The 70,985-nt window shown below is 48.3% G+C and overlaps 1 protein-coding gene across 6 annotated transcripts; it reads left to right on the forward strand.

The window, feature by feature from the left end:
* Nucleotides 1-21,033: 21,033 nt before the first annotated feature.
* Nucleotides 21,034-52,493, forward strand: LOC125459328 (CD151 antigen). Of its 6 annotated transcripts, none has more exons than XM_048545664.2 (8): nucleotides 21,034-21,226; nucleotides 34,184-34,285; nucleotides 36,803-36,994; nucleotides 41,540-41,614; nucleotides 44,975-45,079; nucleotides 46,630-46,788; nucleotides 49,041-49,127; nucleotides 50,872-52,493. In XM_048545664.2, the coding sequence occupies exons 2-8, from the start codon at nucleotides 34,202-34,204 to the stop codon at nucleotides 50,932-50,934; spliced, it is 765 nt and encodes a 254-aa protein (XP_048401621.1). In that variant the 5' UTR covers nucleotides 21,034-21,226; nucleotides 34,184-34,201; the 3' UTR covers nucleotides 50,935-52,493. The 6 variants fall into 6 exon arrangements, with proteins under 6 accessions (XP_048401621.1, XP_048401617.1, XP_048401616.1 ...); XM_048545660.2 differs by lacking the exon at nucleotides 21,034-21,226 and adding an exon at nucleotides 23,803-23,932; XM_048545659.2 differs by lacking the exon at nucleotides 21,034-21,226 and adding an exon at nucleotides 23,825-23,986.
* Nucleotides 52,494-70,985: the final 18,492 nt, after the last annotated feature.

Consider the following 70,985-nt stretch of genomic DNA (forward strand, 5'->3'; position numbering starts at 1 on the left):
TAGTTCCTTGCAAGTGGGGTTGCAGAGAGACAGGATAGTGAAGCAGGTGTTAGGTACAGTTGCCTTTATTGGTCAGTGTATAGAGTATGAGAGTTGTGGGGGGGTCATGTTGCAGCTGTATTGAACATTGGTTAGCCCATTATTGGAGTACTGTGTTCAATTCTGGTCTCCCTGGTGTAGGAGGATGTGGTGAAACTTGAAAGGGTTCAGAAAAGATTAGTAAAGAAGTTGCCAGGGTTGGAAGGTTTGAGCTACAGGGAGAGGCTGAATGGTTTAGGGCTATTTTCCCTGGAGCGTCGGAGGTTGAGGTTTATAAAATCATGAGGGGGATGGATAGGGTGAATAGCCAAGGTCTTTTCCATGGGGTGGGGGAATGAAAAATGAGAGGGTGTAGGATGAAGGTGAGAGGGGAAAGATTGAAAAGGGACCTAAGGGGGAACATATTCATGCAGAAGATTGTGTGTGTATGTAACAAGCTGCCAGAGGAAGTGGTGGGGGCTGGTAAATTTACAACATTTAAAAGGCATCTGGATGGGTAAATGAATAGGAAGGGTTTAGAGGAATAGGGACTAGATTCATACAAGATATCTGGTTGGAGTTGGGCTAAGGGTCTGTTTCCATGTTCTTTGACTCTATGACTCTGTGCGTTCTAGTGATTCATCATTAAAACTACTAAACCTTCTTCCAAAGCTTCCTCAGTATGGAGCAGTATCTACTCCCATTTTCAGTCCACGGTCCAAAAACATAAAAGTGGCCTTTACAATGTCTCTTAAAGGGCTAATGACTGTGAGACATAGACCACAATAGAAACAGGATTTGTCAACAGGGAGACACCAGGCACAGGTCCTCTGTAGTCAAACCAGGGGGAGACAAAGTGCGAGTTTCAGTTCAGTGGGGGGTGTGGGTCGAATCACAAACCAATTCTGCTGTAAAAGACTAAAAGATATACAGAAGAAGACTGATCCCCAGGTTTGATGATGATGGTTGAGTGGGAGATATGCCGGGCCATGGGGTTACAGATTGTGCCGAAGTGCAGTTCTGCCGCTGTTGATAGGCCACAGTGCCTCATGGATGGTGAGTGCTGAATTGCTGGATTTGTGATAGCTCCGCACCACATAATGCAGGTTATTCTCAGTGTGAAGGCTGTATGTCTGTGCTGTGGTCGTACTTACCCATACCGTCATGGACAGATACACCTACAGCCAGCAGATTAGTAAGGATGAGGTCAAGTATTTTTGTTTTTCTCTCTTGTTGGTTCCCTCACCACCTGCCGCAAACCCAGTCTGGCAGCTAAAGGACCTGAGCAGCTGGATCTGAGTACTGTTGCCAATCCACTCTTGGTGATGGATATTGAAATTCCCCACCCAGAGTGTATTTTGTGCCCCTACCACCCTCAGTATTTCCTCTGAGTATTGTCCAACATGAAAGGGCACTGATACATCAGCTGAGGGAGGACTGTGTGTGGTAATCAGCAGGAGGTTTCCATGACCATGTTTAACCTGAAGCCGTGAGACTTCATGGGGTCCGGAGTCAATGTTGAGGAGTCCCAGAGCAGCTCCCTCCTGACCTGATACCACAGTGCTGTCCCTTCTGCTGGGTCAGTCTTGCTAGTGGGACAGGAGAATTTATACTTAAGGCTTGGGAAATGACAGGGGCATTGAATAAATGACTTGTGTCTGTCTTCACAGATATGGATTACAGCGAAAGGGCTAGAGAAGAAGAGAAAGTTATTGCAAGTTAATATTGGTAGGGAAGAATTATTGGAGAAACATAGGGGCTAAAACCTGACAAATTCTGAGGGTCTCAGAGAGTAAAAGAGACAGCTGTGGGTTCTTGAAGCTCTGGCTATACCTTTCCTACAAACCTATCATTAACTGATGAAACATTGGAGTGAGGCTGTACAAGATATTATCTAGCTTTAGCTGTGTGAGATTTGATACACAAGGGTCCAAAACTGGTAACAGGTCAGAGATACATGTTACTGATGCAATTGTCTGCCACATCTTTAAAATCCAGCTGCCATAACCACACTCCTGTGCTAATGCCCTCCCAAGGAGAGATCCAGCAACGAATAGCAGCACAAATCCACACACGTGCCATCCTAGAGTAACACGACTGATACCCAAATAAGGGGTGTATCTGTGCCCATGTTGAATTTGGAAAATGAAAGTTTGGAGGAGATTGTACAATACTTGCTGGTGTTTAAATGAAGGAGGAGGTACTGCTTCCAGGCTGTAGGTAGCCATAGAGCTGGGGGATGGGGAGAATATTCTCATCCAGTAAGATGTAACCTGGGATGAAACACCAAATAAGACTGGTGGAAGTCTGGTACGAAAACAGAAATTGCTGCAAAAGCTCAGGAGTTGTGGCAGTATCTGTGGAGAGAAATCAGAGTTAATGTTTTGCGTTGAGTGAACATTCTTCAGAATTCTGCAGTACCAGAAGGGAATTAGTTAAGTACTCAAATGGGGAATGTATTTTCAGAATTATATGTAAGGGTGTGGGATGACAGTAAATTCCTGCCATTTGAGGGAAGCATTGCCAGAGAACATTACAAACCACGAGCATGTTTTCTAACATGAGTTGCAGGATAAGGTTCCGCACCAATTGAAATGGCAACATGTTTGAAAACAATGACTTTATTAACTTTTCTAATGGTGAAAAGAATGATTCTGTTCTTGAGTCAAATCCCTGGGCCTGAATAGCCTCTTTCAATACTCAACCATGATGTGTATTGGAATGGGTCCTTATTTCTCACTTGACTTCAATACCCTGCCCGCTTAGTGAAAGATGTTTCAGCAGCACAGAGCTAAATAGGCCGAAGCCTCTCCACTGGATGGTGAGTTGCCCCAGAGGCAGCTGGAGGAGGAGAAGGCCAAAGCCTTGTGACCCTGCACCCCAGCAGGGTGAAGTTGGGCAGCCTGGGCCAGGACCATATGGGAGGACAGCTGAGGTTGAATATCAGAGCCCTGCCTCCGAGCGATCAACAACAGCCACAGAATGAAAACAGAAAGGGCCTGTCTTTGTATGAATACCACACAAAACATATCATTGTGCTACCTCTGCTCTGGCAGTCGGTCAACAGTTTCTTTGACCAAGTGTAGGTTTAGTAGCCTCCTCCAGTTCTTTCTATCTTGTTTTCTCAATCTCTGCCTCTTCAGCTTTTGATTTGGCTCTCTGTCTCTGTATGTTTGGAACTAACAGTTACAGAGTTCTACCAGGTGTCCTGTCTAATATTTTACTTCACATAAAATAGTCAACTGATTAATTTAGCTGGGAACCTTAGTATAATGCTCACTTAGTTTAAAGGAGTATTTCTTCAACTGGAAAGCACTGTAAATATCCTGGATCATACTGAAAATATGCTACATCAATACACGTTTGATGTACATTTAATCCCAGCCTATCTACTCACATCTACTCTTCTCTGCTTCATTGGCCAAGCCTTTAAAGCATCTGCTAATAATCTGTAAGGCAACACAGTGTGGAGCTGGAGGAGCAGAGTTGGCCAGGCAGCATCAGAGGAGCAGGAAAGCTAACGTTTTGGGTCGGGACCCAGAAATGGGGTTGTGCGTAACGGAGATGGGAAATAAGTAGACAGAGGAGGAGTGGGGCTGGAGAAAGAAGGTGGGATGGTGATAGGTGAGTGCAGGCGGGGAGTGGTGGGGATTGGTCAGTGAGGTGGGAGGAGTGGATAGGTTGGAGAGAAGATGGACAAGTTGTGTCAGGTCAAGGAGGAGGGGATGAGAGGGATGGTTGGTCATGGGTGGTCATGGAGGCCAGGGGTGGGGAGATTTTAAAATTGGTGAATTTCATGTTTAGGCCATTGGGCTGTAGGCTCCTGAGACGAAATATGAGGTGCTGCTCCTCCAATTTGCAGTAGTGTCATTGTGACACTGGAGGAGGCCCAGGTAGGACATGTCACCCAGGGAGTAGAAGGGGGAGTTAAAATGGTTGATGACTGGAAGGTGTTGTCGTTTGTTGTGTACAGAGTGCAGGTGCTTCACAAAACCATCCCCAAGTCTGTGCTTGGTCTCATCGATGTAAAGGAGGCCACATCTGGAGCAGTGGATGTGGTAGACAAAGTTGATGGATGTGCAGGTGAACCCCTGTTTGATATGAAAGGTTTGTTTTGTGTCTTGAATGGGGATGAGGGAGGAGGTGTGGGGTCAGGTGTAGCAATTCCTGCGGTTGCAGGGAAATGTGCCAGGTGTGGTGGGGGTAGTGGGGAGTGTGGAGCTGACAAGGGAGTCTCGGAGTGACCTTACGGCAGGCGGATAGGAGCAGGGAGCGAAATATCGCTTTGGTGGTGGGGTTGGGTTATAGATGGCGGAAGTGGTGGAGGATGATCTGCTGGATGCGGAGGTTGGTGGGGTGGTATGTGAGGACAGGGAGATTCTGCCTTTATTTTTGTTGGGGGGAGGGGAAATGCAAGAGATGCAGGTGAGGGCATTGCGGATCAACGGAGGGGGGACGTTACGGCCCTTGAAATAGGACGGCATCTGGGATGCCTGGGAGTGGAATGGTCCATCCTGGGGGAAGATGCGGTGGAATTGGGAGTAAGGGATCAGATTCTTGCAGGAGAGTGGGTGACATGAAGTGTAGTCCAGGTAGCGGTGAGAGTCAGTGGGTTTGAAATAGATGTCGGCGCTGAGGTGGGTACTGGAGATGGAGACAGCTCACCTGTACATCTACAGCTTGGTCTACTGTATCCATTGGTTTCTCCAAGTGCTAATAATCCCTATCTGCGGGTTGATGTTAAAGTTTGCTTTCTTGTAGCACCTTAGGATGTCTTTCCACGCAGAAGGTGCTATACAAAAGGTATTTGTAGTTGGCGTTTATCTCTAACTCAGTATGGTTTCTTGTTTCTCTTTTTGCTTGAATTGTCTCTCTACAAGTCTCTCTGCATCTCGAAGTCCCTATTTCTCCCTGTCTGTCTACCCCTCTCTGTGCCTTTTTACCACATTGAAATAACTCCGTGAAGCCTGGTAACCCTTTATTTACATGTATACAGTATATGACACTGATCCAGCTAGCTCAGAGCCAGCTCAGAGAATGAATGGAACCTCGATACACCTGTTTATATCTGCCAGCTAGGGCTCCCTGACTGGACCAGATTAACAGCCCTAATCTGGGAACTCATATTCTATGAGGTGAACCTGGTTGGCTGCATCCACCCTCCCCAGTCCAGCCCTGGGATGTAGGCCCATCCTTTACCATGTAGCCTCCCCTGGGGTGTTTTCATACCAGGTCCTGTCCCTCTGACCCTGCCTCGGAAACAAGCAGCTTGTACCCAACCGCAGCCTGCCCTCACACCCGGACCATTTGTCTTCTTCTTCAGGCAATGATGGCCCTGAGGCTGCGACGTCAGCTGTGTCCTTCTCTTCCTCTGAGGTTTATTCAATGCTAGGTGGAGGGGTTTGGCTGCCTCTTTCCAGTTTTCTCTGGGGCCCGGCGCGTTTTCGTCATGGTCCCTGTTTGCGAGGTTGCTGCTTTTGTGGCAGCCTATGTTCTCATTCAGGACCACCTCAGCCCACCCAAACTTTGTACGTCAGGGGACCAGACCTTGCTTTTATCCTGTCGCTTTCCCACACAGGGCTGTTTCTGTGGTTTCAAGAGCGAATGTTGTCCCCTGACATAAAATGCCTCTCTCACTCAGAGGAGTGTGTCCAGCATTGGCATTACTGATGCTGTTTCACCCCACGCCCAGAACTTGTCAGCTTTAATCTGGTGCAGAGTTTTCTCCCCACTAGTAACTCTGCTGGAACTGTCCCTGCAGCTGTATGATGGGGTGGTCAGATAATCAAACAGGATCCAGAATGGTTTGGTATTGAGTGAAGCTGTGGGCGCTTTCTTTAAGCCTGTTTTCAAAGCTTGGACTGCACTTTCCACCAGACCATTAAGACAGTGGATAGTACGGAGTTGTCCTTATATGCCAAATGCTAGTTGACTTTAGGAAATATTGGAATTCCCTGTTGTTAAACGAAGGCCAGCTATCTGTGGCCAACACTTTCGAGAGTCTATGTATTGAAAAAGACGTTCACAGCTTTGGAATCATCATCCCTGAGTTTGATGAATGAACTCTATGCACATCTGACCACTTTGAGTGAGCACCCACAATGACTAAAGTCATCCAGCCCATGAAAGGACTGGTATCGTTGACGAATAATTGAGTGCAGGGTTTATCTGGCTATTTCCATAAATGTGGGGGAGCTGCTGGCGGGTAATCTTTGTCCTTGTTGGCTTTCTGGTCACTTGCCCCACCAACATGGTTATGTTGGCATCCAATCCTGGCCACCAGACATAATTTCTAGCCATCTGGTGGAGTTCAGCCTGCATCTGGTAGCAACCTTTACTCAAGACAATCACTTCTGCTCTCCGTCCTCTCTGGTGATCCAGTCTCGATGGGCCTAGAAATGTTTCAATTCCGGTTGTGGTGGCCCGTTTTATTTTCACATCACCACCGGCTGTTTTAGTTTCGCCAGAACAGGTTCTTTTCGTGCCCACAGTCTGATATTGTCAGTGGTGACTGGAGGGGTGTCCAGAAAGTTTACAACCAGAACGAGGAGCCTTCAAGGGGAGGCATCGCTGGCGATGTATCCTCCAATGGGAGGTGGCTCAGAGCAACCGGGCTGTCTGGACGGTGTTTCAACTTGTAATGTTGTTGTCTGTTACTATTACAGATTTATGTCGGTAAAGGAGTTTTCTCACACCAAAGAAGATGACCACACCATACTTCTCTACCTGGATGTATCTTCATTCAGCATTAGCCAAAGTCCGAGAACCATACACTATCAGGTGTTTTCTCTACTTGGCCAATGGTGAGCCAACGCTATCTCGGTACCACATGGAGAGTCATCACTAGCTCTCGCTTGGGATTCTGGTGGGCCAACATCTTAGATGACGATAGCAGGTATAAGGACGCCAGGATGGAGGCTGGGTTATGTATGAACTTTTTTGTATTTAATTCATCATCCCAAGGAAAGACCCAAGCTCTGGAACAGATGTGGTAGCTGGGGCACCTTTGATCGCCCTCACTTTCTCTCCCAATGGGTGTAACCTGGTCTTGTCGACTCTGTAGCTCAAGTAAGTCACTTGGAGTGCCTGGAACCCACATTTTTCCTGTCTAACGGAGAAACGCTTAAGCACTATGACTAAGTTATCTAAATGCTCTTTATTGGTTATTAGTATATCATACAGATAAATGGAGACCTGGGGTAGACCTTGTAAAATGTTCTCCATTGTCCGCTGGAAAATGGTACAGGCTGTCAATGCCCCAAATGGCAGTCTCATATATTTATACAAACCATTATGGGTATTAATTGTTGCATACTTCTGGGAATCCTCAACTAATTGCTATTGCAGGTTTGCACTAAACAACTGCACCTCCCAGTCGTGAACCATTTCAACTGCCCCTCCCGTTCTGCAGAAGACGTATCCACCCTGGGCCTCCTGCAGTGCCATGACGATGCTACCCGAATGTTGCAGGAACAGCAACTCATATTCCGCTTGGGAACCCTGCAGGCCAATGGTATCAACGTGGACTTCACAAGCTTCAAAATCTCCCCTCCCCCTATTGCATCCCAAAACCAGCCCAGCTCGCCCCCACCTCCCTAATCTGTCCTTCCTCCCTCCGTCCCCTCCTCCCACATCAAGCCCCACCCCCATCTCCTACCTACTAACCTCATCCTATCCCCTTGACCTGTCCGTCCTCCATGGACTGACCTATCCCCTCCCTAACTCCCCACCTACACTCACGTTTACTGGCTCCATCCCCGCCTCTTTGACCGGTCTGTCTCCTCTCCACCTATCTTCTCCTCTATCCATCTTCTATCCACCTCTCCCTCTCTCCCTATTTATTTCAGATCCCCCTTCCCCTCCCCCATTTCTGAAGAAGGGTCTAGGCCCGAAACATCAGGTTTCCTGCTCCTCTGATGCTGCTTGGCTTGCTGTGTTCATCCAGCTTCACAGTGTGTTATCTCATTTATTTTGATTGGTTCTGGTTTAGATGTTGCTACGCAATTTAACTGTTCCAAGCCAGCTGTAGCTGGGCTTTCCAGGGTGTGTATTGTCCTGGAAACTGGCCTGTGAGTTCCCTTACTCAGTCCAGGCCTAGCGGGACTCCTTTGCTGTATCGCGTTCGCATACCTGCAGCAAATACAATGGTTTGCCGATCCAGATCCTGAAGAAAATTTGGCCAAGGCTTAGCTTTGTTTTGAGGTTTTGCTGTGGGCAGACCTCGAGTCCTTCTGCTCAGGTTATGTCCTGAGTGAGGCTTTGCAATTGTCTTCGCTCGAGTTGTATTCTACAAGCTCAGTTGGCCTGGCGAGGGTGTCCACTTCCTATGGGAATACCCTGCAACTCATTTGATCCACTTGCTGCATTTTCCATTGATTAAGCCAGCTGTAGAGTCGGGCTTCAGCTAGTAAGTGCTTTTACATGGTTACGTGATTAATCCCTCATACAACCAGTCTCTCTGCATCTCATTGAGGGTTAAACCAAAGTTACATGCCTCTGCCAGTCATCTTAATCAAATCAAAAAACATTAAATGGAATCCCCTTGTTTTTCACCTGATGAGTAAACCTGAGAGTGTCTCAGAATTAGAGGAGACTTGGGGTTGTAATATTCTTTAACCAAATCCGTCAAATCTAGAAAGGTTTCTACAGGTGCCTCAGGGCAAGTTAGGTTCCTAATAACTGAAAAAGCTGCAAGTCCACATGTTGCCAGAAGAATTACTTTTGCTTTTTGTCTGTCCCAACGTTATTTGCCTGCATAACATAACACATTCTTTCCACACACAGGGCCCAGTCTTCGATGGCAGGGTCGAACATGCTGAGATTCTCAAATAGCTGTGTGATGCCAGAAATGCCCAAAGACAACAGTTGCGAGCGAATCTTTTCAGGGTCATGTTTTTCTCTCATTGCCACTGAAATAACTCCACTCAGGCCGTTATCCCCTCACCTAGTCATCCTTTATTTTACATGTGCATAGTACATGACACTGGCCCAGCTAGCTCAGAGCTGACTCCTAGAGTGAACAGAATCCCTTATCACTGTTATCTATATCAGTCAGCCAGGGCTCCCTGATTGGACCTGGTTAACAGCCCCAACCAGGGAGTTCACATTCTGTGAGGTGCCCCTGGCTGACCCCACTCCAATCCCCACTACAACCCATCATGTTTGTGCCAGTCAGAAACAACCACTAAAGTATGGTCATCCCATTTACCAGCACTTGGCCCATAGCTTGTATACCTTGGCACAGCTAAATACTTCTTCAATGTTACAAGGGTTTCTGCCTCTCCCACCTTGGCAGGCAGCAACCCCCAGATTCCGAACAGCGTCTGGGTGAAATAGATTTTGCTCTCATCTCCTCAAAATCTCCTGCCCCTCACCTTTCGTCTATGCCCCGGTTATTAATCCCTCTCTCAAGAGGGAAGGCTTCTTCCTGTCTACCCAATCTATTTCCCTCCTAATTTCATACACCTCAATCATGTCCCCTCTCAATCTCCTCTGCCTGAAGGAAAACAATCCCAGCCTGCCCAATCTGTCTTCATAACTGAAACTCTCCAGCCCAGACAAGGACCCCCTGGTAAATCTCCCTCTGTACCCTCTCCAGAGGTGTCATGTTCCTCCTATAATGTAACTTCCTAAACAATCACTGTGGCATAACCAACATTTTACCCGTTCCAGCATCACCTCCCTGCTTCTTAAACTCCATGCCTTGGCTAATAAGGGCAAGTGCCTCATATGACTCCTGAACCACTTTCTCCACCTCTTCTGATATCTTGAGGTACCAGTGTATATACAGACCAAGGTCCCTCTGAGACTTGGTGCTTCCCAGGGTCTTACTGTTCATCATGCATTTCCTCACCATTTGTGTTCTGCCTAAGTGAATAACCTCATATTTATCTAGATTTAATTCCATTTGCCACAGACCAGCCCATCGGTTCAGATCAGTTATATCCCCCTGCAAAGTATGGTCATCCTCCTCACTATTTACCACCCGACTAATTTTTGTATTATCTGTAATCATTGTATTACTGATTAATCCTCCTAAATTCAAGTTGAAGTCACTTGTTTCTACCACAAACAGCAAGGGACCCAACACTGACCCCTGTTGGATTCCACCTGGACATACACCTGCAGTTGGAAAAACACTTGTCAAACATCACCCTCTGCTAAACTAGTTGTGGATCCCAATTTGCCAAGTTTCCTTGAATCCCATGGACTCTTACTTTTGCTATCAGTCTCCCTTGTGGGCACCTAATAAAAGCCTTGCTAAGACTAGGAAAACTACAGCAAAAGCGCTGCCCTCAACTACACACCTGGTCACTTCTGCAAACAATTCAGTCACGTTGGTCAGATATGACCTCCCCTTAACAAAATCACGCTGACTGTTCTGATCAATCCCTATCTCTCCAAATGGGCATTCATTCTGCCCCTCAGAATTGCTTCAAATAGTTTCCCCCATCACTGATGTTAGATTCACTGGCCTGTACTTTCCTGGTTTATCTATTGTTCCCTTCTCAAATAACATATACCACATTGGCTGTTCTCCAGTCCTCCTGTAGCCTGAGAGAAATTGAATTTTTTTTGCAAATGCCCTGCTATTTCGTCCCTTTCCTCAGTCAAGGATGCTCTCATCCAGCACTGGAGATTTATCTACTTTTAAGCCTGCCAGACCACTCAGAACCTCTCGTCTAACCATGCTAATTCTTTAATCATATCACAGATATTCTCCCTGATTTCTATACACATATTATCCCTCTCATCTCATGAACACTGACCTATAGTAGTCATTTAGAACCCTACCTATGTCTTCTTGCTCCACACACAACTTACCTCTATGATGCTGAATGAGGCCTACTCTTCCCATGTTATCATTAATTGTTAAATAATTTGGGATTTTCCTCTTTTTTTCACCTGGCAGTGTACTTTCATACCCCCTTTCAGCTTTCCAAGTTTCCCTTTTAAGTTCCCCCTTGCACATTCTGTACTCTTCTTGTAACTCTGCTGTATAGAGCCATCAGTATCTACCATCAATCTCCCTGTGTCTTGACCCGATGTTTATCTCCTGATAGCCAAGATTCACAGGATTTAATGGTCCTGCTCTTTATTCTTTACAGGAAAATGTTGGCCCTGTATTCTCCATGTTTCCTTTTTGAATGCACCCCCCCCAACCCCCACCACCCCCACACCATTGTTCTGAAATGGATTTACCTGAAAGCATCTGCTCCCAGTCCACTCTGGCTTACTTATACCGATCATATTAAAATCAGCCTTCCCCAAGTTGAGAACATTGATTTCAGGGCTACCCTTGTCCTTTTCCTTTACAATCTTGAATCTAATAGAGTCATGATCACAGTTTGCAAGATGGTCCCCCATTGATTCTTCAACCACGTGCCCAGCTTCATTAAGCCCAGGACCGCCCCACATCTCTTACAGGGCCTTCTGCACACTGACTTGAAGAGCTGTCCTGGATTCATTTGAGGAATTCCACTGCCTCTAAACCCTTCACACTATGGCTATCTTGGTTAGGGTTGGGGAAGCAAAATCCCCTATCATCTTTACCAGGTAACTTTTACACTTCTCTGAAATTTGTCCACAAACATGCACTTATATTTTTCTTGGACACAGGGTCTGTAGTCCACTCCCAGCAATGTGATTGTCTTCTTTGATTTTTAAGTTCGACCCATAAGGCTTCATTTGAGGTGTTATCTGAGATGTCATACCACTAAAATTGATCATTTTTAGAACACCCCCTCCTCTCATACCTCCTTCCCTGTCACACTTTGCCTCTCTCTCAGAGACAGCAATGCCTTCATTCCCCCTCGTTTCAATTTGTGCTCTCAACACGCTTTCTGGTTTGTGCAGCTGACCCATTCCATGGTGCCTTGGAGTTGGCTGCTTTTGCTTTTCCCTGCACAGTTGTCTCCCCCAACAGTATCCCAAATGGGACATCTGTTAGAAAGTGGGGTGACTGCAGAGGGGCTCCTGCTCTCCCTGCCTTCCTCTCCTCTGCCCAGGCCTTACTTTCTAACTGTTCAGTCTTCACCTGCAATGTGACCTCCTCACTGACTGTGCTGTCCACAACATAGTCAACATCACATACACTCCACAGTGAATTCACCCACAGCCCCGTCTCAACAATGTAGCTGCATCTATTCACATTTCCTGCTCACATGGTAACCAGGACAACATAATAGAACATTGAAAAGTGCAGCACAGTACAGGCCCTTCGGCCCACGATGTTGTGCCGTGGAATAATCCTAATCCAAAAATAAAATAACATAACCTACATTCCCCTCAATTCACTGCTGTCCATGTGCATGTCCAGCAGTCGCTTAAATGTCATTAATGACTCTGCTTCCACGACTACCACTGGCAAACTATTCCATGTGCTCACTACTCTCTGGGTGAAGAACCTCCCTCTGACGCCTCCTCTATACCTTCCTCCTAACACCTTAAAACTACGACCCCTCGTGGCAGTCAATCCTGCCCTGGGGAAAAGTCTCTGGCTATTGACTCTATCCATGCCTCTCATTACCTTGTACACCTCGATCAGGTCACCTCTCTTCCTCCTTCTCTCCAGAGAGAAAAGTCTGAGCTCAGTCAACCTCTCCTTGTAAGACAAGCCCTCCAGTCCAGGCAGCATCCTGGTAAACCTCCTTTGCACCCTCTCCAAAGCCTCCACATCTTTCCTATAATAGGGCAACCAGAACTGGACACAATATACCAAGTGTGGTCTCACCAGGGTTTCGCAGAGCTGCAGCATAACCTCGTGGCTCTTAAACTCGATCCCCCTGTTAATGAAAGCCAAAACACCATATGCTTTCTTAACAACCTTATCCACCTGGGTGGCAACTTTGAGGGAGCTATGCACTTGAACACCAAGATCCCGCTGTTCCTCCACACTGCCGAGAATCCTGCCTTTAATCCTATATTCAGCATTTAAGTTTGACCTTCCAAAATGCATCACTTCGCATTTACCCAGGTTGAACTCCATCTGCCATTTCTCAGCCCAGCTCTGCATTCTGTCAATGTCTTGCTGAAGCCTGCAATAGCCCTCGATACTATCAACGGCACCTCCAACCTTTGTGTCATCAGCAAACATGCTAAACCACCCCTCAACCTCCTCATCCAAGTCATTTATAAAAACTACAAAGAGCAGAGGCCCAAGAACAGAGCCCTGCGGGACACCACTCAGCACTGACCTCCACCTCCAGGCAGAATACTTACCATCTACAACCACTCTCTGCCTCCTGTCAGCTAACCAATTTTGAATCCAGACAGCCAAATCACCCTGTATCCCATACCTCCTGACTTTATGAATGAGCCTGTCATGGGGAACCTTATCAAATGCCTTGCTGAAGTCCATGTACACCACATCCACTGCTCGACCCTCGTCAACCTGTCTCGTAACTTCCTCAAAGAACACAATAAGATTTGTAAGGCATGACCTGCCCCTCACAAAGCCATGCTGACTCCCTTTAATCACGCTTCCATGATTTTCCCTTTAATCTTCCATGATTTGCCACTCAGTACAGGAGGTGCATTGCTTGGCTGTGAACTCTGCTGCCATCACTTTCCTCAAGCCCCTGAGCAACTCCCTTTTATCAAAGAACATAATAATGTTAGTGTGAAAAATACCGTTACTTTGCTTCCCTTACACTAATGGCACTTACTGCGCTAACTACTCTACTTTACTTACTTACTTTCCTTTATTGTATTCACCCTGGCTTTCACTTATTCCTGTTGCTTCTCAATTAATTCCTTCTTCCAAAAATAATGTCCTGTTTTTTTAAATTCATGAACATTCCATAGACTGCTATTTTCCTGTGATATCGCCTTCTGTTTGTCTCTCTACGGTCTGCTACCTCTTTCTGTGCCTCACTATCTGTGGCACTCTCTCCCTCTGTGTCTCTCTCCTCTCTTTTTATTTGCCTCGCTGTGTCTTTCATTCTCTCTTTCAGTGTCTCTTTATCTGTCTATCTCTCTGTCTCTCTCTGCATTTTCCTTTTTCTCTGTCTCTCCCTCTATCCATCTCTTTCTGTCTCTCACTGTACTTTCCATTTTCTCCATCTTTCTATCTCTCTCTCTCTCTCTCTCTCTCTCTCTCTCTCTCTCCACCCCCCACCACCCCCCCCCCCCGCCACCGTTGCTCAGATCTCTCTCTCTGTCCATAACAATGTAATTTGCATACTAGCAGGATGACTAGAATACCAATAAAACCCACCATTGTGGTATCTGAAGAAGTGACTTTGTACCCAACAGGCTGACACACACTGGAATGGTGGTAGCGGGGATATCTCCAGTCAGGACAGTATTTGTTTAACCACTGAAACTTGAGAGGAACAGACAGGGCAGAACAAGGTGGTGCTGGAGCAAAAGGGGACGTGACCTATCATCAACTCATTTCATCAGCAAACAATTATTTCTTTGTAACATTGCTCCAGCTTTTAGTTTCAGATTGTGGATCCATCCAATCAGCGAACAGAGCACAGTTGGACAGATGAAATCATGAGCACTTAGGCAGTGTGCAGCAAACACTGTAATCTTGGGAGCAGCAGCAATATTTTTCTAACAGGGGCTGCTCAATTTGGGAACACAATAACAGCCCATTGAGCCTACAACATTACAGTCATTGAGTCACAGAACTGTACACCGTGGAAACAGACCCCTCAGTCCAGAGATCATAGGAAGATGCTGGAGAATCCGAAATAACAAAGTGTGAAGCTGGATGAACACAGCAGGCTAAGCAGCATCTTAGGGGCACAAAAGCTGACGTTTCGGGCCTAGACTCTTCATCAGAAAAGGGGGAGGGGGAGAGGATTCTGAAATAAATAGGGAAAGGGGGGGAGGTGGGTCGACAGTGGGAGAGAGATCCCCTGAGGTTTGTCCGAAGGAAGGACGGTAACTTCTTCAGGTTAGGCATCTCTAGAAGAGACCCCTTGGTCCAACTTGTCCAAGCCAACCGGATTCCCTAAATAAATCTAGTCCTGTTTGCCAGCATTCAGCCCATATTTTGCCAGATCATTGCCGCAACTCAACAGAGCTATTCACTCAAAATTCCCTAGTCCCATGAGACCATAAGAGGTGGGCACAGGAATGGGCCATTCAGCCCATCAAATCTGCACTGCCATTCAATGAGATCATAGCTGACCTAATAACCCTTGGCTTGACCTTTCTCCCCAGAACCCTCAATTCCCCTTCCTGAATGAAAATCTCTCACTCAGCTTTGAATATAGTTAATGGCCAGCCTCTGTAGCTCTCTGCGGTAAAGAATTCCACAGTTTCACACCCATCTGTGAGAAGGAACCCCTCTTCAATGTGTAACCCTTTATTCTGAGATTATTCCCTCTGGTCCTAGACTCTTCCACAAGGAGAAACTACCTCTACACATCTCCCCTGTCAAGTCCCCTGAGGATCTTGTCTGTTTTAATCAGTTCATTCTTCCAAACTCCAATGAAGACAGGCCCAAACAATTCAATTTCTCCTCATGTGACAGTTCCTCCATTCCTAGGATTGGCCAAGTGAAACTTCTCTGGACTGTGTGCGCCATTAGTCTACCTTCCCTTAGATAAGGGGAACAAAACTGTTTACAGTATACTCCAGCTGTGGCCTGATTAGTACCTTGTATAGTTTTAGCAACACCTCCCCAGTTTTGTTTTCCATTCTCTTCCAAATGAAGGCCAACATTCCATTTGATTTTGTTATTTTCCTGCTGAACTTGGATGGTAGCTTTTTGTAATGCATGCTTGAGGACTTCCAAATCCCTCTGAGCTGTAGTTTTCTGCAGTCTTCCCCCACTTACGTAATATGAATCTTCTCTATTTTTCCTGCTAAAGTGCATAACTTCATGTTTTTCCACATTCTGCCAAGCTTTTGCCCGTTCACTTAGCTTCTCTCTATCCCTGAATAGTTTCTTTCTGACATCATCACCACTTTTCTTCCCACATATTTTTGTCCCATCCACATACTTTCCTACAGTATATTTGCTGTACATCCAAGTCATTAATGTATTGTAAATAAATTGTGGTCCAGCACTGATCCCTGTGGCACTCTACTAGTTATCGGTTACGATCCTCAAATGTCCCCCTTATCCGAACTCTGCTACTAGTTAGCTAATCGTCTATTCATGCTAATCTACCACCCCCAACTCCGTGGGATCTTAATGCGGCACCTAATTACAGTATTCTGGCGAATGTCTTTAAATTGTCCAAAAATATTACACCTATTGATTCCCTTTCCTCTATCCTGCCTGATACTTCCTGAAAGAACCAAAATAAATTTGTCTGGAATAGTTTCCCTTTTGTGAAGTCATGCTAACTCTGCTAGATCGTAGTATATATTTCTAAATGCTCTGCAATTAAATCCTTTATAATAGACTGTAACATTTTTCCAATAACAGATGCTAAGCAAATTAGGCTTTGTTAGATGTTTTCTGTCTCCCTTCCCTTTTGAACAAACATGTTACATGAGCAGTTTTCCAATCCTCTGGGACTTTTCCAGAATTTAAAGAATCCTGAACCAATGCATCCACTATATCTGAAGCTACTTATTTTAATATCTTCAGATGTAACCCATCAGTCCAAGGGACTTATCAGTCTTTAGCACCATAAGTTTCCCTAACAATTTTTTCTCTGCTGAGTTACTGCAATTAGTTCATTTCCTCCTTTTGCCTATTGATTATTCTGTATTTTTGGAATACTATTTATGTCCTCCTCCACTGTAAAGTCTGATGAAAAATATTTTTTAAATTCCTCTGCTATTTCCTGGTACCCCATTATTATTGCCCTAGCCTCATTCTCCCCATGTTCTCTTTAGCCTTTCCTTTTAAATATGTTTAAAGAAACTTTTATTATCCATTTTGATATTTATACTCAAAATATGTTCTCTCCTTTTTTTAATATTTTGGTCATCTTTTGATGACTTTTAAACATTTCACAATTCTCTGTCTAATCTTTGCAACATCTATGTTTTTATTTTTTTTCTTTAAATTTGATACTAAATCTCACTTAATTAAATTACATTTTCATCTCAGACCTTTCAAAGGTTCACCTGAAACAGCAGGTAGATTGGGGAGAGACTCACATTGCCTCCTCTTTGCAGAACACCTCCGCTCAGTTCGCAACAAACAACTGCACCTCCCAGTCGCAAACCATTTCCACTCCCCCTCCCATTCTGTAGATGACATGTCCATCATGGGCCTCCTGCAGTGCCACAATGATGCCACCCGAAGGTTGCAGGAGCAGCAACTCACATTCCGCCTGGGAACCCTGCAGCCTAATGGTATCAATGTGGATTTCACCAGTTTCAAAATCTCCCCTTCCCCTACTGCATCCCTAAACCAGCCCAGTTCGTCCCCTCCCCCCACTGCACCACACAACCAGCCCAGCTCTTCCCCCCCACCCACTGCATCCCAAAACCAGTCCAACCTGTCTCTGCCTCCCTAACCGGTTCTTCCTCTCACCCATCCCTTCCTCCCACCCCAAGCCGCACCCCCATCTACCTACTAACCTCATCCCACCTCCTTGACCTGTCCGTCTTCCCTGGACTGACCTATCCCCTCCCTACCTCCCCACCTATACTCTCTCCACCTATCTTCTTTACTCTCCATCTTCGGTCCGCCTCCCCCTCTCTCCCTATTTATTCCAGTTCCCTCTCCCCATCCCCCTCTCTGATGAAGGGTCTAGGCCGAAACGTCAGCTTTTGTGCTCCTGAGATGCTGCTTGGCCTGTTGTGTTCATCCAGCCTCACATTTTATTATCCCTGTAAGTGCTCTCACTTTTTATACTCTGGCTTTCTCAAAGAACAAAGAACAGTACAGTACAGCAGCAGGCCCTTTGGCCCATCAAGACTGCACTGTTACATGATGTGTTTCCAAATTAAAAACCTTTTGCCTCTATGGTGTCTATATCCCTCTATTCCCTGCCTATTCATATATCTGTCAAGATACCACTTAAACATTACTATTGTATCCACCTCCAACAACTCCTCCAGCAGCACATTCCAAGGAGCTACCACTCTCTGTGTAAAATTAAACTTGCCTCTTACATCCCCTTTAAAGTTACCCCTCTTTACCTTAAATCTCGGTTCCCTAGTGATTGACATTTCTACCCTGGGAGAAAGACTCCAACTATCCATGCCCTTGGTAAGTTGGTAAACGTCTTTCAGCCCACTAATCCTTTGATGTTCAAGTGATAACTAACCAAGTTTCTCCAATCTCCCGTCATCTATACCCCTCAATCCTGGTAAACCCTGTTTCTGTACCCTCTCCAAATCCTCCACTTCTGGTGGTTCAGTGGTTAACACTGATGTCTCACAGCATCAGGGTCCTGGGTTTGATTCCACCCTCGGGCGACTGTCAGTGTGGAGTTTGAACATTCTCCTTGCATTTGCGTTGGTTTCCTCTGGGTGCTCCAGTTTCCTCCCACAATGTGCAGGTTAGGTGGATTGGCCATGCTAAATTGCCTGTAGTGTTCAGGGATGTGCAGATTAGGTGCATTATGGGGGAATGGGTCTGAGTGGGATGCTCTGAGGGTCAGTGTGGACTTGTTGGGTTGAAGAGCCTGTTTCCACACTGTAGGGATTCTGTGAAAATTCTATCTATCCTTCTGCAGCAACCAGAACTGTACACAATATTCCAAATGTGGCTGAACTAAAGCTCTGTACAGCTACAACATGACTTGCCAATTTTTATACTCTATGCCCTGACTGATGAAGGCAAGCATGCCAGATGCCTTATTGACCACTTTATCCACTTGTGTTTCCTCTTTCACGGTCCTGTGAACCTGTACACCTAATCCCTCTGTACATTGATCCTACTAAGCGTTCTGTCATTTACTGTATAACAATATATAGTTACATCCTGCTCGCTTTTGCCCCTCACTCACTCCCACCCCTCCCTCCTTTTCTTCTCCTGCTCTCCTCTTCTTCCCATCTTCCCTATCTTTTCTCCCTCTGGCTCCCTTCCAGTCTCTCCTCCTCCCTCACCGCCCAGACTTCCCCTGCTACACACTTTTATCTTTCCTTTCTCCTCTCCTCTTCCTCCTGTCTCCATTCTCTCTCTCCCTTTTCCTTCCCTCTTCTCCCCAGCCCTCTTCTCTCTTTCTTTCCTCATCCCTTCCTCTTTTCACTGGAAAATGTATTCTGTTTGTGAAACATCATTTCCCTAGCCCACCCACTGGTCTCCTCAGAGTGAAGGACAATAATGGTCCTCTCACAAATTGGGTTTTGATCTGTACTGGGCTTGTAACAAAGCTGCCTGCATCTCCCTCCCACAGCCTGTGCGTTCCAGCTAGACTCAATCATACAACAACACAGCTCACACTGAAACATGGTTTTGTTGTCCCCATGGGCAGGGAAAGTTCTTTCTCTCTTTTTGCTCCTTCTCAAAATGCAACCCCTGGTAGCAGCAATTCATCTATCATTTCTATCACATTTCAAACTGCAGTCCTTGCCCCCCACCCCTGCCTCCTGTGATACCTCCCTTAACCACTTAGCTAATATTTCCCCACCCATTGATTTTAGACACTGGAGAACAATAGTCAGAAATTCCCGGGTGGTGAGTAAGAATCTGGAATAATTCCCGAAAGTCTAACAGTTTAAATCCTTCAGGCTACAGCCTGTGGAATTGAGAATGGAAACAGAGTCAGTCATGCTAGGGGCTATTTTCCCTGTAGTGTTGGAGGCTGAGCAGGGACCTTATAGAGTTTTATAAAATCATGAGGAGCATGGACAAGGTGAATAGCCAAGGTCTTTTCCCCCAGGGTAGGGGAGTCCAAAACAAAAGGACATGGATTTAAGGTGAGAGGGAAAAGATTTAAAAGGGGCCTGAGTGGTAGCTTTTTCATGAGGAGGGTGGTGCATGTATGGAATGAACTGCCAGAGGACGTGGTGGAGGCTGGTACAATGACAACATTGAAAAGGCATCTGGATGGGTATATGAATAGGAAGGGTTTAGAGGGTGATAACAAGCTTTAGAGCTGGATGAACACAGCAGGCCAAGCAGCAACAGAGGAGCAGGAAAGCATAGTTGACGGTACTCTCTGGATGGTATGAAGTTAAATACAGTGACTGTCCAAAGAGACTTGGGGATTCAGGTGCATGGATCTTAAAATGTCATGAACAGACAATAATCAAGAAAGCAAATGGAACACTGGCCTTTATATCGAGATGACTGGGACCAGCATAATGATTTGTGGGCCAAAGGGCCTGTTTGTACGCTGTATAGCTCTGTGACTGGAGTACAAGGCTGTAGTTTTACAAAAACCTGGATAGACCCCCTCCCTTGGGGTATTGTGAGCAAACACGGGCACCACATCTTAGGAGGGAGAGATAGTCCTTGGAGGGGGTACAATGTCATCGAGGGCCGAAGGGCCTGTACTGTGCTGTAGTGTTCTATCTTCTAATGTAGGTTCACAAGAAACACACCTGGGCTTCAGGGGTTAAGTTATGAGGAGAAGTTATGCAAATTGGGCATGTTTTCTCTGCTATTTAGAAGGATAAAAGGGTGATATGATTGAAGTCTTCAAGATATTAACTGAAAAGGACAGGGGAGATAAAGGCAAACTCTTTCCATTGGCTGGTGATTCGAGAACTGGGGACATAGTCTGAGAATTAGGGCCAGACCTTTCAGGAGAGATGTCAGGAAGCACTTCTACGCTAAACGGGTGGGAGAGATTTGGAACTCTTCTTCCAGATCAGATTTTATTGGCTGATGATTTTAAATTTATTGGTAGATAAAATCTAAAATTTTACATCTGTGATAGATGAAGTTTCGTTAACCAAAGGGATATGGGCCGAAGTCAGGTATATAGAGTGAGGCCATGTATCGGCTATGATCTCATTGAATGGCAGAACAGGCCTCCTCCTGTTCCTATGTTACTATATTGTCACACAGCTGCTGGGAAGAGGTTGCCGTGTACAGACTGGCTCTTGTGCTTCTTACAACAGTGATGACATTTCCAAAACCCACCCATGGCTCTCAAGTATTTTGCTATGTCCAACACACTTGTAAGAAGTGCAAACGCTGTCTCCTTTCCAACTGGACTATACACTTCTGCCAGATCCGGGGAGGGTCATTGAGTCATACAGCATAGGAGAGGCCCTTCAGCCCTTCATGTCTGCATCAACCTATCTTTGCTATTCCCACTTTCCGGCACTAGGTCCACAGCCTTGAACAGTATGACATTTCAAATGCTCATCCGAGGACTTTTTAAAGGTAGGCAAACGGGAAGCTGGGAGAACACAGCAGGCCAGCCAGCGTCTGGAGGAAAAGTGCTGCCAAGGTTTTGGGTATTACCCTTCTTCAGGACTGGATATGGGGGGGGAGGGGGAGCTGCAGATAAATGGGGGGGCTTTAACAGATTGGTGGTGATAGGTGGACACTGGTGGCAGGTATGACCTGGTTGGTTGATGGGAGGGTTGAATGCAGTTGATGGCTGGAAGAGAGGGTCAGTAGGCGGAATGGAAGGGTCTGGAAAGGGAGGTGGGGGGGTGGCTGGGAATGTTATTTGAATTTGGAGAACTCAATGTTGAGTCCTACAGGCTGTAGGGTGCCCAGGCAGAAGATAAGGTGTTGTTCTTCAAATTTGTGTTCTTGTTCGCTGCGACACTGGAAAAGGCTGAGGATGGACATGTTGGAGGGGGGTGGTGGGTGGGGGGGTGCAGTGGTGGGGTTTGAAATGGGAGATGACTAGGAGGTTAGGTTGGCTGTTACGGGCCGGGCGAAGATGTTCGGCGAAACAGTTATGTAGTCTACGTTTGGTCACACTGACGTAAAGAAGACCACATTGGCATCATCAGAAGTAATAGACTAGGTTGGAGAAGATGCAGGTGAAGTTCTGTCTCACTTGAAGGACTGTTCACAGCCCTGAATATAGGTGAGGGAGGTGGTGTGTGGGCAGATATTGTATCTTTTATGGTTAGAGGGAAAGATACTGGGTGGGTCGGAGTGGTTGGTAGGGAGTGTGGCATGAGCTAAGGAGTGGCAAAGGGAATGGTCCTTGCAGAAGGCAGAGACGGGTGGGGAGTGGGAGATGTTCCTGGCGGTGGGGTCTAATTGGAATTGGCGCAAGTGTTTGAGGATGATACGTTAGATGCAGATGCTGGTGGATTGGAAAGTGAGGACAAGGAGGGTGCTATCTTTATTATGTTTTGTTGGTGGGTGGTTAAGAGCTGTGGAGCAGAGAATGGAAAGGGCACGGTGGAGGGCCGTCTGAATGACAGAAGTGGGAAAAGAGCATTGTTTGGAAAAGGCAGACATTCAGGATGCTTGGGAGTGGAACATTTTCTTATCAGACCAGATGTAATGGAGGCGGAGGAATTGGGAAAATGGAATTGGGTTTTTGCAGGATACAAGGTGGGAGGAGGTGTAGTCTAGGTAGCTATGGGAATATGTGGATTTACAGTAAGTGTCAGTCCGTAAACTGTCACCAGAAATGGAAATGGACAGGTCACAAAAACGGAGGGGGGTGTCTGAGATAGACCAAGTGAATTTGAGGTCGGTGTGGAAGTTGTTAGTGAAGTTTATAACCTGTTCCAGTTCAGCCTGGGTGCAGGACGCAGCACTAACGTAGTCATCGAGGTAATGGCGGAAGAGTTCGGGAACAATATTAGTATATGTTCTAATGAGCGTCTGTTTGACATAACCTACAAACAGGCAGGCATAGCTGGGTTTTTAAAGGTTGTGAGGTTTCTGCGTCAACTACCCTCCTGGGCAGTACATTCCAGATCCCTTCCACCTTCTGGGTGAAAATATTTTTATTTACAATCCTGTCTAAACCTCCTGCTTTTCACTTTAAACTTATGCCCCCTTTATTGACCCTTCAACTAAGGGGAACAGCTGCTTTCTGTACACCCTGTCCTTGCTCCACATAAACTTATACACTCCAATCAGGTTCCCTCTTAACCTTCTCTGCTCTAAAGAAAACAGCTTGAACTTATCCAACCTCTCTTATCATTGTCTCCCCACCTTCTCATTTATATTGTTTATATATTAATTAAAATCAAGCTGGCTGATAGCAGGGTGTGGGACATTGTAAAGTCAGATTCCATGAGTCTATGTCCGCTGACTGGCCTGTGGGACAGCTCTGCTAATTCAGCTACAGGGTCCCCCCCTCTCAGGGTCAGTTTGGAGGCCTCTGAGGGCTGTATTCTTTGCTCAGTCCAGAGGCTGGCAGCTATTTCTGTGGCACTCCTATGCAACCACTTGGCTCTCTAGGCCTGTTCAGATGGCAACCATAAGGAGGGCTGGCTTCTTACTTTAAAGTACAATAATAAACCTGAAGCTGTGTGTGTTTTTCACTGTGATCTCTCTCTGTGTATTTACTAGGTGTCCCGGGGTTGGCTTACTGTGTTTCTGTAGGTGCTAGATGAATGCAGTTACATTAGGATTGTAGTGTGGTGTCTCTATTTCACTCTGCGTGTATCCACTTAGGCACTAGGGAATGTGGTTATGTTAGTACTGCCCTGTGGTCTCCCTCTCTGTGTCTATGCACTAGGTGTGCTGGGATTGGCCTGACAGTGCTGTGTTTCACTCGGTGCTAGATGAATGCAGTTACATTAGTACAGTACATGGTGTCTCTCTTTCTCTCTGTCTCCATATCCACTAGATGTCATATGAATGCAGTTACAGTAGCATTGCCCTGTGCTCTCCCTCTGTGTGTGAATGCTCTGGGTGTCCTGGGGGCTAGCCTGACATTGCTGGGTTTCTCTCGGTGCTATATGAATGCAGCTACATGAGTATTGTACTGTGGTGCTCTCTGTTTCCACTAGGTGGTAGGGGAACGCAGTGACACTGGCACAACCCCGTGTGTGGGTGGCCCTGGGGCCAGGCTGGGTTGCTCCGGGATGAGGCAGGGCTCAGTTTGAGACGGGGCGGGTTTATCGATGCTTTGTCATTTTCGGCGAGTGCAGTTGAAGCGAAGTGAGTCGGAGGGCAGCCCCCGGAGCTGGGCACAGCCGCTGGGACAGTGAGAGGGTGTGTGTGTGTGTGTGAGAGAGAAACAGAAACAGCGAGCAGAGGCTACAGCAACCGGTAAGGGACGGGCGCACAACAACTGCGGAACACGGAGGGCGGACCTTTCCCAGCCGCTAGGTGTGGGATCCTGCTGTGTAACGCCAGGAGGGTCTCGTTGGGTCCAGTTACTACTGGGTGTGGGATCCTGCTGTGTAATGCCAGGAGGGTCTCGCTGGGACCAGTTACTACTGGGTACGGGATCCTACTGTGTAATGCCAGGAGGGTCTCCCTGGGTCCGGTTATTGCTGGGTGTGGGATCCTGCTGTGTAATGCCAGGAGGGTCCAGTTACTACTGGGTGTAGGACCCTGCTGTGCAAAGCCGGTGGGTTTGATTGGGGGGGCGGTTTGGGCAGAAGTTTGTGGAGCCTGTTAATAACTAGGTGTTGGATCTTGCTGTGTAAACATGGCAGTCCCTACTGCCCGTCACTGCCTTTTCCTGGGTAAGGCATCTGTTTGCCTGTTGAGTTATTTCTGGGTCACTGAGTCAGAACTGCATGTGAATAAACTGTTGGAATGTTTTCCCAGTTTTCAAAGAGGCTGTTTCGGTCAGGCCTCGGGATTAAACTGGACTTTGTCGGATGGAGCACAGTGTCATTGTGTGAGTAGGTGGGATGGCAACACAGAGAGAGTAAATATTCCCTCCTGCTAAAATTAGGTCCAATTCCCCAAACAGTGAGAATGTGCTCACATCCTGGGAGATGAGAAAAATTTCTCAGTGAGGATAACAGAAGTCAGTTGGTTTGTGATAACAAAGTGTGGAGCTGGATGAACACAGCAGGCCAAGCAGCATCTTAGGAGCACCAGCCTTCCTGCTCCTCTGATGCTGCTTGTTGCTGTGTTCATCCAGCTCCACACTTTGTTATCTGAGATTCTCCAGGATCTGCGGTCCCCATTATCTCAGTTGGTTTGTGCACTGATAGGCAGGATAAATGCTGGCCTACCACATTGATCAAAACACAAATCCTCAGCATTCAGTCAGTCCTGGCAAAATCTGACCCCCATCAGCTCCTACACCCTCTAACCGCTGCACTGACTATTGCAACGGTTAAGGGGGGGGAGTGGGATGCTTATGATGGTGGAGCTCAGGCAGATTGGGAAATGTAGAGGGAGCTTTACTGTGTATCTAACCCCATGTTGTCCTGCCCTGGGAGTGTTTGATGGGGGGACAGTGTAGAGGAAGCTTTACTCTGTATCTAACCTTGTGCTGACCCTGCCCTGGGAGTGTTTGATGTGGGGGGACAGTGTAGAGGGGGCTTTACTCTGTATCTAACCCCATGCCATCCCTGCCCTGGGAGTGTTTGATGGGGGGACAGGGTAGAGGGAGCTTTACTCTGTATCTAACCCTGTGCTGTCCCTGTTCTGGGAGTGTTTGATGTGGAGCGGGAGTTTGTGTCATTGCATGAGGTAATTTTTAGTTCCTTTCCTGTGCTCTGTCATTATTAGACTGAGCTCTGATACAGGCACTTGTTGTCAAACTGGAGAGTTGTTGACTCTGAAGTTTGGGCTTTCCGACTCGGCCTGTGCACTGTGCAGTCTGAATGAGACGGTGCAGGCCTGATCTGATAAGGCCCCGAACAGGAATGAGGTGCCAGTGTATCTGTGGCCTGTGGGGCAGAAACATTGCAAATTCAGCAGCCAAAGTGAACATCAAAATCTCTCTCCCACCCTATCCCATGAAATGTTTGTTTTGGCACTGAAGTTCTGTGTTCACTATGCAGTGTTTGTTTTGGATTTTACACATACTGGGCATTTATAGAGGAGTAGAGAACCCCTCATCCCTGACATGTGGGTATTATGTAGATAGATGGGCGTGCAGAGATCACATCCAGGTTGTAAGGTCATAGGTTAGGGGCATTTTGGAGAATTGATGTCAGAGCCGGATGGTGTGTGTGTGAGAGAGAGAACACAGTGCATAATCAATTAGTGTGTTATAATTCCCCTCACGTTCTGTTTCTGCAGTCAGGTCTTCATCCTCCTGGTTAAATGCCTAATTATGGTGAGAGCTGTAGTCAGTGGTGCGCGCGTGTGTGTGTGTGTGTGTGTGTGTGTGTGTGTGTGTATGTGTGCGCGCAGTGTAAATCTCTATCTCCAACACCCAGTCATGTCTGAGCTTGGCCTTGATTCAACCACAGTGTTCTGTTGTGACCGGATACAATGTGTCTGGCTGTACAGTCACTCTCTCTGCATGTTGGGAAGGGAAAAGTCAGCTCCTTAAATCAGCCCCTCATCGAGGTTGGCGGGGGGGTGCAACTCACTGCCGGAGCATCTGATTGTCCTCCGTTCTGCCCAATAAATAGTTCATGATATGAAAGCTGGAGAGAGAGTGGCGAGGCATAGACAGACACACTGTCCCTCTGGCCGATACAACCACTCATTCCCTGCGCTCAGGCAAGGTAGGAATGCTTGAAATAGCTCTGTGTTCAGGAGAGACAGTTAAAGGGGACACCTGGGAGAATTCGGTGAACAAACTGCCTTTCTAAAGTTGACCGAGGAGATAGGAACAGGTGTTGGGGGAGTGGGGTGTGTGTGTGTGTGTGTGTGTGTGTGATTTTGATGTGAGGGCTGCAGTGTTCTGTAACACCCCCCCTCCGACATTGTTCAGCCTCAGTGTGGGAAAGCTTAGCATTGCCTGGCTGTAATCGCAAACACAGTGCTGTCTCGGATAGTGTATGTTGCCTTTGGTAATGGTAATAAGCTCATGTTGAGACACAGCCTGGGGACCTGACTGTACCAGCTGCGCCCTGTTTAAACAGGACCTGGGGATTTCTGCCTTGTGGTGTTGGGGATTGCTGTCCAGAAGGAATCTAACACTGCCTGGCTGCAGATATTAGGATTTTACACGAAAAGGTTCGGGAATTAGAATCCCATGGGGGGAGAAATAAATCCCGGGAGCAGTAAATGACAGCAGGGAGAGAGGGAGAATAGTGCACAGCATCAAGGCCAGTAGTAAGGGGTATGAGTAGAGGCAAAAGGGACTGAATGAAAGTTGGGGTTAGCAGTGAACAAGGGACAGTTTGACTGACTCTCCAATATTTTCTGTGCATTTTCTTTGAGTAGTTATCTAGGGAGGAATTGCATAGCTGTTTCAGTAAGAGCAAGAGAAGCACCTGATTCGGGATGTTGGGGTAGAATGGATGCTGTTCGTGGGTGGGGGCTGGTGGGTGTGTGTTTTTAAACGCTGTGAGAAACTCCTCATGGATTCACAGATTCACCTGAAAACGGGAGTTGTAGCTACAGGGCATTCTCACACCAAACAGTGTGAGGAGGTTACTGACCTCGGATCCCATCTCCCTGCACCTTCTCGCTATCCAACCACCCTGTGCAAGTTCAGAAGGAGAGGAAAAGAATGAGCTGTTTAACTATACTTGGCCTTGCACAAGTGGTGAGGGGGCTGTTAGTGTTTAGAACGGTCTGGCTTTTGATGGACTCTTGGCACAGGTTTGCGAAAGATTTGATTTACATCAATATGGCAGAAACCAACCTGTATTTTATAAATTTATTGACCACTTCCACTACCACAGGGGTCTTTTACCAGGAACCCACTGTCTTTTACAGACCAGGAGAAAACTTCCCCAAACTCTGTGCTTCTTTTAGCGCCAGACTGATCTTTGAGTGGTTTCAGTCAGCTGTTCATAGCTCAGTTATCTGTGATTATCTGACTGATAAGATTGAACAAGCAGTGGGTGTTATGGCTGTATTGAGACTTCCTACTTGGCCATTCAAGCCTGTTTAACACTGTGCTGTGGTCTGAGCATCTGTCATGTCAGCCCAATAAGTGTGAACAGTGTGGGCTGTTCAGCAGATCCACAGAAAGTAATCGATAAAGGTGTATCAGAGGCTGGGGTTGTGGAGCTAAATAACCTTTGTCAAAATGTAGCTAGTGGTACACATCAAGAATCTGTGTAAATTTCTCTTTAGAGAAGGCACAAGTCAGGAGTGTGATGCATTGCCTGCATGGGTACAGCCGAACATCAGTCAAGAAGCTTGACACCACCCAGGACAAAGCAGCCCGTTTGATTGGCACCACATCCACAAGCATCCTCTCCCTCCTCCACCTACGCTCAGTAGTTGCAGTGTGTACTATCTACAAGATGCACTGCAGAAATTCACCAGAGATCCTCAGACAGCACCTTCCAAACGCACGACCACTTCCAACTCAAAGGACAAGGGCAGCAGGTACATGGGAACACCATCACCTCCTAGTTCCTCACATAGCCACTCACCGTCTTGACTTAGAAATACATCGCCGTTCCTTCCCTGTTGCTGGGTCTAAATCCTGGAATTCCCTCCCTAATGGCATTGTGAATGTGCCTGCAGCACGTTCCCAGAAGATAGAGAAGCAGAATCAGACCATTCAACCCCTCAAGTCTATTCCACTATTCGATCATGGCTCTTATACTTCTCAACCCAATTCTCCCCTTAACCCTTGATCCCCTTACTAATCAAGAACTTATCTATCTCCATCTTAAATACACTCAATGACTTGGCCTCCACAGCTCTTGGTGGCAATGAGTTCCACAGACTCACCACCCTCTGGCTGAAGAAATTACTCCTCATCTCAGTTCTAAATGGTCATCCCCTCACTCTGAGGCTGTGCCCTCATGTCCTAGTCTCTCCTCCTACTAGAAGCAGCTTCTCCATATCTGTTCTAACCAGGCCTCTCAGTAGTCTGTAAGTTTCAATGAGATTCCCCCTCATCCTTCGAAACTCCGTTGACTACAGATCTACAGTCTTCAGCTGCTCCTCGGATGTCAAGCCCTTTATCCCTGGGATCTTACTTGTGAACCTTTTCTGAACCCCCTCCATGGCCAGCGCATCTTTCCTTAGACACAGAGCCCGAAACTGCTGTCAATATCCCAAACGCGGTCTGCCCAGAGCCTTAGACACCCAAAGCAGCTTATCTCTGCTCGTGTGTTCCTGCCCTCTTGAAATGAATGCTAATATTGCATTTGTCTTCCTAACTGCCAACAGAACCTGCACAACAACCTTAAGATAATCCTGAACTAGGACTCCCAAGTCGCTTTGTGCTTCATTTTTCCAAAACCTTTCCCCATTTAGAAACTAGTCTATGCCTCTATTCTTCCTACCTTAGTGCATAAAGCCATACTGTTTCCAACATTGTATTCTAGTTGCCACTTCTTTGCCCACTGTCCTAGCCTATTAAATGTTGCTTAAAGACAGAATCAACCCTCCGTTGAATTACTTACTCAGGCTCAAAATAAGATACCAGGTAGGTGATATTACAGCGAGTTAATAATACTTAGTGGACTGCAGTGGTTCAAGAAAGCAGCTCACCAGGACCTCAAGTTGGGACAGGCAATAAATTGCTGGCCTAGGCACATCTAAGAAAAATTGTTGAAGAAAACTCTTCTTATATGTGTTTATGAATTATGAAAACTTCACAGAGCGACATTAAACAAGCTTTCCAGGTGCCATCCAGTTCTTTTGTGGAGGAGGGACTGAGATGGGCCAGGAAGTGGGCAGGTGGATAGTACAAGCAGCTAGTTCAGTCAAGGTGAATGTGAGGCTGAGGAGATATTAAGCATTCAGGAATAGCAGTCGAACTTTTCAGTAGAAAAGAAACACGGGGGATCTTGGGTTAGAATCGCTGTGAAAACAGGGCTGGCAGTGGAAAATCACACACAACCCAATATATAGGTGCAATGAGTACAAGAAAGAGGTGATTCTGCTCCAGTTGGTGTCATAGCTTCTGTGTTGGACCTGCCCACTGTTTACTCTCTCTGAAAACCTTCCCTTGTGTTATTGGCTGGTGCTGGGGTTCACCATACATGATCATGGTTCAATACTGTGCACCACTTTGCAAAGTCAGCAAGGATATTAAAGCCACAGAGCATGGCCACAGGAAATCCTCCGAGGGATGGCCTTGTGGTATTATAACCAGACTACGAATCCAGAGACCCAGATAATGATCTGGGGACCTGGGTTCAAATCCCAACACAGCAGAAGGTGGAATTTGAGTTCAACAAAAAAAAGTTTGCAGAGTCTAATGTTAGTCGTGAAACTGTTGCTGATTGTTGGATAAATCCACCTGGTTCCATAATATCAGAGCGAATTACTGCAGATGCTGGGATCTGTATTGAAAACAATAAATGCTGGAGATCACAGTGGGTCAGACAGCATCCGTGGAGAGAGAGAGAGAGAGCAAGCTAATGTTTCGAGTCTAGATGACTCTTCCTCCTCATTGATCTCCAACACTTTTTGCTTTGAGTTTGGTTCAGTAATGTCCTTTTAGGGAAGGAGATCTACCATCCTTACCTGGTCTGGCCTACATGTGACTCCAGACCCACAGCAATGTAGTTGACTGTTAACCCCAAATAGAGATGAGCAATAAATTCTGGCCTAGCTAGTGGCATTCATATCCTGTGAATGAATTTTAAAAAAACCGTTGGGAAATGAGGAATTGGAGTGGAGAACTTAAGGAATGTCTGATAGAGGTGTTTGACATTAGGAAAATGTTTAGAAGGTTAACAGAGCAAGGGTATGTTACTGTAGCTTCCTGTTGTTAAATGTTTTAGATGTCGAAGATCAGAGGAATGTTTTTGTACAGTGGATTATTAGAGTCCACGTTATCTGAACTGTTGAAGAAGATGTCTTGGAGAAATTGTATGAAAGGGTGTGGAGAAACAAGGGGAGCTGAGCAGGGCTAGAGATGGCAGTGGTGAGGCAGGTACATGGGGTGGCAGTGGGCTGAATGGCTTCTTTCTGTGCTCTAACATCTCCGATTGTCTCTTAGTGGTCACAGAGTCTGCTCCACTTGGTGTCACAGCCTCTGTGTTAGAGCTGCCCACTGTTTACTCTCTCTCTGAAAACCTTCCCTTGTGTTGTCGGCTGGTGACTGGTGCTGGGGTTCACGTGCCATGCATGCCCAGCTGTGCCTTGGCCAAGTGCCAGTTGCTGAGACTGAGGCAGTGGGTGTTGCAGGCATCTGGGACAGACCTGACTCCAGCTAATGTGGTGGATGCAATCCTAGTACCATTCTTGGACACTTTACACTGGGTGCTGTGTGGCCTTTTTACATGTGCCTGACGTCTGAAAACAGCTCCTTTCTCTTGCGGCTGTGGGAGGGTGAAGATAGATCACTGGGGAGGAGTTACTGCTGGTATTTGAGGATTTTTTAGTGTGGAATCAATATGGTGGGCGTTGTTTTCGGCTTGTGAGAGGCGAAGCAACAATCTTGACTTGTGTACTGCTCAGGCTGATAAACAACTTGCGAGGAGCCTACTGGATGTCCTGGAGTTGACACACAAAGCATTCACTGATTGTATTCACTGGAGTTTAGAAGAATGAGGCGGGGTGGGGGGGGCGCGGAATCTCACAGAAACCCATAAAATTCTAACAGAACCAAGAGATGTAAGATGCAGGAAGGATGTTCCCCAATGGTGGTGAAATCCAAAACCAAGGGGTCCTTTGTTTAAAGACAAGGGACTGAGATGAGGAGACATTTCTTCATCCAGGAGTGGTGAGCCTGTGTAGTTCACTTGCAGAAAGTGGTCAAGGCTAAAACATTGCGTGTTTTCAAGAAAGAGGTAGATATAGGTCTCACCAACCTGACTGAATTTTTTGAAGAGGTAATGAGGATAATTGATGAGGGATGGGCTGTGGATGTAGTTTATATGGACTTTAGTAAGGCATTTGATAAAGTGATTGGTACAAAAACTAAAATCACATGGGATTTGGGGTGGCCTGGCTAGATGGATACAAAACTGGTTCAGTCCTAGAAGCAGTGGTGGAAGGGTGTTTTTCAGAATGGAGATTGGTAACTAGTGGTGTTCCACAGGGATCAGTCTTAGGCCCTGTGTTGTGTGTACTATATACAAATAATCTGGAGGAAAATGTGAGTGGTCTGATTAGTAAGTTTGCTGATGACATGAAGATTGGTGGAGTTGTTGCTGGTGCCAATGATTGTGAAAGGATACAACAGGATATAGATAGATGGCCGATTTGGGCACAGAATTGGCAGATGGAGTTTAATCCAGACATATGTGAGGTGATGCATTTTGGAGAATCAGATTTAGGTGTAGATTATATTGTAAGTGGCAGAATCCTTAGGAACACTAACATTCAGATGGACCTGGGCATGCAGGTCCACTGTTCCCTGAAAGTGACAATACAGGTAGCCAAGGTGATTAAGAAGGCATATGGCATGCTTGCCCAGGGCAAGAATTGGCAAAACATGTTGCAGCTATATAAAACCTGTGTTAGACTCCGTTTGGAGTATTGTGTGCAGTTTTTGTCACCACATTACTAAAAGGATGTGGAAGCTTTGGAGAAAGTACAGAGAAGGTTCTCCAGGATGTTGCCTGGCCTCAAGGGCATTGACTATGAGGAAAGGTTAAAAAGACTAGGATTGTTTTCACTGGAAAGATGGCATCTGAGAGGAGACCTGATAGAGGTCTACAAAATTATGACAGGTATAGATAGGGTGGATAGTCAGAGGTTTTTTCCCAGGTTTGAAGTTTCAATTACAAGGGAGCACAGGTTCAAGGTGAGAGGGGGAAAGTGCAAGGGAGCTGTGTGAGGTAAGTTTTTCACGCAGAGTGGTAGCAGCCTGGAATGCACTGCCAGATGACATGGTGGAAGTGGGCACATTGAAGGCATTTAAGAGGCACCTAAATGGGTACATGAATAGGGTGGGAATAGACGGATACGGATCGAGAAATGGCAGGTTTTTGGGGCCAAATGGCATCTACTCCTGCTCTTATCCCCTATGTTTCACTGAAAGCAAGATGATGAGGAAGACAGACTGACCAAAATTTGAGCCACATGTGTGACTTCAGTGTCCACACCTTGGGCCTGTCCTTACCCTATTGACCAAGACTCCCAGAACTTTGCCCATCTCTCTCTTTCTGGCTTATTTTCCAGCATGTTACTCCAGTGAGGAGTAAGAGTGACCCTGGGTGTTGTGCCCAGTAAATCTTTGCTCCGAGGGGAGTTTATCCTTTTGAAGGCATGGCCTCCAGCATAAACACAGGAATTCTGGGGGTGTGTTTGTGTGTGTGTGTGGTCCAACCCGGTTTGTGCAGCCGTAATACAACTTGCTTTCTAATAAAATACTGTGGAGGCTGGAAAGCTGAAACAAACTAGAAAATGCCAGAGACTGTCAGCATACCTGGCAGTGTCTGTGGAGAGGGAGGCAGAGTCACACATCTCAAATTCTATATGACTCTTCTTCACATTGTTTCTGTCAGCACAGACGCTGTCAGACCTGCTGACTTCCTCCAGCAATCTCTGTCTTTCTTGGTTGGGAGATTTTTTTTGTTGGACTTCTCTTTGAATTATCTTGTGTTCTCCGATCACGAGACCTTTTTGAACCCCCGTTGTTTCTAGCTTTTCACCTTTGAGAGAGAAGACTATTTGCTGCCTGCCCCAAAGTGCACCCCCTCTCCTGTTTGCCTTGCATTACAGTCCAGTAGCCAGTGTTTTACTTGTTCCTCTTATCAATAAGACACATACTAAAATACTCCAGCAGAGGAGGTACCTGGAGTTTGTGACAGCCCTTGCAGAGGGCAAAGCAGGAAGTGAAGCTGGAGGAGGCTGTGATAATAAGCTACAGAGCACTATTAAAGAGAGATCACCACATACAACGACGGCCTGTAGCGATCCAGACTAGAGAGGGGCTAGGTGAATATTGAAAACACAGTTAACTGTAGCAGCTTTATACCAGACTGCGGGTGCTTAATGTTGAACAGGATCTGAACGTGACAGACTGAGAAGCAGCCGAGGCTGGAGAGCTCTGATTTGGGAGAGCAAGTGATTGTTTGCCTGAAGCACGGGTTCACTCAAGGGTGTATCCCAGCGCCATGACAACGGGCTGTAATGTAAACGACTCAATGCACACACCAACACTGAGAGAAATCCGCACAGGAATGCAGACGCTCCCTGTCTGTGGGGAAGAGGGCAGGAGGACGGTTCACAAAACACACAAACGCAGAGGGAGAGTCTACCCTGGGCATAGTCACTGTTCACTGAACACAGGGGATCAGAGAGGGAAAATCCACTCCCATGATCTCTGAGGGTTCACTCTGTACACATGGTCAGGCTTCGCTTGCAAAGATTGTGGGGTTTTGTTGGTACACATTGTCTGGAATAAGACAGAGAGTTTGCACAGTGAGTTAGTGTCTGTTGTCCTTCCCACAGAGTGAACAGGAACTCAAAATGGGCGAATACATTGAGAAACATGACACATGCGGCACCATCTGCCTCAAGTACCTGCTGTTCATCTTCAACTTCTTCTTCTGGGTAAGTCTGAGCGCTTGCACCACCCCCCCCCCCCCTCCTCCGGCCCTGCACCTTGACACTGGTTTGAGCAGGACATTGGGGCAGGGATGGGTTGGAATGGGGGTTGCACTCCTACAGGTTGTGGGCAATGTATGGACACAGTGAGTGGTACAGGATGGAGGGCTGCTTGATAGGATAGTCAGTGTTTAATGAGTGGACAAGGCTATACTGGGAGTGTTTGGGGGACAGCGTAGAGGAAGCTCGACTCTGTATCTAATCCCGTGCTGTCCCTGCCCTGGGAGTGTTTGGGTACAGTGTAGAGGGAGCTTTACTCTGTATCTAACCCTGTGCTGTCCCTGCCCTGGGAATGTTTGGGTACAGTGTAGAGGGAGCTTTACTCTGCCTAACATTGCCGCAGTGGTGTATGTCAGCTGTTGCTGAAGGGCAGTAGGAAAAATGGGTGAGAGTATTGGAGCTGGAGATGACGCAGTTTCTGACTGTGACAATTACTAATGTTGGATTAAAGCTGATATTCCTCACTGCCTGCTCTCTGCTGCCGCATGCCCCCAGTGGGTAAGTATGCCAATGAAAATATCGCTCTACCATCAACACTGTGTACCCCATTGCCTCTCTGCTAATGACCCTGTGCCTCTGTCTATCCCACATTGTTCCCCCACAGCTACCTCAGTCTCAACTTCTGTCCTCCCACCTCCCCCGGCTCCCCGTCCCTCCCCTGCTCCCCGTCCCGTCCCCCCCGCTCCCCGTCCCGTCCCCCCCAGCTCCCCGTCCCGTCCCCCCCAGCTCCCTGTCCTGTCCCCCCCCGCTCCCCGTCCCGTTCCCCCCTCCGCTCCCCGCCCCCCGCCTCTCCCTGTCCCCCCCTCCCCGCGCCCCCCCCGCCCCCCCGCCCCCCCCTCGCCCCCCCGCCCCCCCCTCGCCCCCCCCGCCCCCCTCGCCCCCATCCCTCCCCATCCCCCCCCCTTCCCCGGTCCCCCCCACCCCGGTCCCCCCTTCCCCGGTCCCCTCCCAAGCCGTTCCCCCCCTCCCAAGCCGTTCTCCCGCTCCCCGTTCCCCCCCTCCCAAGCCGTTCCCCCGCTCCCCGTTCCCCTCCCACGCCGTTCCCCTCCCACGCCGTTCCCCTCCCACGCCGTTCCCCTCCCACGCCGTTCCCCCCCTCCCTCCCCGTTCCCCCCCTCCCTCCCCGTTCCCCCCCTCCCTCCCCGTTCCCCCCCCTCCCCGTTCTCCCCCCCCTCCCCGTTCTCCCCCCCCCTCCCCGTTCTCCCCCCCCTCCCCGTTCTCCCCCCCCGTTCTCCCCGTCTCCCCGCCCCCCCTCCCCGTTCTCCCCGCCCCCCTCCCCGTCCCCCCTCCCCGTTCTCCCCCCCTCCCTGCGCCCCCCCTCCCCGCGCCCCCCCCTCCCCGCGCGCCCCCCCTCCCCGCGCGCCCCCCCTCCCCGCGCCCCCCCTCCCTCCCCGTCCCCCCCCCCGTCCCCCCCCGCTCCCCGCCCCCCCCCGCGCTCCCCGCCCCCCCCGCCCCCCCCGCCCCCCCCGTCCCCCCGCCCCCCCGCGCACCCCGCCCTCCCCGCCCCCCCGCGCTCCCCGCCCCCCCGCGCTCCCCGCCCCCCCGCGCTCCCCGCCCCCCCCCGCGCTCCCCGCCCTCCCCGCTCCCCGCCCCCCGCGCTCCCCGCCCTCCCCGCTCCCCGCCCCCCCGCGCTCCCCGCCCCCCGCGCCCCCGCGCTCCCCGCCCCCCCCGCGCTCCCCGCCCCCCCCGCGCTCCCCCCACGCTCCCCGCCCCCCCGCGCTCCCCGCCCCCCGCGCTCCCCGTCCCCCCCCGCTCCCCGTCCCCCCCCCCGCTCCCCGTCCCCCCCCCCCCCGCTCCCCGTCCCCCCCCGCTCCCCGTCCCCCCCCGCTCCCCGTCCCCCCCCCGCTCCCCGTCCCCCCCCCCCGCTCCCTGTCCCCCCCTCCCGCTCCCCGTCCCTCCCGCTCCCCGTCCCTCCCGCTCCCTCGCCTCTCACCCCTTCCCCTAGCCTTCCCCCCTTCCCCTCACCCCACTTCCCCTCACCCCCCTTCCCCTCACCCACCTCCCCTCCACAACCCCTCCCCTCCACACCCCCCTCCACAACCCCTCCCCTCCACACCCCCCTCCCCAACCCCTCCCCTCCACCACCCCCCTCCCCTTCACCACCCCCCCTCCCCTTCACCACCCCCCCTCCCCTTCACCACCCCCCCTCCCCTCCACCACCCCCCCACCCCTCCACCACTCCCCCACCCCTCCACCACTCCCCCTCCCCCTCCACCACCCTCCTCCCCCTCCACCACCCCCCTCCCCCTCCACCAACCCTCCATCCCTCCATCACCCCCCCTCCACCACTCACCCCTCCCCTCCACCTCCCTCCCCCTCCCCCCTCCCCTCCACCTCCCTCCCCATCCCCTCCCCTTCACCCCCCCTCCTCCTCACCGCCCCTCCCTCACCCCTCACTCACCCCTCACTCCCACCCCCCGCTGTCCCTCAGTCTCCCTCACGACTCTGTGTTCTCCCTTGCAGCTGGCTGGTGGTGTGGTGATGGCAGTTGGCATTTGGACCCTGGTTGAGAAAAGTGACTATATCAGCCTGCTGTCCTCTAGTACCTACGCTGCTACCGCCTACATCCTGGTGGTGGCTGGGGTCATTGTTATGTTGACTGGGATCCTTGGCTGCTGTGCTACATTCAAGGAGCGGAGGAGCCTACTGCGAGTGGTACAGTAACAGGCTGCATTCTGACCTTTTACCTGACTTGGTCACGAGTGTGAGTGTGAGTGTGAGTGTGAGTGTGAGTGACCTCCCTGGTCACATGATCCTTCAGGGCCATTTTGCCATAATATCAGAGAAATTAGCAGCACAAAGAGGCAGTTCAACCCTCATTGCTTCTTCACCATCCGTTCAATCGTGACTCTTAATCCCAATGTCCATTAAGGTTCCTGAACTCTTGACTCCCCATTGAACAGAACCTTGCCTAAACCAGCCTTCTGATGAGGGACACCAATCTAAAGATTAACATTCCTGAGAGAAGGAATTCCTCCTCATAGTCATTGAGATATACAACACAGAAACAGACCCTTTGACCTAACTTGTCCATGCCAACCAGATATCCTAAATAAGTCTAGTCTTATTTGCCAGCATTTAGCCCAGATCCCTCTTAAACCCTTCCTATTCATATATCCATCCAGATGCCTTTTAAATGCTGTAATTGTACCAGCCTCCACCACTTCCTCTGGCAGCTCATTCCATACATGCACCACCCTCTGCGTGAAAAAGTTGCCCCTTGAGTCCCTTTAAATCTTTCCCCTCTCACCTTAAACCCATGCCCTCTAGCTTTTGGATTCCCCATTTGATTTTCATGGGACAGCTCTTATTCTGAAACTGTACCCGCCCCCTCCCCAATTCTCAATTCCCCTGTAAGTGAAATATCCTCTCAGTGTTCGTTCTGTCAAGCCCCACTACCCCCCCGCCCCCGCCCCCGCCGCCTCACGGCAGCCACTTCTTGTGTTTGTAGTGGTCCTGTTCCCTGTGGTTACACCCATCCCTCTATAGGTCAGTAACGAGGACAGTACTGCCCTGCCAGGTGGGTAAACATAACCATACAGGAGAGTTTGACCTGTTTGTTTTCACAGAAAATCACAAGCCTCTGAGATGAGGGGCTGGGATTTGAACACACATTAGTGTGTTGCTGAGAATTGCTGGTGGGTATAGAGTGTCAGCTGAGCCTGTGAAGCAGCTTTTAAAGTTGCCCTGTTACTGGGTGGGGTTGGCGAGGTGAATGACATTGATGAATCCTCATTTACTCATTGTCTATTGGATTACTGCCAGTCAACGTGTTTCCTCCCATTTCCCGTAGTTCCTCACACTCTGGAGAGTTATACGCTGCCTGTAATATCAGTCACTGAAGATGTCATTTCTCAATTAATGTAAACTCTCATTTCTCAAGAGAAATCTGTTTTCCCAATTACTGTACCCTGTAGATTCTCAATTACCTGTATATTCTCAATTACTGTACCCTGTAGATTCTCAATTACTGTACCCTGTGTAATCTCAATTACCTGTATGTTCTCAATTACTGTACCTTGCAGATTCTCAATTATCTGTATATTCCCGATTACTGTACCCTGTGTATTCTCAATTACCTGTATATTCCTGATTACTGTACCCTTTAGATTCTTAATTACCTGTATATTCCCAATTACTGTACCCTGTAGTCTAAGTTACTATCTGCTAATGTCCCGGTTGCCCTACACTTGTTTCTTAGTTACAGCATACTGTAGCTCTCTGTTACAGTACATTAGTTTCCTCAGTTACAGTACATTTGGTTTTTGGTTATGTAATCTTGATGAGACACAATAATCTCAGTTACAATGCACTTGCCTGTTGGCTGTCTGTTACAGGACACTAGCTCTAGTTACAACGCACTGTAGGTCTCCTTTAAGTATATTTTATACTGGATACTCTAATTTCTCCATTACAGTACATTGTAATTTATCTGTTTCAGTTCATGAGTTTGCTGGTCTGAGTACACAGTAATTTTGCAATCATTACAATGTAAGTAAATAGGTGTGAACCATCGATTTTGGGGGGTGAAATGACAGGGAGTGTGACAGTGCCTGCTGTCTGACTGACTGTGAGTCTGTTTGTACAGCAGCCTGTACCAGGGGGATCTGACGGTGTAGCACCCTCAGCACGGTCACACTGACTGCTTGGTGACAGCTCCAATTTCAAACAGCCCTTCCCCACCAGCTCCCAGCAATTCCCAGCCAGCCCAGGCTGAGAGCTGGAGGAAACCGGCAGTGACAGGCTGCTGTCCTGAACTTGAGCTCAAACGCACAGCTCACACTGACTCGGGGAAAGCGTGGAGGGGAGGAGAGACATAGACTGCGGGATCCCCAGTGACAGGAAGCTCACCCCACCCGCTCTGGATGTGATCCAGGTGGGAATCTGGCTGAGTAGATCAGACTGTATTGTGTTCTTGTTGGAATCAAGGGCCCCTTGTTGAAACATCAGCGCACAATGCATCAGGTTTTACTTCAGTGTCAAAACAAAAGTTTATGCATAAAGGAAATGAAGGTTAAACAGGATAAACCAAACTATGTACTTCGAACATAGATTCATGATAGCAATATAATCGTATTATTCCTAAAACATTTCTTTACAAATTGAAAGGAAAAGCAACATCTTTAGTAATGTACTCACACATTCGCCTTATATAATACCCACAAACAGCACACATACACAACTTACACTGTGTCTCCATTACTGCAGTAGGTTGAAATCATTCATAACTTCAGTTCAGATTGCAGATAGCTTCCTCTGAGCTTTGAGAAACCTCTTCAGGGATTTAGCCCAACACCACTGGCCTGGGACTAACATTAACTCCTTATTCTAAGTTAAGCTAGTTTCACAGTGTCCTTCCCTTCTCAGAACCGCTGGTCTACACAGCCATATTCATCCCAGGATCTCACAGATCATCTCAAAACTCAAAATAAGACAAAAAATCCTGAATTGCCTATGGATCTTTCCCTTAAGCTTAAAAAAGGCTTTGGACATTTTCAACTGGAGCTTCAAATGTGACAATATACACAGATAACTATTAATTAAACATAAGGCCTCAAAAACTGTTTTAAGACAATTCACCATAGCTACAGAAAAATTTAAAGTTGATTTATTAACATCAAAAATACACAAAATAGATCAGGTCTATCGCTAAAACAGAACCAAAAACCCAAGAGATTGTGTTCAGGGCTTGTGTGTGTTATAGGAGACTGGGTTAATGTTCAGGGCCTGTACCTGTTATAGGAGACTGGGTTAGTGCTCAGGGCCTGTGCCTGTTATAGGAGACTGGGTTAGTGTTTAGGCCTGTGTCTGTTATAGGTGACTGGGTTACTGTTCAGGGCCTGTGTCTGTTATAGGAGACTGGGTTAGTGTTCAGGGCCTGTGCCTGTTAGAGGAGACTGGGTTACTGTTCAGGGTCTGTGTCTGTTGTAGGAGACTGGGTTAGTGTTCGGGCCTGTGCCTGTTATAGGAGACTGGGTTTTCTGAGCGGTGAGTCATTCCTGTGGAATGCTTGGTTTGTTTGGAATTTGAGCAGTTCCCTGTCCTTGGGTGTGTACATCTGTGTGCCTGTCAGCAGTTTATAAAGTGTTGTCATGGCTAGGTGATGAAGAACTGGACTCACCCTGTCTGAGTCTCTCTCAGTCTTTCTCGGACAGTTTGTCTCATTATGCCTAGCTGTACATGTGTGTGTGTATCTGTCTATCCCACTGTTAATCACAGTGTCTCCTCTTTCTCTACATCTCTGTCTGACGCTCTCTGTCTCTGTTGTTGATCTCTCTCTCTCTACCTCACTGTCCTAGCGTTAATCTCTCTCTGTGTTTCACTGTCTCTTTCTCTCTCTCTCCCTCTCTCTCTCTCTCTCCACCGCCACCCCCCCCCCCCCCAACCCGGTCCTGAGATATTTATGGGACTTATGAGATATTTGAGTGTGTTACTGTCCCCCTTTCTGTGTTTTAAGGAACCCCTGAACGGTGGTGTTGCCGTGGCAGCAGCTACTGGTTGTCTTGCTGTAGTGTTGTGTATTGCCTGGTGAAGCTACAGTGGAAGATTTTCAGCAGTGGCCAGTCCCAGAACATTGAAATACAGAAGATAGGAGCAGCACGAGGCCATTCGGACCTTAGAGCCTGCTCAAGTTGTTGGGACTTTGTTGGATCATCTGGAGAATCCTTGAGTAGGGGGGAGTTAGAAAGCGTTGCCCTCCCTTCCCAGACCCCCTCCCCACCCCGAGCAGCATATTATTAACTCTCTAACAGCCAGTTAGTGGTAAAACCTGCTCCCACCTCATTCTTCCATATAAACAGGATTGAACTGACCCCCCCCCCCCCCCCCCCCCAACCCCCCAGCCTTTTCTGGTGAGGGATTTACCTTCAGTGAACCACACTGTCGACACCCCCCCCCCCCCCCGAAATACTCATTCCCCACTGTCAGGCAGACAACTCACACACTGTTCTCTCTTCATTCATATATCCACGGCTTCTTCCCTCGTTCCATCAGACCACATCCAATCAGAAATCCCAGGTGCTGGCCCATCACATAGAGGGGTGTTCACTATCACTGTCCTCGGGGTTCACAATCTCCTCTCCCACCCACCCCCCCACCCCTCCGCCATTTGGGATGATGTTTGTTATAGATCCGAGCCGAGGTTGTGGACTCTGTGCTTGATCTGAGCTAAAATCCATGTAGTTTTCTCTCTTTCCCCAGTATTTTTGCTTGCTGCTGTTTATCTTTGTTCTGGAGATCCTGGCGGGTATCCTGGCCTACGTCTATTACCAACAGGTAAGCTGCTGAGGTGGGGGGCTGGGGTGTGGGTGGCGTGGTGGTCAGCTTGGGTACAACGACAGAGCGAGTTATTGTTTCCTGGCCCTGTGAACACGCGGGGATCTGAGCCCCCATCGAGTTCAGATTTAACCTGCACCAGCTCTCTTGAGTTGAGAGGGAGTGATTTGAAAAGGGCTGTTTTGACTGAGCCATGTGATTTGTTTGCTGTGTCTGGTGGTGAGTGATCTGTACAGAGGGCTGTCACTGCTTCTAATGTCCAATTACTGCTCTCCATCCTGCTGCTGGCCACACTGTCCTCTGAAAGCTTCCAGCACATTTTCCCAGCTCCAAGGAGAGGAATGACTCGTTAACCCCCCGCCAACCCCCAACACAATTCCCCCTTTTCCCAGTTGAGATCCACACCTCCTGCGGCCTCTCTTTCCCCCAGACTGCTGCCCAGAATGGAAATATCCCAGCGGCTCCCTATCCTGTCCTTGCAGAAGGCGAGAGCCACTTCTCATTTCCTTCCTGATTCAGGAGTGTGTATCCGTTTCCAAACAGTCTTCCTGACGCCTATCCCACTGCTATCTAATCTACGTGAGTCTCCAGGTCCCTCTGCTCCCTCAAAACCACGTTGTTTCTATTCTCACGTCCCCTGTTTCCACCAAAATGTAGCTCTTCACACAAGCTGTTCCTGGGAAAGTCAGCACAGAATGATCCCACATGGCATCAACCTCGGCACTGGAAAAGATGATGGCAGAAACAGCCCTGTCGACACTGCAAAGTCCTCCTCACTAACATTTGAGGGCTAGTGCAAAATGTTGTGAGAGCTGCCTCACAGCTTCATCAAGCAACAGCCTGACATTGCCATAAGAATGCCCCAGACACCACCATCACCATCCCCGATATATTCTGTCTCACCAGCACGACAGACCCAGCAGAGGGGGCGGCACAGTGGTATACAGTCAGAGGGAGTTGCTCCAGGAGTCCTCACCGTCGACTCCGGACCCTATGACGTCTCATGGATTCAGGTTAAACATGAGCAAGGAAACCTCCAGCTAATTACCACGTACTGTCCTCTCTCAGATGATGAATCAGTACTCCTCCATGTTGAACAACACCTAGAGGTAGCACTGAGGATGGCAAGGCACAAAATGTACTCTGACTGGGGGATTTCAATGTCCACCACCAACAGTGGCTTGGCAGCAGTACCACTGATCGAGCTGTTCGGGTCCTGTAAGAGATAGCTGCTAGACTGGGTCTCCAGCAGGTGGTGAGGGAAAAACATACTTGACTTCATCGTTACTAATCTGTCAGTTGCAGCTGCACCTGTCCATGACACTATCGGTATGAGTGACCATCGCACATCCCTATGGGGATGAAGGCAATAGTACTGAAGGCTTGTGCTCCGGAACCTGCCGATTCCCTAGCCAAGCTGTTCCAGGACAGATACTAGAATTAGCATTTAGCCGACAATGTGGAATATTGCCCAGTTATATCCTGTACACAAAAAGCAGGACAGATCTGACCCGTCAGTTACCACCCCATTAGTCTCCTCTCAATCATCAGTAAGGTGATGGAAGGTGTAATCAACAGTGCTATCAAGCAGCACCTGCTCAGTGACACCCAGTTTGGGTTCCGCCAGGGTCACTCAGCTCCTGATCTTATTACAGCCTTGGTTCAAACATGGACAAAAGAACATAATTCCAGGGGTGAGGTGAGAGTGAGAGCCACTGATACCAAGGTTGCATTTGACTGAGTGTGGCATCAAGGAGCTCTGGCAAAACTGGAATCACTGGGCATCAGGGGGCAAACACTCCGGTGGTTGGAGTCATACGTGACACATAGGAAGATGGTTATCAGAGGCCAGTCATCACATCACAATCAATGTCTTGATGTTTACCATTGACCAGAAACTCAATAAGACTTGCTAAATTAACACAGTGAACGGGTCAGAAGCTAGGAATACTGCAGCAAGTAACTCACCTCCTGACTCCTCGAAGTCTGTCCACCATGTACAAGGCACAAGTCAGGAGTGTGATGGAATACCCTCCACTTACCTGGATGTACTGCAGCCCCAACAACAAAAGAAGAAGCTTGACGCCATCCAGGACAAAGCATCCCACTTGATTGGTACCACATCCACAAACATCCACTCCCTCCACCACTGATGCTCAGTAGCAGCAGTGTGTGCTATCTACAAGATGCACTGCAGAAATTCACCAAAGATCCTCAGACAGCACCTTCCAAACCCACATGGGCGGCAGATATATGGGAACACCACCCCCTCCAATTTCCCCTCCAAGTCACTCATCATCCTGACTTGGAAATATATCACTGTTCCTTCACTGTCTCTGGGTCAAAATCCTGGAATTCCCTCCCTATTGGCATTGTGGGTCAACCCCACAGCAGGAGCTCTGCATTGACTTACTACTTTAAAGTCCATTAACTGCTAAAGTCGCTCTATTTGTGTATTTTTAGTCTCCTGCTTCCTTGTTTCCCACAAGACTTTTTTCTCAAATGGAGGCAGATGCACAGTTCATGTTTAGGATTGGAGCCGTATCATCTGCCTTTGTACAAAGACTTGCTTTTTGGTCTTGAGTTCCCGTTATTGTTCTTTGTGGTCCTGATTTCTACGTGTATTTAAAACACAATGCCTTTGGTGACCTATTCTTGTACTTCCTCTGCCCCATTTTTTAGATTTTCATGTTGTCTTGGCCTCAGGATAGTATTGGAAATGTGCTTTTGGGAGTCTATCAGTAGTAATTCAGTGTGGGACAGGATTCTTTGGAGATAATGCTGCAGCACACCCTCTGAGTTTACTGGGAATGACCCAGATTTCTCTCGATCCCCTAATTCCTGCCCCCTGCCCCACTGAACACTTGGCACCCAGTTGGTGAATTCTGCAGATTGTCATCCAGTTAGTACTGCACTTTCTACTGCAGTGACAGAAATCTAGAGATATGAGCCTTAAGCAAAAATGTTTTTCAAGTGTAACTCAGTTCACAGACATTGCCCCACCCAGTGTCATAGCCAGGAACTGCAGCTCTGTGTCCCACACTGACCCCCGGTGTCACATCCGGGAACTGCAGCTCTGTATCTCACACTGACCCCCGGTGTCACATCCGGGAACTGCAGCTCTATCTCACACTGACCCCCGGTGTCAGAGCCGGGAACTGCAGCTCTCTATCTCACACTGACCCCCGGTGTCAGAGCCGGGAACTGCAGCTCTGTATCTCACACTGACCCCTGGTGTCAGAGCCGGGAACTGCGCTAACCAATAACCTCCTTTGCCTGCCTCTTTCACCCTCTGTGTCACACCCTCTCCCTCACCTTCTCTCTCACTCCGCTGCTTACCCTCTCTATGCTCTGTTACAGCTGAGTGATGACTTAAAGACTAATCTGCGGGTGACGATGATAGAGAAGTACAGGATGCCAGACCAGATCCATATCACCAAGGCAGTTGACAAACTGCAGCAAGAAGTGAGTTGACATTCTGGAGGAGAGAGGAACTGACTGGGGAAAACAGAGTCCGGTGAGAGAGAGAGTACACAGGCAGGGAGGGAGAGTGCAGACACGCTGTGCGGATGGTGGCAGGGGAGACGGAGGAGAGGCGGGGGACAGAAGAAAGTGAGAAAGTGAAGACATGTTGAAGGGAGGGGAGAGAGGGAAAGACCATGGCATAGTTAGAGAGAGAAAGACGGAGTCTTTATATCTGAGAGCGAGGTGACAGACAACAGTCAAACATGTAATCACAGAGAGTGGTGGTGGGGAATGGCTAAACTAGTTCTCTGAGAGAGAAGTGATGATAAATAGTTATGCTAATGAACTGATAGAGAGCAGCTGAGGAACAGCTAAAATATTTACCTGTGAAGGAGAGGGTGTGGTGGGCAGTTATCTGGGAGAAGGGGTTTGGAGGACGTATATGATAGAGGGGAGTGGTAACAGTGAAACTAGTTACCTTGGGGAGAACAGGTGGAAAGGGTTGGATGCATAACCTGAGAGCGAGGAGTTGGGAATGGTTAAACTATTTTCCTGAGAGAGAGGGTGTGGGACAAGGTTTAAGTACTTGTCTGAGAGTGGGGTCAGTGAATGATCAAACTAGTTATTAGAGAAACTGGTGATATAAGATGGGTTGGGGAATGTTGGGAAATGGTATCATCGCTTACATGTGAGAGGAGGGTGGGGAAGAGTTAAACTAGTGATTGGAGGGAAGGGGAGCGGGGTGACATCAGTTACGGGAGGGAAGGGGAGCAGGGTGACGTCAGTTACGGGAGGAGAGGGGAGCGGGGTGACGTCAGTTACGGGAGGGAAGGGGAGCGGGGTGATGTCAGTTACTGGAGAGAAGGGGAGCGGGGTGGCATCAGTTATGGGAGGGAAGGGGAGCGAGGTGACGTCAGTTACGGGAGGGAAGGGGAGCGGGGTGGCGTCAGTTACGTGAGGGAAGGGGAGTGGGGTGGCGTCAGTTACGGGAGGGAAGGGGAGCGGGGTGGCGTCAGTTACGGGAGGGAAGGGGAGCGGGGTGGCATCAGTTACGAGAGGGAAGGGGAGCGGGGTGGCGTCAGTTACGGGAGGCAAGGGGAGCGGGGTCGTGTCAGTTACGGGAGGGAAGGGGAGCGGGGTGGCGTCAGTCACGGGAGGGAAGGGGAGCGGGGTGACGTCAGTTATGGGAGGGAAGGGGAGCGGGGTGACGTTAGTTACAGGAGAGAAGGGGAGTGGGGAATGGATAATAGATTATCTGAGAGACAAGGAGAGACAGGAAGTGTGGGAAACAGATGGATTGGGGGAATAGTGGACTAGTTATCAGGGATTATGGCTGAAGTAGTGATTTGTGACGGTGAGGTAAGGAATGGAGAACATATTTATCAGGAAGAGGGGACTGGTAAAGCTAGTTATTTGAGAGAGGGGTTGCTGGCAGGGTGAACGTCGGGTGGTAAGAGTTGGATGGAGAGCAGACCTGCCCTGGCCTATGGGTTGAGTGGGCTGTGTCCTCAGTAAACTCACACCGTATGTCCCCTCTCTTGCTGCCTTAGTTCCGTTGCTGCGGCAGCAATAACTCGAAGGACTGGCAGGAAAGCCGCTGGGTGACATCGGGGCAATCCGGAGATCGGATTGTGCCGGACAGTTGCTGCAAATCCATGACAGTGGGCTGTGGTAAAAGAGACCACCCATCCAACATCTACAAGGTGGAGGTGAGTGTGTGAGGGGTGGTGAGGGAAGTCCGAGGCGTGGGTGGGGGCAGAGGAGAAGGCACGGAGGACACGATAAAGAGTGAGGGGGTCGGAGAGGGCACGAGGTAGGGCGGTGGAGGGCCTGAGGGAGGGGAGAGGGCCTGACATCGGGGGACGGGTGTGGGGATGTGGGGAGTGTTGGCCTGGGGGAGGGGAAAGGAGGGTGGGAGAGTGCCCGAGTGAGGTGGAAGAGAGTGGCGGAGGGTGTGGAGAAGGGCCGAGGGAGTGGAGTGGGTTTTGTGAAAGGGTTTGAGGGGTGAGGTCCTGAGGGAGTGGGGAGAGAGGGCCTGAGGGAGGAGAACGGGGGGTTAGGTTGGGAGAGGGCCTGAGGGAGAGTGGAGGGGGGATGGGGAGAGAGCCTGAGGGGAGAGAGGATGGGAGAGGAGAGTGGGTGGAAAGGGGTGAAGGATGCATAATGCCATGTCTGAAGAAAATTGAGAAATTAAGGCCAATTCTTCCACAATTTCCACTGTCCATTCCGTCCATGTCCCTGGATAGTTCTCGGCTGGTCTCTGGCTATCATTCCCAGACATTGCCCTGATCAATCTTCAGCCCATTGAGGATCTGAACAGTTTTGTTTCACCACAATGTGGGCTATAACACCTTCAGTAAAGACAATTGTAATGTATTAATTTAACCTGTTGGCCAACAGCTCTGGCTCCATGTGTCAAATCCCTTTTGGTTCCATGTGTTGATCTTTGTCCTCCTCTTTGGCACTGTTTTACTATTTTATTGGTGAGAGAAGCTGTTTAGATGCCGTTTCCTGTTAGTTGCTGGCCTTTTCTCACATACTGTCTTTGCTTTTTTTTCTTCACCTTCAAACCTTCTCTATTCAGCCTGGTTTATGATCACGTCATCCACCTGGCATCTCTCAAATGCACCTTTTTGTCAATCTGACCTTTAGCTTTCGTTCTGTACTGACGGCTCCAGGTTTGCTCTCTGTGTCTTTTCCCCTCATGGGAATTTCCCTCGACTGTACTATTGCCTCTTTAAAGACCGAATAGACCAAGCAGCTGACAATCTTTGATTCCAGTTTCTCTCTGTCAGGTCCATTCTCAATCCATTGAAGACCCTCCACCACTGATAGTCATTCTGGACTGTTCCTTGTCTGTAGATACCCTAAACCTTAGAACGTTATGATCGCTGTTTCCTTATGAGATTGTGTGGGTTTCTTTCTTGTTGAATTGGTGACAAACAAGCTCCTGAGCACACTTTATGGATTCTTTTGCTCTTATAACAATTCCAGGCTGTATTTGAGTAGCCAAAGTGCACAATTGTTGCAACTCTGTGTAATATCTTGGTACATCTTTCCTGTGAGCGAGTGGCCTGTGGAATGCACTCAATAGTTTGATGGCCCACTATTACTTAGGTGTAACAAAATAAATCTTCCCCGTTCCACCGTTCTTGCACATTCTTCTTCATTTATATCCTCACCTTCCCTCTGTTTCCCATCTTCCCAGACAATATTTCTGCAGGAATATTGTAAGCCCAGCTTTCCTTTAACCCAGCTCTCAGTGATAACATACTTCCCTGTGGTAATCTGCATCTGTAATTCATTTTACCTCATTCCAAACTTTTACATACACTCCTGGAATGCAACACACAAAAAAAAAACACTCAGAAAATACTGGGCATTATCTGTGGGGAGAGAAAGTGAATGAACCTTTCAGCTCTGGCACCTTCCTTTAGGAGCCTTGTTTAGACTTCATTGTTTCTCAATCTGTATCCCCCACCTAACACCTTCCCCCTTCTACCACCAGTCTGATCTGCTCTTCCCTAGATCTCTTTGGAGATAGTATAACTCCCAACCACTGTGCTGTCAGTTCAGAATCTCCCTAGCACCACCAGACAGATCCCAGTCCATTCAGGAGAGACTTGGCCGCCCTGTAAGGATCCCAACTTCCCCAGATCTGGTTCCAGTATCCCAGCAAACTGAAGTTTTCCACTCCCTTGCCCAATCTTTGCAGCCATGCACTTTACTCTTGTATTTGTAAGATGACTGGCATATTGTACTGGCATTAACACAGAGAATGCTATCACTGAGGTCCTGCCTCACCTTCAGGAGCACAGTGCCCCTTACAGCACTAATGTGGGATGTGTCCTCTCTCAGGCCCTGCTCTGGGCCAGGGGCTGGGACCCACTGTGCTAGAGTCATGCCTGTAGCCACTGGAAGGGCTGTGTGTTCGTAGTAACTGTGCTCTCCTGTTATACAGGGAGGCTGCATTACCAAGCTGGAGGGTTTCATCATGGCCCACTTGAAGATTATTGGAGCGGTGGGAATAGGAATCGCCTGTGTCCAGGTAGGAGCCCCGTTACACACAGCCAACGGAGACCATTTAAACCACGTCCCCACCGTGCCTGCTCCTTCAGCCGATAGGATCCCAACGTGAGAGATAATGGGAACTGCAGATGCTGGAGAATTCCAAGATAATAAAATGTGAGGCTGGATGAACACAGCAGGCCAAGCAGCATCTCAGGAGCACAAAAGCAGATGTTTCGGGCCTAGACCCTTCATCAGAGAGGGCGATGGGGAGAGGGAACTGGAATAAATAGGGAGAGAGGGGGAGGCGGACCGAAGATGGAGAGTAAAGAAGATAGGTGGAGAGAGTGTAGGTGGGGAGGTAGGGAGGGGATAGGTCAGTCCAGGGAAGACGGACAGGTCAAGGAGGTGGGATGAGGTTAGTAGGTAGCTGGGGGTGCGGCTTGGGGTGGGAGGAAGGGATGGGTGAGAGGAAGAACCGGTTAGGGAGGCAGAGACAGGTTGGACTGGTTTTGGGATGCAGTGGGTGGGGGGGAAGACCTGGGCTGGTTGTGTGGTGCAGTGGGGGGAGGGGACGAACTGGGCTGGTTTAGGGATGCAGTAGGGGAAGGGGAGATTTTGAAACTGGTGAAGTCCACATTGATACCATATGGCTGCAGGGTTCCCAGGCGGAATATGAGTTGCTGTTCCTGCAACCTTCGGGTGGCATCATTGTGGCACTGCAGGAGGCCCATGATTTCCACTCCCCCTCATGTCATCTAGAGAATGGGAGGGGGAGTGGAAATGGTTTGACATGTCATCTAGAGAATGGGAGGGGGAGTGGAAATCATGGGCCTCCTGCGGTGCCACAATGATGCCACCCGAAGGTTGCAGGAATAGCAACTCATATTCCGCCTGGGAACCCTGCAGCCATATGGTATCAATGTGGACTTCACCAGTTTCAAAATCTCCCCTTCCCCTACTGCATCCCTAAACCAGCCCAGTTCGTCCCCTCCCCCCACTGCACCACACAACCAGCCCAGGTCTTCCCCCCCACCCACTGCATCCCAAAACCAGTCCAACCTGTCTCTGCCTCCCTAACCGGTTCTTCCTCTCACCCATCCCTTCCTCCCACCCCAAGCCGCAGCCCCAGCTACCTACTAACCTCATCCCACCTCCTTGACCTGTCCGTCTTCCCTGGACTGACCTATCCCCTCCCTACCTCCCCACCTACACTCTCTCCACCTATCTTCTTTACTCTCCATCTTCGGTCCGCCTCCCCCTCTCTCCCTATTTATTCCAGTTCCCTCTCCCCATCGCCCTCTCTGATGAAGGGTCTAGGCCCGAAACGTCAGCTTTTGTGCTCCTGAGATGCTGCTTGGCCTGCTGTGTTCATCCAGCCTCACATTTTATTATCTTAGGATCCCAACGTGACCTCATTTGGTCCCAGTGTGGAGCTGTCTGTATGATCAAGCCCAGTGTCCCAGTATGGAGCTGTCTGTATGATTAAGCCCAATGCCCCAGTGTGGAGCTGCCTGTCTGATCAAGCCCATGGTCCCAGTGTGGAGCTGTCTGTCTGATCAAGCCCATGGTCCCAGTGTGGAGCTGTCTGTATGATCAAGCCCATGGTCCCAGTGTGGAGCTCCCTCTGTGCTGCCCATGGCAGGCAGTGGGGATCGGGGGTGAGGGGCGCGGGGTGGAGGGGGTATGGGTACGGGTACGGGCATTGGGTACCGGAGCGTCGTGTGAAGATGCTGTGACCATGGAGACTGTAGAAAACTGATGCCACGTTTTGATCTTTACAGATCTTTGGAATGATTTTCACTTGCTGCCTGTACCGGAACCTGAAAGCGGACACTCCCTACTAGAGATGGGACTTACTACATCTTCCTGTCAGCATTCCCATCTCACCATTCCCGTTCCCTTGCTCCCCAACAGGATGTGAGACGAGAAGCCTCAGAAACCCTCAGCCCCACTGACCCTCCTCTGGGATGGTGTCCCCACCCCCAGCCAGACTGCCCCTCTACCCCCACCCCCAAGACATTCCCCAACACCCCTGCCCCTCCTCTGGGATGTTGCCCGCAACTCCAGCTCCACTGCCCCCCCTCTGAGATGTTCACTCCACCCCGGGCACTATTTCCTAGCCTTTATAGATGTCTCACACTGGGCCCCTCAGTGGTGACCATGTACAAACACCAATGGGGGATGTCACCATGGGGTACTGGGCCTCTCAATGGCATGGTTGCCCTGCAGAGCTCACTCCTGGTTATACATTACAATGTCATAGGGAACTGAGTCTCCCCATCCCTCTTCACAACCCCCCACGCCCTCTGAGGAAGAATGAGAGGAAGAGAAGAGCGAGGGAGATTGGCCACTATGGCATACACCATGTCATACCCTGACAGCCCTCTGTTAGGTAGGGGGGCCATCATTCTGTGCCAGTGGGGATGCCCCCTGTCCTTGGGTCACTTTGATCTTATTTCACAGACCCTGACACCCACATCCTCCCTCCAGGTCCTGACACCCACCTTTCCTGGCCCCTTCCCCGTTCCCTTGGCCCAACATGCCCAACTGCACCCCTCCCCTCCCCCGGACACGGACACCACTGTTACCCCCCCCCCACGCACACGCACACACGCGGGGACGGACGCGCACACTCGCACAGACGCACAGACACTCCTCTTCCCACCCCTCACCCTCTCCCTCCTCCCAGGTACTGACACCCTGCTTCCTGCTGCCTGGAGTGACTGAGCAGAGGTCCCCACCCACTCCCTCCACCCTGGCACCCCAGTGATTTCCTCCCCTCCTCCTCCCAGCCATAGATACTCCTCTTCCCCTGGGGAAGACACTCCTTTCCCCCTCTTGCACCCGCCCCCCCCCCCCAACACAGACACACACACACACACACACACACACACACACACACACACACCCCCACCCCACCCCAAACGGCAATATGAGAGGGAGGACAATGATTGTGTGTTGCTCAGGAGCCCTGGCCCTCTCAAGGTGAACACAGTCACAAGCTACAGTTCAGAGCTGGAGCTTATGGGGTGAGCTCTCAATACCAATGCACTCTGCTGGGGGTGGGGATGGGGGCTGTTGGGGAGACAGAGAGGGAGATTGTGGGGGGAGGGGAATATGCTGGGTCAAATAGTTAACAAAACGTTTAACATGCAAACTGGTGACTGTAAACTCTGCTGCTGCTTCTGTGTTTGTCCCGCTTGTGTGGAGACCAGCAGTTTGGCAGTCCCTGTGTGTTTAAGGTGCTGTGGAGCAGAAGGTCATCCCAGGATCTCTGTGGGACTCTGCTCCTTCCCTCTAACCACTTGTTATTATTGTCTAGCTGTCACTGATCACAGTCGGGGAGTTCTACCACGCTGTATTTTTATATTTACTGTAGAAATAAAACCTGTCTAACACCGGACTCTGTTCTTGTGAGAGATAGCGCAAAGGCTCACTGAAACATCATGGTTGTGAGCACCAACATACCATGGTCATGCGTGATAAAACACGCCATTCAGCATTCGCTCACTTCCAGGCACACACTCACCACAATACCTCATGTGCAGTCACTGAGGAACACTGTCCACTCACTGAAACACCTGTTACAAACAAGGGAGAAACATGAAGAAATTTTTCTCATTCTCAGGAGTGCTGTGACACCCAGCCAACAAATACAAAAGATAGATTTTCTCATGAAAAGTTTATTTCTCACTCCCCATCTGCAGTTGCTACAGCACATGCAGAGAAGAAAAAAATGATTACAAAAGAGGCAACATGCCCTTAAATTATTTTTGGAAAAGACCAAAAAAGCCAGAATTGTTTGCTAGTCTTTTGAGACAGAAGCTGGAAATGTACACACATGAGTGTAGGGGCAGGAGTAGGTCTTGAGCCTGGTTTTCCATTCAGTAAGATCATCTGCCACCTGCCCCCAATAACCCAAGATTCTCAATAGAAACCAAAAGAACTGCGGATGCTGTAAATCAGGAACAAAAACAAAGTTGCTGAAAAACTGACACTAATCAGTTATTGACTTAACACAGCTAGTTACTAAACAGTAGCTTTAAGCACAGATACTTTAATCAGACTTCCTGACCTTAGGGTGCCCTGCACTGTCACCAACCACCTTCCCCCTCCCTGCTAACTTTGGGCTCTCGAGGGAATAGGTTCACCAATGGAGATAAACATGATATTGAAATACAGCTGGAGCGCACCTACCACCCTCTGTGTTAGAAACAAAACTTGCCTCTTAGATCTCCTTTAAACTTGACCCCACTCGCTTTAAACTTGCACCCACTGGTATGACATTTCCCTCCTGGGAAAGAGACCTTGACCATCCACCCTATCCATGCCTGTCATAGTTTTATATACCTCTGTCAGGTTGCGCCTCAGGCTCTGATGCTCTGACAAAAGCAATCCTTTTATAGCTAAGACCCTCCAATCCAGGCAGCATCCTGGTAAACATCTTCGGTGCCCTCTCCAAAGTCTCCCCATGTCGGATTGAGCAAAACCCTGGACCCAACCTCTGAAATTAAAGAAAAGGCAGCTGGGCTATGCCTGGGGGAAATGCACCATCTCAGGGGCGGATGTGTGGGACCGCTGTTCAGTTACAAAATCCAATTCATACCTCAGCCGGAAAAGAACAATAATCCAGAATAACACAGACATCATGGAGCTTTCACAGATACAAGAAATCCAATTTCAATTAATATTTGTTCGAAGAAATACCAGACATCCCACCTAACTGCAATATATTTGCACCTACTCTAAACTATCAGCAAAGCAATTCACCTCAAAAGGGGGGTAACAGTAACACAATTGGGAAATGCAGGTGTTGGTGCCCTGAAAAGGAGAGTGATCTGCAACTACCGACAGGAGAAGGACTCCAGGGAGCTACTGTACGATCACTACAGCCATTTCCGACCAATGACTACAACCTACGGACCAAACAACCTCCGAGAACCACCGACCCGATCGACGCCACAAGGCTCCACGTGCTCACAAAACCCACTGACAGCAAAGAAAACCGAAGTACTCCCCCAATAAATCCACAACGCACCTTACCGCATCAATGGACACAACTCAGACTGAAGGCCTACACCATCTGAAATCTTCAGCAAACAGCCAGCTGTATTTCAATATCATGTTTATCTCCATTGGTGAACCTATTCCCTCGAGAGCCCAAAGTTAGCAGGGAGGGGGAAGGTGGTTGGTGACAGTGCAGGGCACCCTAAGGTCAGGAAGTCTGATTAAAGTATCTGTGTTTAAAGCTATTGTTTAGTTTCTAATAGTAATTAGCCTGTGTTAAGTTAATAACTGATTAATGTCAGTTTCACAGTTTTGTATTTGCTTGTAATTTATTCACCTTTGTGTTATTTCCCTGTTTATTGCATTGGCCTTTTATTTCTTATGATATACCCACCTTTGTGTTTAATAAATGCAGAGATTTGTCTTGACCTGAATCTCCAGCCTTCTTCACTTCACATTTCCTAAGTATGTCTGGTGTCAGAACCAGGGATCTGAGCATGATCCGAACCAGCTAAAAATCAACAGTTTTACAGATTGCAAACTGGAATCCTTACACACATCCCTCCTAATATGTGGTGACCAAAACAGCACACAATACTCCAAATGTAGCCTAACTAAAATTTATACAGCTGCAACATAACTTCCCAACTTTTACGCTCAATGCTCCAATTGATGAAGGCAAGAATGATGTATTTTTTTTACTGCCTTATCTACTTGTTTTGCTACTTTCAAAGAGCTTTGGACTTTCACCCAAGATCCTTCTGTTTATAAATGCTCCTTTAGGTCCTGCCATTTAATGTATACCTCCTTTTGCATCTGACCTCCCAAAGTGTCATATCTCACTCTTGTCGAATTGCAGTCCATTTTCATTTCTTGGCCCAGCTTTCCAACTGATTTATTTCCTACTGTATTCTTTGACAACCTGCCTCACTATTCACAACACCACAAATTTTTGTGTTGTCTGTAAACTTATTAATCAGACCACCTACATTTTCATCCAAATCATTGACATTGATTGCAAACCACAGAAGTCCTAGCACTTGCAGAGCAGTGTAGTTCACAAATCTCCGGTCAGAAAAACACCTCTCCACAGCTATCCTTTGTCTTCTGTGACCAACAATTTTGTATCCAATTTGCCAACTCATTGTGGGATCCCATGTGACTTAATCTTCTGGATCAGCCTACCATGAGGGACCTTGTCAAATGCTTTAGTAAAGTCCATGTAGGCATCATCCATTGTCCTATTCTCATCAAACAGCTTCGACACTTACATCGAACAACTCAAATTTGCGAGACAAAATCTCCTCGCACAAAGCTGCATCGACTTTCACTAAGTGGTCCATTCTTTTCCATATGTAAATAAATCCTGTCCCTAAGAATCTTTCCAATAATTTCCATATGAATGATGTAAGGTTCACCAGCCTATACTTGCCTGGATTATCCGTGTTTCTCTTCTTAGACAAAGACAACATTGGCTTTTCTCCAGTCTTCTGGGACCTTGCCTGTGGCTAAAGAGGATATGAATTCTCAGCAGCCTGTTCAGAGGCATTATGACACACCACTGGAGCAGGTGGGACTTGAACCTAAGCCTCCTGGCTCACGGGTAGGGACACTACCACTGCACCACAAGAGTCCCCAATCCCCTTAGCTATGTCATTGATATAAACTGTAGGCAGCAGTGTCTGGAATGGGTATATAACTCACAGAGATAGCAAGAACTGCAGATGCTTGAGTCAGAGATAACACAGTGTAGAGCTGGAGGAAAGCAGCAGACCAGGCAGCATCAGAGGATCAGGAAAGCTGACGTTTCAGGTTGGGACCTTCTGAAGAACTTTCCTGCTCCTCTGATGCTGCCTGGCTTCCTGTGTTCCTTTAGCTCTGCACTGTGTTATCTCTCATGTCTGGTGTGGGATTTGTTTGCACCTTCCCAATCAGACAAAGACTTGTTTCCCAGGGCAGAAATGGCTAGCACGAGGGGTCATAGTTTTAAGCTGGTTGGTGGAAAGTATAGAGGGGATGTCAGAGGCAGGTTCTTTATGCAGAGAGTTGTGAGAGCATGGAATGCGTTGCCAGCAGCAGTTGTGGAAGCAAGGTCATTGGGGACATTTAAGAGACTGCTGGACATGTATATGGTCACAGAAATTTGAGGGTGCATACATGAGAATCAATGGTCGGCACAACATTGTGGGCTGAAGGGCCTGTTCTGTGCTGCACTGTTCTATGTTCTATGTTCTATGTTCTATATCTGTATGCTATCTGTTGTCTGCCAGCTAACCTCCTACTCATAATAATGTATCCTGAGCTGCTACTTTGCTCAGCCATCTTTGATGTAGCTGGCTTCCAGAAGTCAAAGTACAGATTTCCTACAGGCTCAGCCTTATCCACAGACTATATGGCTCTTTCAAAGAACACCATGTTTCTCGGCTGCTTTCAATTTAGCCCCCAACCCCTTACTGAACATCTGACTTCCCTTTCACAAAATCGTGCTGATGCTCCCTGGTTTTGTTGAGGTTTTGTAAGTCCATAACAGTAATCTCATTAATAATCAAGTCTAGGACTTTCCCCAAGATAGGCATCCAGCCAAATGGAGTTTAGAAGGATGAGGGGGGGATCTAATTGAAACTTACAGAATGCTGAATGGCCTGGACAGATTGGACATTGGGAAGATGTTTCCATTGGTAGGAGAGACTAGGACCCGAGGGCACAGTCCCAGAGACAAGGAGAAACTTCTTCAGCCAGAGAGTGGTGAATCTATGGAATTCACTGCCACAGAAGGCTGTGGAGGCCAGGTCATTGAGTTACATTTAAGACTGAGATAGATAGGTGTTTGATTGTCAAGAGGATCAAGGGTCACGGGGAGAAAGCAGGAGAATGGGGTTGAGAAACCTATCACCCATGATTGAATGACAGAGCAGACTTGATGGGCTGAATGGCCTAATTTCTGCTCCTATGTCTTATGAGAAAACAGTCTGATTGCACAGGGACGAGTCTAATTATGCAGAAAACACAGTCTAATTACACCTTGCAATGCAGCCTACTCACAAATGCAGCCTGGTTGCATGTGGGCATGGTCTAATTACACAGATAACTGACTAATTCCACAGCAAACAGAACATGTTTAAATGGGGTACATGAAGAAATAGTGTCTACTTAAAGAGAGAGTGAATTAAAGCATTTAGCATCTCTGAACGCACACCTTCAGAAAAGCTCAGGAAGCGTTGAATCTGTGTAAAATGAATTGCAATTTTTAGGATTGGTCTCTTCTGACTTGATGCATGGGACATTTAGCTAATTGTCTCGGTTCTGCCTTGGAATCACAGCAGCACTATGTACTGTCTTGATATAACTCCCTGCTGGATTCTCTGTTGAACCTCAGATTTCCAAATCCAAGTAAGCCTGGCCAGGAGGACGACCGTTATGGATGGGAAGATCGCCATGAAGCAGGAGAGAGGAGCTATCTGTAGAGGAGAGATTGGCCAGGGGAAAGGGATAGATGTCAACTCCAGGCCACTGCCCACTTCAGGTGGATGGCTGCATTTAGCCCTGGTTTGGATTCCCCAGCCCAGGAGTGGCAGAGCGTATGCAGCAATGCAGTGATTCAGTTTGTGGTTGCTAAATTGGGCTGATCATCTTCTTGAAAGCCTCATCTCAGGATCTTCATAAAGTACATCCCCACACTCCTGGCATACCTCAATCACTCAGTAATACCTGACATTTTCTCACTGTAAGTAGGGGCAGCATGGTGGCTCACAGCGCTAGGGGCCCAGGCTTGATTCCACCCAAAGGTGACTGAATGTGTGGAGTTTGCACGTTCTCCCCGTCTCCGCGTGGGTTTCCTCCCACAGTCCAAAAATTTTCAGATCAGATGGGTTGGTCACAGAAAATTACCACACAGTGTTCAGGCTGGATGAATTAGCTATGGTATATATGGGGTTACAGGGATAGGGTGGCGTGGTGGGTTTAGGTAGGACGGTCTTCGGAGGGTCAGTGTGGACTTAATGGGCTAAGCGGCCCCTTTCTGCAGGGGTTCTATGAAATTCCCTGCTTATTAGCTGGCCAATTTGTCTGTTTAAGACCAGCTTTTCCCAATATTTTTGAACAAGGCAGCTGGCTGTAAACATAAATCAAAAGACAGCGTTCAGTCCTTACATGATCTTTCTCCTGGATCTCACAGAACGCAACAACGAAGATTAATCTTTAATGGCTTCAGATCACAAGCATGAGCTCTGAGTGATGACAGCTGTAATGGAGCCAGAGAGAGCCAATAAAACACACAGGCACTGGAGTGAACTGAGTGACATTGTCAGTGTGCCAATGATTGGATTATTCCCAAATACAATCAGCGTCTGCACACCTCTGCAAGCTTCAAACAAAGAAACCTTAATAAAAGGAGCTTTGTCTCCCTGGAAGGATCAGGTCAAGGCTCTGTTTTCTAATCAATTGTTTCAGATAACCGAGTGCTGGATTTACTGATTCCCACATTTGGGCCAGAGAGAAAGAGGATTACCGACATTAATGAATAAAAAAATGGAGCAAATAATTTTCAGATGAAGCTCTGGCACTCACTAAACTGGCTTTAAGGGAGATTTATGTGTTAACTGCATAACACTCCACCAATTTTAGTGACAATAACTTTTTAATGAAAAGTGCAGTTTAAATTGATATTCGATCATTTTGATAATTGCATTAAGAGGTTGATTATTCATTCAATGATGAGGAGCAGTGAAAATTGGGAATGACAGAAGCACTAACAAATGATAAGTAAAGCTCAGAATGTTCCTGAGATGGTCTGTGGTTCAACAGGCTGTGAGAGTCCGAGCTACAGAATCTCTGAGCTTTTCCTGTTTCCCAAGCACTGGGGTTCTGTCTGTTTCCTGTTCCCTATTCATAGGATCCCTATAGTGTGGAAACAGGCCCTTCAGTCCAACAAGATCACACCGACCCTCAGAGCATCCCAACCAGACCTATCCCTTTATAACATATCCCTGGACACTAGGGGTAATTTAGCATGGGTAATCCACCTAGCCTGCACATCTTTGGACTGTGGGAGAAAACCGGAGGAAATCCACGCAGACACAGGGAGAATGTGCAAACTCCACACAGACAATCACCTGAGGGTGGAATTGAACATGGGTTCCTGGCACTGTGAGGTAGCAGTGTTATCCACTGAGCACCATCCTGCCCAACTGGGCGTCAGCCTGTTTCCTGTTCCCCATTCTCTGGGATTCAGTTTGTTTCCTGTTCCCCATTCACTGGGAGTCAATCTGTTTCCCATTGTCCATTCTCTGGGAGTCAGTCTGTTTCCTGTTCCCCATGAATTGAGAGTCAGTCTGTTTCTTGTTCCCCATTCTCTGGGAGTCAGTCTGTTTCCTGTTCCTCATCCTCTGGGGCTCAGCCTGTTTCCTGTTCCCCATTCTCTGGGGCTCGGCCTGTTTCCTGTTCCCCATTCTTTGGGGCTGTCAGTCTGTTTCCAGTTCCCCACTCATTGGGAGCCGGTCTGTTTCCTATTACTGTTGCACTGGGCATCAGCCTGTTTCTTGTTCCCCATTCTCTTTGTGTCAGTCTGTTTCCTGTTCCCCATGAATTGGGGATCAGTATGTTTCCTGTTTCCCAGCTTCTAGGGGTAAGTCTGTTTCGTGTCCCTCATTCTCTGTGGATCAGACTGTTTCCTGTTCTCCAGGACCAGGGAGGGTCAGTCTGTTACTGATCCCCATTCTGTGCGTCTCAGTCTGTTTCCTGTACCCCATTCTCTGGGGGTCCGCCTGTTTCCTCTTCCCCACATCCTGGGAGACAGCCTGCTTCCTGATCTCAATGCACTGGGATTCAGTCTGTTTCCCGTTCCTCTTGCTCTGGAGGTCCATCTATTTCCTGATCCCCATTCTCTGTAGGTCAGTCTGTTTCCCGTTCCCCATGTACTGAGGGTCAGTCTGTTACCTGTTCCCCATTCTCTGGGAGTCAGTCTGTTTCCTGTTCCCAATCACTGGGGTTGTCGGTCTGTTTCCTGTTCCCTATTCTCTGGGATCAATCTGTTTCCAGTTCCCCATTCGCTGGTTGGTGAGTGGGGGATCAGCCTGTTTCCTGGAGCCCATGCACTGGGTTTGGCCTGTTTCCTGGTGCCCATGCACTGGGTTTGGCCTGTTTCCTGTTCCCAATGCACTGGGAGTCAGTCTGTTTCCTGTTCCACATGCACTGGGAGTCGGTCTGTTTCCTGTTCCCCATGAGCTCGGAGTCAGTGTGTTTCCTGTTCCCCATGCACTAGAAGTCAGTCTGTTTCCTGTTCCCCATGCATGGGGAGTCAGTCTGTTTCCTATTCTCCATTCTCTGGTGATCAGTCTGTTTCCTGTTACTCTGGCACTTTGGGGTCAGTCTGTTTCCTGTTTCCCATTCTCTGTGGGTCAGTCTGTTTCCTGTTTCTTATTCATTGGCGGTCAGTCTGTTTCCTGTTCCCCTGCACTGGGGGTCAGCCTGTTTCCTGTTCACCATGCTCTGGGAGGTATCCTGTTTCCTGTTCCCCATTCCTTGGAGGTTGGCCTGTTTCCTGTTCCCCATGAACTGGGGATCAGTATATTTCCTGTTCCCCAGGATATGGGGGTCAGTCTGTTCCCTATTCCCCATGCGCTGGGGATGTATTCGCACATTGGTTCCTGTTGGTGCCGTCCCAGGGTGTCCACATGCAGTGCCCTGTCCACGTTCCAAGTCTCTGCTCCCTGTGGTGGGAGCTGACCCTGCAAAACTGCCTCTATTTTCCTTCGGATTGAATTACCGTTGTCCCAGTGTCACCCGGAGTCAGTACGGTCATGAATCTTTGTGCGCGCGCGCGCGTATGTGTGTTTGTGTGTGTGTGTGTGTGTGTGTGTTATTGATTCCATCTTCCACTTCTGTTTTGGAGGTTACAGTATGTGCTCATGCTGCTTTTTATGGTGATTAAGAGATTAAATAGGATCGATTGACAGAAGCTCTTCCCTTCGACGTAACTCTAATTTATGGAGATCATCTCAGATATAGAGCTCAGCATTTTGAGGAAATGTATTGAAATCATTCATGCAAAAAGGCTGGTGTTGTAGACAGCTCTCTGCTGCATCAATATATCATCAGAGCTCGGTCATATCTCACTGTCCCTACACTTCTTACACTCTGGTCTTCCAATAGATCAATATTCCCATTTTCCTAATTTCCTGTGTTCTTCAGCTCCCTAGGTCAGATTTACACCGAGGTTTTCTGCTGCTTGCTTTGGTCAGGGTGGGGGTCTGCTATTTGCAATCTCCCTTCCTCTCCCCACACCCCAGGACAATCTGGCCCATGGTGAACTCTGACCCTAGGCTGCCTGTTATATATTCGTAGAGTCATACAGCGCAGAAAAGTCTCTCCGGCCCATTGAGCCTGTGCTGACATAACTACTGCTGAAGTGCGCTAATCCCAATTTCCTGCACTCGTCCTATACCCTTGAATGTGATGATATTTGAAGTGCTCATCCAAAATTTGTTTTTAAAAGGTTTTGTAAGGTTTACAGCCTCTACTACCTTCCCAAGAAGTGCATTCCAGATTCCCACCCACCCACTGAGTTAAAAAAAGTGTTTTTTTCCACCAAGTCCCCCCTGAATGTCCTGCCCCTTACCCTAAAACTATGCCCTCTCATGGCTTTCCCCTCAACCTAGGGGAACAGCTGCTCCCTACTCACCCTTCGTAATCTTATACACCTCAATCACTTTCCCCCTCAGTGTTTGATGCCTTCGAGAAAATAATCCAAGACTTTCTAGTCTCTTCTTTTAGCTCAATTTCTCCATGCCGTGGCACCATCGTGATGAACATCCTCTGTACCCACTCCAGTGTGATCCCATCCTTCCTGTACTGAGATGATCTGAGCTGCACACAGTATTCCAGTTACAGCCTGACCCACGCTCTGTATAGCTCCGACATTACCTCCCTGCTGTTATATGTTGGAGAGCAGAGCTGGGGGTTGGGGGGAGCACCTATGAGAGATCAACACACCCCGAAAAGGAGTCAATCCTGGTTCAGAGTCACAGCACCTTCCAGACTCTTCCCAGTGGCTGAATCTGGTTTGAGGGGGTTTAGGAGAGGTTGGCAAGGAGAGCCTAGAGAACCTTGGTCCCGTTTTATGAGGCAGTCAGCTCCCTACCTGTAGATGGTGTAAAGACAATGACGCAGGGTGACCCATGAGGCTCTGAATGTTCTCCTGAGTGGCTGAGACATGAAACATAGTAGCAACAGAGGTTTCTACTGTCGGGGGCACTAGGCAAAAAAAAAAATCACAGAAAAGAAAAAATTGAATGTAGTCAGTGACATCAACAGGTGAGTAGATACAGAACATGAGCTTAAAATAATAGTCAAGTGTACTTTGAGATGGAGTCTGATGACTAAAGATGTCAACACAACAACATTGACAATAAAACCTATTCTCCATTTGGTTTGGAGATAATTAGATATCAGATATAGCGGAGGGTTACTGAGATATGGCTACAGAAAAACCAGCACTGGGAATTGAAGGAAGCATTTTGAACAGAGAGAAAGGAATGGGTAAATATAGAGCAGCAGTTCTTATTCAGGATAACAGCAGAAAAGGGGATTGGCTTTCAAATCAAATTAGATTCACATGGAGATTAAAGTCAATAGAGGATCAATCACACACCCACATACAGAAGACCAACTCCTAAACGGTCAGAGGCAGCAGAATGCGGGATTTCTAAACATCCTGATTCTGATTTTGTCAATGTCCTGCTCTAATCTCCTTAACAATGGATTGCAGCATTTTCTCTCTGACAGACAAACAACTTTCCTGCTTCTCTGATGCTGCTTGCCTGCTGTCTTCCTCCATTTCCATCTTTTCTTGACTCAGCCAACACGTGACAGTTTTAGACAACAGGTTCCTTCTCTCTCAGTCAAAGTGGGTTTTGAGCCCATGTCAGTGATTAAGTGTCACATGTTTATGAATGAATTCAGCGTAACTTTGTCTTCAGATTAAAACCAGGTGACTGAGCCAGTCCTGCTCGCATCATCTTTCTCTACCTTGAGGTTAGCCCTGTATTGGCAGATCCCAGGTTGGTTGCTATAAGGTACAGTTCAGATGGAACAGGAATTTGTAATGGTCAGATTGCATTATCAGTTGTTAAAAGAGATAACAAGGTGTAGAGCTGGATGAACACAGCAGGCCAAGCAGGATCAGAGGAGCAGGAAGGCTAATGTTTCAGGGCAAGTCCCAAAGCCTCCCTATCCTTCTGCTAGTGTGGGGACCCGAACTGTGCCCAATATTCCCGTTGTGGCTGAACTGATGTTGCACACAGTTACAACATGCCAATTTGTCAATGATAGGTAAAGTCAGCTCTAGTCACTGCCTTGTACCAGCAGGCCCTCGCATCCCTTACCCCACCCTAACCATACACTCTCCGGCACAGATGAGAAACCTCTCCTGGAATTCACTTGCAACAGCATTTTCACAGTCCCTCTGCCCTGGCATCTGTATATCACAATATTTCTGCAGTTACTGATTTGCTGATATCTTCACGCTCCTTGTCTCCAGTGAGACCATGAGCCAGTTTCAGCCCAGCCTTCTCCCTGCTATGGACCTCATCCTACAGGGGGTCTAGCCTTGGATGGATTGGGTGGGTTACTAGTTTCATGATTAGGGTCTGACCCTGTTCTCTACTGCAGTGTCATCCAGGAGTGCAAAAAGTTAGCTTTGATCTCTTCCTCTCACCAGCTTTACCAAACCCTACCCTCTTCCCCTCTACACTCATTTCCAACTAGATACACCAGGCACTCATGGGTTTATTTATTTCCCCTTCCCTCCAGTACACGCACTCACTTAGCAAACCCTCCTCTCCCATCCCTCTGATCTAGGCTTCAACCTATCTCCCATCATACCCTCCTGAAACCAATCTTGACCATGACTCCCCAACCCACCCGCCCCCGCCCTGTACCACTGATCCTATCCCTAAGGAGTACGGAACTTTGAATAAGGCACACATTATCAGAATTCTTCATTTTATATTTAGTAGGTCAACTCACAATGTAAACGAGACAACATTTCAGACTACATGGAAAACTCCGATAGGTGGCGATGTTGCCTTGGAGAATGTACCAGTTGGAAAATGATTGACAGTTAACTGCCAAGCTCAGTTCAAGTTTTAAACAAGACAGTTTGACTCTGATTGGACAAGGTAATGCTCTGAGTGGAGCCAATGTCTGTTTTGCTGAGTTGAAGCAGGTGCTGTCTGTGTGTGTGTCTGTGTGTGTGTGTGAATGTATGTGTTTCTGTGTGAGTGTGTGTGTGTGTGTGTGTGTGTGTGTGTGTGTGTGTGTGTGTGTGTGTGTGTGTGAGCGTGTGCATGTGTGAGTGTATGTGTGTGTGCAAGTGCGTGTGCGCGCGTGTGTGTGTGTCTCTGTTGGTCTGTGTGAGGGTGTTTGTGTGTATGTGTAAGTGTGTAAGCGTGTGAGTGAGTGTGTGTGTGTCTGTGTGAGTGTATCTGTGTGTGTCTGTGAGCATGTGAGTGTGTGAGTGTGAGCGTGTGTGTGTGTGTGTGTGAGTGCATGTGTGTGTGTGTGAGTGCGCGTGTGTGTGCGTGCGTCTCTGTTGGTCTGTGTGAGTGTGTGTGTGTGTGTCTGTGTAAGTGTGTGAAAATGTGTGTGTTTGTGTGCGTTTGTGTGTCTGTGTGAGTGTGTGAGTGAGTGTGGGTTTAAGTGAGTGTGTGTGTCTGTGTGAGAGTGTATACGTGTGTGTGTCCGTGTGAGCGCGTGTGAGTGTTTAAGTGTGTGCGTCTGAGTGTGTGTGTGTGTGTGTGTGTGTGTGTGCGTATCTGTGTGAGAGTGTGTGTGAGTGCATGTGTGAGTGCATGTGTGTGTCTCTGTTGGTTTGTGTGAGTATGTGTGTGTATGCCTTTGTAAGTGTGTGTGGATGTGTCTGTGTGAGTGAGTGTGTGTTTAAGTGTGTGTGTGACTGTGTGTGTGTCTCTGTAAGTGTGTGAGAGTGTGTGTGCACGTGTGTGTGTGTCTGTGTGAATGTGTGTGTGTGTGTTTGTGTGTGTGTCTGTGTGAGTGTGTGGCTGTGTGAGCGTGTGCGTGTCTGAGAGTGTGTGTGTGAGTGCATGTGCGTGTGTGTGTGAGTGCATGTGTGTATGTCTCTGTTGGTCTGTGTAAGTATGTGTGTGTCTGTCTAAGTGTGTGAGTGCGTGTGTGTGTGTGTCTGTGTGAGTGTGCATGTGTGTGTGTCTGTATAAGCATGCGTGTGAGTGCAGGTGTGAGTGCGTGTGTGTGTGTCTCTGTTGGTCTGTGTGAGTGTGTGTGTGTGTGTCTGTGTCTGTGTGAGCGTGTGCATGTGTGAGTGTGTGTGTGAGTGCAGGTGTGTGTGTGAGTGCGTGCGTGTGTGTGTCTCTCTGTTGGTGTGTGTGTGTATGTGTGTGTCTGTGTCTGTGTAAGTGTGTGAGTGTGTATGTGTGTATGCCTGTGTGAGCGTGTATGTGTGTGTGTGTCTGTGTGAGCGTGTGCGTGTGTGAGTGTCTCTGTTGGTCTGTGTGAGTGTCTGTGTAAGTGGGTGAGTGTGCCTCTGTGAGTGTGTGTCTGTGTGAGCGTGTGCCTGTGTGAGTGTATGTGTGTGTGTGTCTGTGTGAACGTGTGCGTGTGAATGCGTCTCTGTTGGTCTGTGTGAGTGCGTGTGTGTTTGTGTGCGTGTGTGTGCCTGTGTGAGTGTGTGAGTGATTGTGTGTTTATGTGTCTGTGTGAGTGTGTATATGTGTGTGTCTGTGTGTGTGTGAGTGCGTGTGTGTGTGTCTCTGTTGGTGTGTGTGTGTGTCTGTGTGTCTGTGTAAGTGTGTGAGTGTGTATATGTGTGTGTGCGTCTGTGTGAGTGTGTGTGTGAGTGTGTATGTGTGTGTATGCAAGTGCATGTGTGCGTGCGTGTATGTCTCAGTTGGTCTGTGTGAGTGTCTGTGTAAGTGGGTGAGTGTGAGTGTATGAGTGCATCTCTGTTCGTCTGTGTGAGTGCGTGTGTGTTTGTGTGCGTGTGTGTGCCTGTGTGAGTGTGTGAGTGATTGTGTGCTTAAGTATCTGTGTGTCTGTGTGAGTGTGTATATGTGTGTGTCTGTGTGTGTGTGAGTGCATGTGTGTATGTCTCTGATGGTCTGTGTGAGCATGTGTGTGTCTGTGTAAGTGTGTGCATGTGTGAGTGTGTGTGAGTGTGTGTGTGAGTGCATGTGTGAGTGTCTGTGTGAGCGTGTGAGTGTGTGTGTGTTTGTATGCGTGTGTGTGTCTATGTGAGTGTGTGTGTGTGTTTAAGTGTGTGTGTGACTGTGTGTGTGAGCGTGTGTGTGTGTTTGAGCGTGTGAGTGTGTGTATGTGTGCGTGTTTGAGCGTGTGAGTGTGTGTATGTGTGTGTGTGTTTGAGTGTGTGTGTGGGTGCATGTGTGTCTGTGTGAGTGTGCATGTGTGTCTGTGTGAGTGTGTGAGTCTGTGTGATCATGTGTGTGTGAGTGTGCGTGTGAGAGTGCATGTGTGTTTGTGTGTGTGTGTGAGTGTGTGTGTGAGTGTGTCTGTGTATGTGTCTGTGTTAAAGTTTGTGAGTGTGTGTGTCTGTGTAAGTGTGTGAGTGTGTGAGTGCATGTGTGTGTGTGTCTCTGTTGGTCTGTGTGAGTGTGTGTGTGGGTGCATGTGTGTCTGTGTGAGTGTGTGAGGGTGCGTGTGTGTCTGTGTGAGTGTGTGAGTCTGTGTGATCATGTGTGTGTGAGTGTGTGTGTGAGAGTGCATGTGTGTTTGTGTGTGTGTGTGAGTGTGTGTGTCTGTGTATGTGTCTGTGTGAGAGTGTGTGAGTGTGTGTCTGTGTGACTGTGTGTGTGTCTGTGTAAGTGTGTGTGCGTGTTTGTTTGCACATGTTTGTGTGTCTGAGTGTGTGTGCATGTGTGTCTGTATGTATGCGTGAGTGTGTGTGTTTGTGTGTGCGTGTGTGTGTGTGTGCCTGCGTGAGTGTGTGTCTGTGTGTGTCTGTGTGAGTGTGTGTCTGTGTGAACGTGTGCATGTGTGAGTGTGTGTGTGAGTGCATGTGTGTGTGTGTGTCTGAGTGTATGTGTGAGTGCGTGTGTGTATGTTTCTGTTCGTCTGTGTTAGTCTGTGTGTGTGTGTCTGTAAGTGTGTGAGTGAGTGTGTGTTTGTGCATGTGAGTGTGAGTGTGTGTTTGCGTGTGTGTGTGTATGTGTGTGTGTTTGAGTGTGTGTGGGTGCGTGTGTGTCTGTGTGAGTGTGTGAGTCTGTGTGATCATGTGCATGTGTGAGTGTGTGTGAGTGCATGTATGTTTGTGTGTGTGTGTGAGTGTGTGTGTGTGTATGTGTCTGTGTGAGCGTGTGTGTGTTTAACTGTTTGTGTGACTGTGTGTGTGTCTGTGTGTGAGTGTGTGTGTGTGCATGTGCGGGTCTGTGTGAGTGAGTGTGTGTTTAAGTGTGTGTGTGACTGTGTAAGTGTGTGTGTGTGTTTGTGTGCGTGTGTGTCTGTGTGAGTGTGTGTTTAAGTGTGTGTGTGTGGCTGTGTGTGTGTGTGTTTGAGTGTGTGAGTGCATGTGTGTGTGTCTCTGTTGGTCTGTGTGACTGTGTGTGTGTGTGTGTGTGTGTGTGTCTGTGTAAGTGTGTGAGTCCGTGTTTGTTTGCACATGTTTGTGTGTCTAAGTGTGTGTGTGTGTGTGTGTGTGTGTCTGTATGTATGTGTGTGTGTCTGTGTGAGTGTGTGTCTGTGTGAGCGTGAGCGTGTGCATGTGTGAGTGTGTGTGTGAGTGCATATGTGTGTGTGAGTGAGTGCTTGTGTGTGTCTGTGTCTGAGTGTATGTGTGAGTGCGTGTGTGTATGTTTCTGTTGGTCTGTGTTAGTCTGTGTGTGTGTGTCTGTGTAAGTGTGTGAGTACGTGTTTGTGTGTCTGAGTGTGTGTGCATGTGTGTCTGTATGTATGCGTGAGTGTGTGTGTTTGTGTGTGTGTGTGTGCCTGCGTGAGTGTGTGTCTGTGTGAGTGTGTGTCTGTGTGATCGTAAGCGTGTGCATGTGTGAGTGTGTGTGTGAGTGCATGTGTGTGTGTGTGTCTGAGTGTATGTGTGAGTGCGTGTGTGTATGTTTCTGTTCGTCTGTGTTAGTCTGTGTGTGTGTGTGTCTGTGTAAGTGAGTGTGAGTGTGTGTTTTGCGTGTGAGTGTGAGTGTGTGTGTGTGTGTGTGTGTGTGTGTATGTGTGTGTGTTTGAGTGTGTGTGGGTGCGCGTGTGTCTGTGTGAGTGTGTGAGTCTGTGTGATCATGTGCATGTGTGAGTGTGTGTGAGTGCATGTATGTTTGTGTGTGTGTGTGAGTGTGTGTGTGTGTGTGTGTGTATGTGTCTGTGTGAGCGTGTGCGTATGTGAGTGTGTGCCTGTGTAAGTGTGAGTGTGTGAGTACATATGTGTGTGTGTCTGTGTGCGTGTGTATGTGTGTGTGTCTGTGTGAGCGTGTGTGTGCATGAGGGTGTGTGTGAGTGTGTGTGTGAATGCATGTGTGTGTGAGTGTGTGTGTGTGTTTGTGTGCGTGTGTGTGTCTGTGTGAGTGAGTGTGTGTTTAACTGTGTGACTGTGTGTGTGTGTCTGTGTATGAGTGTGTGTGTGTGCATGTCTGGGTCTGTGTGAGTGAGTGTGTGTTTAAGTGTGTGTGTGACTGTGTAAGTGTGTGTGTGTGTTTGTGTGCGTGTGTGTCTGTGTGAGTGTGTGACTGAGTGTGTGTTTAAGTGTGTGTGTGGCTGTGTGTGTGCGTTTGAGTGTGTGAGTGCATGTGTGTGTGTCTCTGTTGGTCTGTGTGACTGTGTGTGGGTGTGTCTGTGTAAGTGTGTGAGTCCGTGTTTGTTTGCACATGTTTGTGTGTCTAAGTGTGTGTGTATGTGTGTCTGTATGTATGCGTGAGTGTGTGTGTTTGTGTGTGTGTGTGTTTGTGTGTGTGTGTGTGTGTGTGTGTGTGCCTGCGTGAGTGTGTGTCTGTGTGAGTGTGTGTCTGTGTGAGCGTGAGCGTGTGCATGTGTGAGTGTGTGTGTGAGTGCATATGTGTGTGTGTGTGAGTGCATGTGTGTGTGTGTGTCTGAGTGTATGTGTGAGTGCGTGTGTGTATGTTTCTGTTCGTCTGTGTTAGTCTGTGTGTGTGTGTCTGTGTAAGTGTGTGAGTGAGTGTGTGTTTGTGCGTGAGTGTGAGTGTGTGTATGCGTGCGTGTGTGTGTGTGTTTGAGTGTGTGTGGGTGCGTGTGTGTCTGTGTGAGTGTGAGAGTGTGTATGTGTGTGTGTCTGTGTGAGCGTGTGTGCGAGTGCAGGTGTGTGTGTGAGTGCGTGCGTGTGTCTCTGTTGGTCTGTGTGAGTGTGTGTGTGTGTGTCTGTGTCTGTGTGAGCATGTGCATGTGTGAGTGTGTGTGTGAGTGCAGGTGTGTGTGTGAGTGCGTGCGCGTGTGTGTCTCTCTGTTGGTGTGTGTGTGTGTATGTGTGTGTCTGTGTCTGTGTGAGTGTGTATGTGTGTGTGTCTGTGTGAGTGTGTATGTGTGTGTGTGTCTGTGTGAGCGTGTCCGTCTGTGAGTGTATGTGTGAGTGCAGGTGTGTGTGTGAGTGCGTGCGTGTGTGTGTCTCCCTGTTGGTGTGTGTGTGTGTATGTGTGTGTCTGTGTCTGTGTAAGTGTCTGAGTGTGTATGTGTGTGTGTGTCTGTGTGAGTGTGTATGTGTGTGTGTGTCTGTGTGAGCTTGTCCGTGTGTGAGTGTATGTGTGAGTGCATGTGTGTGTATGCATGTGTGTGTGTGCGTGTGTGTGTGTCTCTGTTGGTCTGTGTGAGTGTCTGTGTAAGTGGGTGAGTGTGCCTGTGTGAGTGCGTCTCTGTTGGTCTGTGTGAGTGCATGTGTGTTTGTGTGCGTGTGTGTGCCTGTGTGAGTGTGTGAGTGATTGTGTGTTTAAGTGTCTGTGTGAATGTATATGTGTGTGTCTGTGTGTGGGTGTGTGTCTGTGTAAGTGTGTGCGTGTGTGAGTGCATGTGTGTGAGTGTCTGTGTACGTGTACGAGTTTGTGTATGTGAGTGTGTGTGTGTGTCTGTGTGAGTGTGTGAGTGAGTGTGTGTTTAAGTGTGTGTGTGTGTGTGTGTCTATGTCTGTGTGAGTGTGTGACTGTGTGTGTGTGTGAGAGTGTGTGTGAGTGCATGTGTGTTTGTGTGTGAGTGCATGTGTGTATGTCTCTGTTGGTCTGTGTGAGTATATGTGTGTGTGTGTAAGTGTGTGAGTGTGTGTGTGTGTGTGTGTGTCTGTGTGAGTGTGTATGTGTGTGTGTGTGTGTGAGTGTGTGTGTGAGTGCAGGTGTGTGTGTGAGTGTGTGTGTGTAAGTGTGTGAGTGTGTGTGTGTTTGTATGCGTGTGTGTGTCTGTGTGCGTGTGTGTGTGTGTGTTTGTGTGTGTGACTGTGTATGTGAGTGTGTGTGTGTGTTTGAACGTGTGAGTGTGTGTATGTGAGCGTGTTTGAGGTTGTGAGTGTGTGTATGTGTGTGTGTTTGAGTGTGTGTGTGGGTGCATGTGTGTCTGTGTGAATGTGTAAGTCTGTGTGATCATGTGTGTGTGAGTGTGCATGTGAGAGTGCATGTGTGTTTGTGTGTGTGTGTGAGTGTGTGTGTGAGTGTGTCTGTGTATGTGTCTGTGTGAGAGTGTGTGAGTGTGTGTGTCTGTGTAAGTGTGTGAGTGTGTGAGTGCATGTTTGTGTGTCTCTGTTGGTCTGTGTGAGTGTGTGTGTGGGTACATGTGTGTCTGTGTGAGAGTGTGTGTGTCTGTGTGTGTGTGTGTGTATGTGTGCGTGAGTGTGTGTGTTTGTGTGTCTGGGTGCGTGAGTGTGTGTGTGTGTGTCTGTGTGAGTGTGTGAGTCTGTGTTAGCATGTGC

The sequence above is a fragment of the Stegostoma tigrinum genome, chromosome 17, assembly GCF_030684315.1.
Source record: "Stegostoma tigrinum isolate sSteTig4 chromosome 17, sSteTig4.hap1, whole genome shotgun sequence".
Taxonomy (NCBI): domain Eukaryota; kingdom Metazoa; phylum Chordata; class Chondrichthyes; order Orectolobiformes; family Stegostomatidae; genus Stegostoma; species Stegostoma tigrinum.

Bases quoted from the DNA above. Each gene is read 5' to 3' on its own strand.
- LOC125459328 (XM_048545664.2), top strand. From the start codon at position 34,202: ATGGGCGAATACATTGAGAAACATGACACATGCGGCACCATCTGCCTC. The intron at 34,286-36,802 runs GTAAGTCTGAGC...TCTCCCTTGCAG, and splicing joins TCTTCAACTTCTTCTTCTGG to CTGGCTGGTGGTGTGGTGAT. The intron at 41,615-44,974 runs GTAAGCTGCTGA...GCTCTGTTACAG, and splicing joins CCTACGTCTATTACCAACAG to CTGAGTGATGACTTAAAGAC.